This window comes from Bos javanicus, chromosome 3 (assembly GCF_032452875.1).
Source record: "Bos javanicus breed banteng chromosome 3, ARS-OSU_banteng_1.0, whole genome shotgun sequence".
Lineage (NCBI taxonomy): Eukaryota > Metazoa > Chordata > Mammalia > Artiodactyla > Bovidae > Bos > Bos javanicus.
In genome coordinates, this window is record NC_083870.1 from 19,679,607 (window position 1) to 19,730,874 (window position 51,268).

At 40.9% G+C, this 51,268-nt stretch overlaps 1 protein-coding gene across 9 annotated transcripts; it reads right to left on the reverse strand.

Annotated features, from left to right (window-relative positions):
- Positions 1-5,543: 5,543 nt before the first annotated feature.
- Positions 5,544-45,264, reverse strand: PIP5K1A (phosphatidylinositol-4-phosphate 5-kinase type 1 alpha). Of its 9 annotated transcripts, XM_061407020.1 has the most exons (17): positions 45,186-45,264; positions 44,694-45,092; positions 35,741-35,779; positions 27,965-27,996; positions 22,951-23,031; positions 20,327-20,457; positions 19,792-19,909; positions 19,458-19,610; positions 17,102-17,401; positions 14,628-14,833; positions 13,018-13,101; positions 12,156-12,204; positions 11,873-11,957; positions 10,588-10,734; positions 10,258-10,387; positions 7,497-7,545; positions 5,544-7,176 (listed from the first exon to the last, which is right to left on the reverse strand). In XM_061407020.1, the coding sequence occupies exons 2-17, from the start codon at positions 44,773-44,775 to the stop codon at positions 7,174-7,176; spliced, it is 1,689 nt and encodes a 562-aa protein (XP_061263004.1). In that variant the 5' UTR covers positions 44,776-45,092; positions 45,186-45,264; the 3' UTR covers positions 5,544-7,173. The 9 variants fall into 9 exon arrangements, with proteins under 9 accessions (XP_061263004.1, XP_061263012.1, XP_061263036.1 ...); XM_061407028.1 differs by lacking the exon at positions 35,741-35,779; XM_061407052.1 differs by lacking the exons at positions 35,741-35,779; positions 45,186-45,264 and adding an exon at positions 44,017-44,116 and having other exon boundaries at positions 44,694-44,761.
- Positions 45,265-51,268: the final 6,004 nt, after the last annotated feature.

Consider the following 51,268-nt stretch of genomic DNA (forward strand, 5'->3'; position numbering starts at 1 on the left):
CCACAACTAAGACCCAGTGCAGCCAAAAAAAAAAAAAAAAGAATTACATTTTTAAATGTCTTAGGGGATTTCCCTCCTGGTACAGTGATTAAGACTCTGCACTTTCAGTGGAGGGGCTGTGGGCTCAATCCCTGGTCGGGTGACTAAGATCCCACATCTATCATGGTATGGCCAAAAAATAAAAATAAAATTATTTTAATTAAAAATGCCTTGGCTGGAAATTCCCTGACAGTTCAGTGGTTAGGACTCTGCACTTCCACTGCAGAGGGCACCAGTTTGTTCCTTGGTCAGGGAACTAAGATCCTGCATGCCTTGGCCTGGCTATAAATAAATAAATAAATGCCTTGGCTTACCTACACACACACTCCAAAGAAAAACTGGAAATTCCAGGTGTCTATTTTGGAGGACGTGGGGGAAGGAGCAGGGAACCCAGACATGACTACAGAGATGGTAGATGGAGATGGCAAGTGTGTTGTAGACATTACATAGATATTGATAAAGTTTTAATGGATATGCTCAAAAGTTATTGGTGACCATTAAAGGTATAGGAGTAAAATCTCTGTATTACTAAGGGGAAAAAATCTGTTACTATAATCATAGACAAGAAAAGGAAGAAAAATAAAGCATAGAAAAATCATTAGTGAAAAGTTCAAATATAAACAAAATATGAATGTAAGACATACCAAACTGACAAAAGGTAAAAAATAAAAGGAAAGGAGAAAACAACATATCAGGCAATAGCAATAAAAGAAAGCATGTGTAGCTATATAAATATTGTACAAATAGAAACCAGAGTCTCTTGAATTGCAGGTGGATTCTTTACCAGCTGAGCTACCTAAAAGTCCAGCTATATACATATCATACAAATAGAAATCAACATAAATCGGTGAAGTCAAATCCAAAGTATTTCATAAAAGATAAGATTCAACAACAAAAAATGTTCTGAGTTAATCAGGATAATGCAACTCTAAAGACAATTTGAACATCAGGAATTATTATAAATTAGTGTTCTTCTAAAATGTATAAGTAGATAAACATTCAGCCCAAACTAAAGGAAGTGAATAGGAAGTGAATTAATACTGTCATCACTGTTTTGGGATTCATCATGTCTATACAGGGAGGTTGCTGTCACCATCTCAGCCTTAGTCAGATACTTAACAGATTGTGACCAGTTTTTAATTACACTTTGAAAAGTCCTTGTAGATATTGCAAATACAAAAAAATAGGGTGGTCATAAAAAAATGAGTTAGTAAATAGGTCCTATATGATGGATTTGATTCAACCTGGAGAATGCAGAATTCATACTCTCTTCATACAGAAGATGTCCTGTTAGAACTATGTCAGAAGCTGTTCAATGAAGAGATATGTGAGTTGCAAGAATGATCATGAGATCATGAGAGGTGTAATCTGATAGGATTAGAGTTCAGTAAAACAAGAGCTCCAATATGAAAAAAAGCAAAAACAATTCATTTACCTGTGGGTCAGACACTATTCTAGGCACTTGGAAGGAAACAAAATAAAGTCTGCCTTTGTGGAGCTCGCTTTCTATGGGGGAAGGCAGATAATAAACCAATAAGTCAATGTTGAATAACGATGACACTAGGGTAGATGTGTGTGTGTGTGTGTGTGTGTTTATATATAAACAGGATATTAGGGAAGACTTACAATTGAAAAGAGACTTGAAGGATACCTGGGGAAAAGAAAAAGTGCAAATGCTCCAAGGCAAGAGTGTATTTAAGAACATGATGGCCAGTAGAGACTAGAGTAGAGGGAGAGAAGAAATGAGACCAGAAAGGCAAAGGGAGAAGAAAGGTCGGATTACGTACAGCAGTAAAGATTATTTTAAGGACTCTGAGATAGGAGCTGTTGGAAAGTTTCAGCACAGGGTCTGTGTTTTAACAGTTCACTCTGGCTTCTGCATTGAGAACAGACTGTGGGGGAAAGAATAGGATACAGACCAGTTAGGAGACCATTTCAATAATCAGGTATGATGGTGGCTTACTGTAGGGTGGTAACAAGATGTGAAAATAGTGACATATGGATGAATTTTGCATATGTCATAAGATATAAAACTTAGGGATTTCCCTGGCAGTCCAGTGGTTAAGACTCCATGCTCCCAATGCAAAGGTCATGGGTTCAATCCCTGGGTCAGGAAACTAAGATGTCACATGCTGCTTGGCCCACCCCCGCCCCTCCAAAATTCTATGATACAAAACTTTAAAAACTTGCCAATGGATTTGATGGAGGATGTAAGGAAAGGGGGTGTTCAGGGGTTATTAGAGTTGGTTCTAAGCAACTATTTCTGAAGATGGGCTAGGAGGGGCAGGAACCAGCAATTCAGTTTTGGACATATATAAGGTTTAAGACGCTTATTAGACACCTAAATGGAGATGTCAAGTAAGTGGGTAGATATGAGTTTGCAGTTCAGACAAAAAATCTGGGCTAGAGATAGAAATTTGGGAGTTTTTAGTTGATCATGAGGTGACAGGGGAGTTGGACAAATGATACAGGGCCTTTAGGACTTTGAGAGTGAAGGTAGGCTAAAAGAAGGGGTCCTATGATTGAGCCCTGGACTTAATCATACATTTTGAGGCTAGAGAGAAAAGGAGGAACCAGAAAAGAGGATGGAGATGGAGCAGTGCAGCGGCACCTTGGTGAGGACAACCAGGAGGAAGCACGTGGTATCCCAGAAGCTAAATGAAGAAAATATTTATTTCTAGGAGTGAGTAATAAACTGTCAGGTGCTGCTGACCTGTCAAGTAAGATGAGGACTGATATATTTAGCAACATGAAGGTCATCAGTGACCTTAGAGTTCAAGAGAGATTGGGGTCAAAAAGCTATTTGTAAAAACTCATTTCTAAGACAAGTTTTCCAACTTTGATCACTGGATATTATTAAGGAATTACTAATTTTTAAAGGCATGGTAATATTGTTGTATTGTACCTTTAGCTCTTGACCTGTATGTTGAAGTGTTTATGCATGAAATGATACAATGTTTGGGATTTTTTTATTGGGGTGTAGCTGCTTTTGTCTGGGATTTTAAAAACAGTATTTATTTGGCTGTGCCAGGTCTTAGTTGCAGCATGTGGGATCTAGTTCCCCAACCAGAAACTGAACCCAGGCCCCCTCCACTGAGCAGAGTCTTAGCAACTGGACCACCATGTAAGTCCAGGTGAATCCCTGCGTGGAATTTAACATAATCCTTTGGAGGTGCAGAGAGAAGGGAAGGGTTGGGTAGAAGGTATAGATGAAACAGATTGGCCTTATTTACAGACAAGTATTGAAGCTGGGTGATGCATACATGTCAATTTACTATATTTTTAGCTTGAAATTTTCCATAATAAAATTTAAAAAAAATTCTTTTCAAAAGAGAGGGAAAATTGGAAACAGCTGATGCAGTTAATGGAGAAGGAAACAGCAACCCACTCCAGTACTCATGCCTGGAAAATCCCATGGACCGAGGAGCCTGGTGGGCTACAATCCATGGGGTCACAAAGAGTCGGACACGACTGAGCGACTTCTGTGTGTATGTGTGTGATGCATTTAATGAACTTTTAATGGGCCCCCTACATTGGGAGTGCGGAGTCCTAGCCACTGGACCACCAGGGAAGTCCCTTTGATGAACTTTTAAGAAGTAATTTTACAAAAGATACTGATTTGTTTTTGGGTCTTTGAAAAGCTAAAGAATGAACAATTTAATCTGAAATCTACTTTAACTAGCAATTCTTTGTTTAAAGAATGAGACTCCATCTGTGATAAATAACTTTTTTGACTAGCTGAATTTGACATGTTTAAGAGTAAAACATTAGACTAGGATTTCCAGGTTATATATCCTATAGTTTGATTTTCCTCATTTTTGGAATAGGCCCTACTTGCAAGTGAATATAGATGGCAGGGTACAGCTGTAAAGTAGTAGCTGCTGCTCACCACTAGAGGGACCCTCTGACCACCAGAGGGTATCCAGTACACCCCCAGTTGCCTGAGTAAGTTGAAGAGTGACAAGCTAAGAGCTGCCAGCAGGATCATTTTTCCCCTAAGATACGTTCAGATTTAATTCCTATTTGGGAAAAAGTCTTCTTATCCAGTCTAAAGGAGGACTGAGCCTCTGACTTAAAATTCAAAACGTTGAGAATCCTCAATTCCTCCTTCATTCCAGTTACTTGTTCTATCATAAAATTTATTACCATCTCAATTCTCTTCCCTCCTCTCCAGTTGGTATTGCCATCATCCTAAATGCACATTACTTCACACCTAAATTATCCGTCTAACTTGTCAACTTTTTCTATCTGCTGTGATAGAACTATCATCAGATTGGCTTTGGAATTCTTTTACATCCCACTTATGGACAAAAACATTCTACACTTCCCTGACTACAGCTTAAAATAAAAATCCCTCAGCTTAGCAGCCAGGGTTTCCAGTGTTGGCTCCACCCATACTTATTCCAATATTCTCCCTCAGATCTCCCTCCACCATTGCTTTCACCATGGTCTCTTCCTTGCTCTCTGCAACAGGCCATTCTGTTGGGAGTAGAGACAATGCTGCTGTCCTCGACTGTCAAGCGCTCATGCCCATTCTCATACTTCTAAGGCACTTGTGCTCAAGTGAAACTTTCCCCAACACTTCAGGCCCACAGTAACCTCTAATTTCCCTTCTTTAAAAAAAAAAAAAGTGTTTATTTTTGATTGCACTGGATTTTCCCTGCTGTGCATGGGCTTTCTCTAGTTCTAGTGAGTGGGTTCTACAGCACAGGCTTAGTTGCCCCTTGGCATGCGGAATCTTCAAGGAGCAGGGATCGAACTCATGTCCCTTGCTTTGGCAGAGGGATTCTTAACCACTGGACCACCAGGGAAGTCCACTTCTAATCTTCTTATTTCATGCTCTGTACCACTCTTTCAGAAATCACATCTCATGTATTCTTTCTGTATCCATGTATGTTGTACTCTTCTGGACTCTGTAAACCCTTTAAGATCAATTACTTCTTTTAACCTTCAAATACCCAGAGCACTGACTGTTCTTACTCATTAGCTGCTGCATAATTTGTAGAATGATCTTAACAAAGTAGGGAATAGTAGTGTGGAAAGGAACATCATAAGCTCAATCTCACAGAAGTTAGAAAAACACATAGCTGAGAAAAGCAGTCTGTATATTTTTTTAAGAAAACTTGGAGCCAAGTTGAGGGAAGGAAAGGGAGAGAATCCTCGGGCCAACAAATCTTAAGCTTGCTTTTCCTACTGTCCCTCTCTTTTCCTCCTAAAGCCAAGCAAAATTTTGAGCTTTGGATCTCCAAATCCCTAGGCAACAGACCAACATTAATTCCTTTTCTAGTCATTCACAGCTTTTCCTTGTCAAGTTTAAGTTGTTAAGATGGAGGAGGTGGCCAGAAGGTAATGAATGAAATCATTTCTCTCAGCCTGAGTTAGTCCAAAGCTGGAGTGAGGAAAACTGGAAAGGATGCATTCATTCCGGGCAGTATGAACAAACAGCCTGGGGTAGAAGGGTGGAGCAGATGGTGTATGATAAAGAATCTAGAGGAAGCAAGAAGTCTAAATAACTGACAAAAGTTTAATGCATTAAAACCAGATACTTATCGCTTTTATACTGTATTTGCCATTTCTGAACAATACAAAGTAGAGGCAAATAGTGACACTTCATAAAAATGTCGACTCCCCATCCCCATCCTTAAGACCCAGCCTCCCTCAAATATTCCCTCCCACCCGTGACAGAACTCTGTCCTGAATAAAACACTTAAATACATCATAAATAGTAAATTATGAAAAAAAAAATAGCAAGAATTGTTTCTTTCCTTCTTGTAAAAAAGAACATGGCAGCAAAGACAGGCAGCCAGAAACTGGCTGGGGGTGTCTAATATAGACAGTTACTCAGGGTGTGGACTAAGCTACTATCAAGGCAGGGTGGGATGGAGAGGGGACAGTACAGGGATCAACAATCTGCCAGACACACCAGGACCCCTTTCCCCCAACGAGGAGGAGGATCAGATAGTGAACTCAGGGAGAAAAGGGATTACACAGCCCCCATTTCCACGTTCTCTGCGTGAAGAGAGGCGGGGGGGGCGCGGGGCACAGCAGTGACTGCACTAAGGCAAGAATCTGCTGGCTCCCTATGCGCTTGAGAGAACATTCTCTAGCCTCACAGTTACCTGTTCAACAGACAGGTACCCCGTCTCCATCTCAGCTCCACCAACAGCAGAACACTGTAGGAAAAGGTGGAAGAGCAAGGAAGACATCTCCTTTGGAGAAGAAATCTAAAATTCATTTGATAAGTCTTCATATTTAGAAAAACAAGCAGAATACATTTCAAATTGCAGAAGAGTAATAATGATTATGGCCTGGCAGTGAGTAGGGTTCTGCCTAGGAAGGGTTCTGACCTGTGAGCCCCAAGACTGCACCACTGTTTAACAAGAGGGGTAAAGACGACCCCGTGTCCCACTCTCTCCATTCCTTCAGCCTTAAGACATTCACTAAGAGAGGAGGAGTTCAAGAGGAGCTGCTCCCAGCACAGCAGTCCCCACCTTCTGTTTCTCAAATACCAGGGCTCTTCTGAGGGAACCCTGCGAATAGGCATCTCTCCAATACTTCTGGAGTTTTGATCTGAAAACTGGTTTGAAATTGTGTGCTATTTTCCTTTTCCTTTTTTAAGGAAACAAAAGGAGAGGGTTGGGAGGTTAAACACCCCCCAGAAAATCTTTACGAAGATTACAGGCGTCTTCTTCCAGAGAAAGAGTTAAGGTAGGGATAATGTACCAGCCAGCCTGTCCTGAGGAAATTAAAGAGTCCAGCTCCTGATGAAAGGTAGATGAGGGGGGAAGAAAATCGCCAAGTCCAGCAATCCCACTTTCAACAGGAAGAAGGGGGATCTGAAACCATTCAGTTGTGGAAGCCAAGGCTGGTGAGTTGAAAACTGGTTTCACCCAGCTTGGGAGTGGAGAGGATGCTGCTGTCCTCAACTGTCCCAGCACTAATGCCCGTTCATAAGGGACGGAAAGGAGAAAGGTTCTTCTTCTTCAGGGGGAGATGGAGAGCTCTCCTAGCTTCCACTGCACTCCTTTTTTGATGGCCAAGAAAAAGAAAACTCAGCACTGCTGGGTCAAGGGCTGACATCTTGGGATCACAGAGGTGGTTGAGTCTCGCTCCAAGTCTTCTGAGGACTTTTGCTCACTGAAAGGTAAAGGGTATAAAGTTAAGGACGAGGAGTATGAGATAAGGGGACAGCAAAGGAATTCAAGTTAATTTCAACCTAGATGGCAGACCTAAAGAGTTTCCTGCTAATCCAGTCTCAGCTTCCAAGTACACAGTACCAAAAAAAAAAAAAAAAAATCCACCCCTACTCAAAACCAAAAGTTTTTAAAGTAAGATTTAGGGGAAGGGGGGCACCCAGTCCCCCTAACCCTGACAACTACTTCCTTGCTCTAACTCCATCAGTAATGCTGTTTATACCCTTTCAAAGCAGCCACCTCCCCCACATCCCAGAAACTTACATGGATGAACTCTGACTCTGGAACTTCATGTTTTTCCAAGAGGGTTGAACTAACAGGAGTGGGGAAAAAAATGGGGGCAGAAAGAAGAATTAGTAAATAAATGAGAAAAAGAACTCTCAGGTCAAATCTCAGACTGCTTCTCTGTATTTCACTGGGAATCAACTTAGAATTCAGAAAGAAGGGACTAAGGAGTTACTAGATCTGGAAGCATATTCTTTTAATTAACAGTTTCTTGACTTCCATAAAATACTTCCTTACCACCCTCCTCTACTACTGCTTTCAATCCCCAGGTGTGGCAGGCACCCAACTATCACTGCTCCCTGACAGTCACGCCATAGTGTCATTTTCTCCTCTTGAGTGTGGCCTGAACTTAGTGACTCTCTTCTAGCGAAGAGAATGCACCACAGGTGATGGAAATCAATTCCGAGATGAGGCCATGTAGCTTCCTCTTGGGCACATGCTCTCCAACTTGTTTGCTCTGAGGAAGCTGTTGCAAATCTGTGAGACGCATTATGGAGAAGACCATGTGAAAAGGAACTGAGGGAATACACCAGCCAATAGCCAATGAGGAACCCTTAGACCAAGAGCCTGCAAGAAACTGAATCCAGCCAACAACCTCATAAGTTTGGAAGTAGATCCTCCCCCCTGGGCAAGCCTTCAGATGAGACCACACTGCTGGCTAATAGCTTGACTATAATCTTCTGAGAGTCTGAGCCAAGGGCACCCACCTAAGTCATACCCAGATTCTTAAGCCACATAAAATCTGAGATAACAATATTTGTTGTTTTTAGCTGCTAAAATTTGGGGCAATTTATCTCACAATAGGTAATACAGATTTTTGTACCTGGAAATGAAGTGCTGCTATAATAAAAATCTAAAATGTAGAAGTGGCTTTAGAAGAGAAAAATGGGCTTTGAGGATAGTTTCAGTAAAAGTTTTAAAAGTGTCCTGAAGAATTCTGGACTGTAAGGGGTTTGCCAGTAAGGGCTTAAAGGGAAGTGAGAAAAATCTTATTGGAAATTGAAGGAAAGGGGATCTTTGCAATGTAGTGGAACAAAGTGTAGGGACAATGTCATCTGTACTTATGTAGGAAGTAGAATACGTGCCTAATGAACTAGGTGACCTAGCTAAGGAGATCTCTAAATTAAGTGCTGAAGGTGCTACCTGGTTTCTTCTTAATGCTTACAGTAAAATATGAGAGGAGAAAAATAAATGACTGGAAGGACTAGGAAACAAAAGAAGCCAAGACTGGAAGGTTTTGAAAATTCTGAGCCTCTCTAGATAGCAAATAATGCTAAAATTAAGAAATGGATAAAATCTAAGGCACTGCTAGGAAAATGTGGTCTACAGATGAAGCCACGGGTATGACTATAAAACATCTGTTAAGAACTCAGAGTACTATTCAGTTATATGAAACGACATTCAAAAGATTAAGGGTATGTCTCTCAGATCCTCTCAAGTTGAACAGGATCTCTAAGAAGCATAGAGCTTATCAAGAAGGTATTTGTGGGTATGGCTTTGGTCTAACAGTAAATTCCAATGAGATTCATAGGAACCCCACAAAATCTCTGAGGGCATTATACCAACAGACACACTGTCCTGCTTGGACTAAAAAAGACAGAAATAGTACACAATGAAGAAACCAGTGGATCCTCAAAATTCTGCCAAGTAGGCTGAGAAAATGACTCAGCACATTCTAGTTTTCATGAAGACTCAGAAGGCAAAACCAAGAGTCTAAAAGGTAAAGCCAAAAGTCATGAATTATTCTCATGCTTTGAGACGTGATAAAACTCCAGCATTTGCTGGATTTTAGGCTCCTCTGTGCTTCCTGTTCTCCCTTTTTCATGCAGGAATGTGTAAAGAAGTTCTCTCTTGTTTGTCTCATCACAGTATGCTGGTGTGTGGGAAGACAGCCTGTCTCTTTTATTAGTTTCACAGGTCTAAAGTGATCCGTACTTCCTGATACATGCTTAGGTACATGAGCTCTCACTTGCCTATGCTAAGTGAAGCTGGCTGCCATATTCTGAGTTATCCTCTGGAAAGGCTCATGTGGCCAAGAACTTAGGCAGGCCCCCAGAAAATAGCCAGCAAGGAACTAAGGCCCTCAGTCCAGCAACTCACCGGAAACTGAATCCTGTCAAAGAGCACATAAATATGAAGTGAAGCCTCTCAGCTGAGCCTTAAGATGAGCCTAGCCCTGGCCAACGTGTGACTATCATGTCATGAAAAACCTTGAGCCAAGAACCCAGTTACACTGCACCTGGATTTCTGACTCATAGAAACCATGATATATGTTTGTTGTTTTAAGTCACTAAGTTTTGGGGTAATACATTACGATGTAATAGATGATCAACACACCAAAAACAAAACAAACTCACAATCCATATAATGGATCCTTTTGAAAAGCTGATTATTCACTGTCTTTAGTGCCTAGGAATCCTCCCAACCTTAAATCCTAAGCTAAGAATTCTCACTTAAGTCATCAGGAAATGAAGCATTAATTAAGATCTTCTGATTGAATATCAGAAGTTTGTACATAAGGGTTTCCCACCACCCCCTAAAAATACAGAGATGTTGATACACTTTTCCAAATCACTAAAGATGAGCTCTTAGGAAGATGAACATGCAAAAATATAGTGAAGAGCAAAAGACAATAAAATCTGGGGAACAAAAAAAACAAACCAACAGAATTATGGAAGTTCTCAAAGACCTGGAGAGAGAGATGAGAAGATTACATGGAGAAAGAGGCCAAGGAACCAACCTTGTAGTTAGCGTTTGCAAAGTCTCTCCAACTACAGGTGAGAAATAGGGGTCAGGAATAGTCGAGACCTCACTGATTTTCTCCAAAGGTGGAGTCTGAGGTAAAACATCAGGACGACCCAAGTGGACGCCTGGAAAAAAGAAAGAGGAAGAAAATCAATAAATCAAAAAGAAGAGAAAATGGGGTGGGGGAAATATAGGAAAAAATATGTAGCAACTTGGCTTTTCGTGAACAGGAATAGGGAACAGAGGTCCTAAGCAGAAAAAGATGAGGGCTCAGAAGGAAGGGAGGGAGCACCCGTCACACGGGGACTCCAACCCTGGCGCTGACCTGGCTCCACTTCCGCCTTTGTTGTCACTTGTGCCTTGTGTTCCCCAGAGACCGATGGCTGGTAAGTTACGCAGGAGTTGCCGCTGGGGCCTGCTCGCCGAGAGAAAGATGAGCCAGACCGAAACTTTTTGGAAGGAGAGGACTTCACTTCAAAAGGGAAAGAGAAAGCCTACTTAGCACCTACCTCAGAAACAGTCACCAAGACATAAATACAACTTGCTAGTGTCCCAACAAAAACCCAAGGTTGTTCTTCTGCAAAGCAGGAAAAATGGTTAACGTCAACAAAGATGGGCTCTATGAACTGCTTATCAGAGGAGGGGGCATCTCAGTTCACGTCACTTTGGAAAAGACAGCAGAGAACCCAGAGGAAAGGGGATGTGTATTTCTCCCCTCCTACAACCTTGATGGCTTTGCTTCTCCCAGATGACATGTCTCCTAATCCGTAATTCCTTTTCAATAGTAGCCTTCAGTTAAATCAGACACTCTATATCCTTGTAGAACTTGACACACAGAGCACCATGATGATACTTTACACTTATTTATGTATCATTTTAAAAAGACTCTGAAAAGATTATTCTATGTTAAGACTCTTTGGCATGCATAGGTCCTCTTTGCCTCACTGAGGGATCACTAATGGCTATGATGAGGAGATGGAGATAGGAAGGAGAGGGAGATAGGAAGGAGCTGGAATTTGCCAGTGGCAGTAGCATGGAAGGTTTGGAAAGAAGAACATTGGCACTTTCCAACTCCCTTCCCTAGGCTGAGGCCCTAGCAAAAGGTAAAACCCACAAATGAAATAAGGTAAGAGGAAACTGAGGGGGCAAATCAGAAGTGAGAGAGAGAGAAAGAGAGCCTCTAGCTGACTAATACCTGCTAAGCAGACATGAGTAAATGCTTCTCCAACCTTCTGATCCTAATTTGAGAACTCCATGGCCTTGGGGATACAGTAATATTCTTGCCTATCTCTGTCCACAGAAGTCTGGCTTTGCCTACCTCAGCCTGTGCCATGGATCCTACACCCACAATTAAGTATTTTTACAATCCCATCAGTTTCTCAGAAATGCCCCTCACCTCCACGACACCTGTAGGGATTGCCAGGGGGGAAAGCAGCAACTTGGTAATGACTGGGGCAGAGGGACTGACATAAGGATGGGCAGCAGCTCTCACGGGATGTGGGTAGAGGAGGAGAAGTCTCTGGCTTTGGCAGTTCCCTGACAGGGGAGTCCTGCCCCCACCTCCTGAAGTAAAAGAGCCATTGGAGGGTCATCTGGCAGAAGCCACTTACAGGGGATCTTCTTAAAAACTGTAGTGCACATGAAACGCTGGAACCGTTCAGCGTAGAAGCTGGGGCGATGCACTGATACGGTGTCCTGCAGAGGAAACAAGATGGCTGGAGTTAAGAGAAGGGGAGGCCCAGCAAGAGAATCGCTAGTCCAAAAGCCATTTTTCCCTAGGCTGAGACCCTAGCAAAAAGGTAAAACCCACAAATGAAATAAGAGGAAACTGAGAGGGCAACTCAGAAGTGAGAGAGACAGAAAGAGGAGCGCCTCTAGCTGACTGCTACTCACCCCATCATGTACCAGAGCTTTCCAAGAATGCTCCAACTTCTTAATAAACCTGTCAAGAAAAATGTATACACCATGAATTCACATTAAATGAATGACCTTGTAGACTGTATTTTAAAGACTTGAGCAATCACAGTAGAAAAACTTGAAAAGACAGAAGCCAGGAAAGCACTCCCACTATTATGCTATAGTTTTTCAAAGAACAGACAGGGTAGTGCTTATTCAGCATGGAGATTAAAGCTGTTTTTAGAGTAAGTCAACTATCCTCCCACTGGAAAAGGATACTTAATACATCCTGGCAAGTCAGGGACAAGAATATTTATTGTAAAACGGGAACTGTAGGGACAGACAGGCAAACCTGAAGGGAGGTCAAATACTGTCCAGTCCTCACTAGTGTCTTAAATCTTACAGGAGCAAAACTGGGGTCTAACATTTCCAGCTCTTCCCTCACTACCATCCACTGCTTTAGTCCCACAGGCTAATACTTTTCACAGAATAGTAATCCCTTTGTTTTTCTTCCATGGAAAAGAGGAATGTGTTTCCAATTGTATCCCAATGTGGAGTATGACTCATCTCACAGGTTTTCCACAAAGAGCCAGCAGGATGGCGTATTCCACCCTGCTTCTGAGGACTGACTCAGCTTTCCACAAAGGTGTATGCTATGTTTGCGAGAGATGGTGGGTAAGGAAGTCAAGAGACAGGCATAACCAAGGAAATAAATCACCATTTGAAACCCAGTGAGGCAAGCAGCCAGACTGCAACTTACTGTTCTTGCTTCAGGAAGAATTTGGTGACAAACCCATCTAAAAGAGCAAGGTGAGTAAGTCTACATCCACTCTGACCCTGGGATTGATATGTTTCTCACCTGTAAGACTGCAGAATGTCAATGATCCCGATATAAAGCAGCAGCCTTTCCCCTTTACTATTCCGGGCCGGGATGCCACCCATACTGGGGAAGACAAGAAAGAAAGAGTAACAATATCTTCTGGCTAGCAGGCAGGAGCTTCTGCTTTTTAAATTCAAACCCAACCAAGAGCTGTAACTGAGACCTAAACACAACTGTCCCATCTTCCACAAACAGGAAGAGTGAGAGCCTTCACCCAACCCCAGCCACTTTGGAGTATATATTATATACAATTTCTTGCTCTCCAAATTTCACTTGCCTGCCTCTCCCACCCCAATTTCACCAAAAAGAATCTAAAATTCGCCCCCTACTCAGCAATTTTAGGAATACTCTCCCAATTAACTCTAAACTTTCTTACTACTCTCTCTTTTTTTGCCCTGCCATGTGTCTTGTGGGATTTTAGTTCCCTGATCAGAAATCAAACCCAGGCCCTCAACAGTGAAGCAGAGGCCTAACCACTGGACCGCCAGCAAATTCCTCCCTAGGACTTTAATTTATGCCCACTAAGACACTCTTCTTGAGAATCATGATAAAGAATACTTTAAATGAAACCACCCAAAAGACATTTGATACTTCAGTATCAAATGGACCACTTCTTTGGTCCATGAATGTAACAAAGATGCCTTCCATAAAGTATTGAAAGTCGCTCAGTCCTGTCTGACTCTGTGACCCCACAAACTGCAGCCTGCCAGGCTGCTTTGTCCATGGAATTCTCAAGGCCAGAATACTGGAGTGGGTAGCCTTTCCCTTCTCCAGGGGATCTTCCCAATCCAAGGATCGAAACCAGATTTCCTGCATTGCAGGCGGATTCTTTACCAACTGAGCCACTATGGAAGCCCCAGAATACTAGAGTGGGTAGCCTACCCCTTCTCCAGGGGATCTTCCCAACCTAGGAATCAAAGTGGGGTCTCCTGCATTGCAGGCAGATTCTTTACCAGCTGAGCTGGTTCTTGAGAATCATGATAAAGAATACTTTTTAAATGAAACCACCTGAAAGACATTCGATACTTCAGTAACTACTTCTTTGATCCATGAATGTAACAAAGACATCTTCCATAAAAAAAGTCTGTAATAAATGGTTTTTGATGAAGTTCTTATAATTTGCTTCTTATAATAAGACTTCTTATAAAGAAGTCTTAGAACTCTTTATAATATCTAAGACTCTGAGCCACATTTTTTAAGAGTCTCTTAATTTTGAATGGCACTCCTTCCAGGTTTACAAATCCCAAATTTAAGAATCTTCCTTTTTTTTTTTTTTTAAAGTTTTTATTTAATTATCTGGCTGCACTGGGTCTTAGCTGTGGCATGTGGGATCAAGTTCCCTGACCAGGGATCAAACCCAGGGCCCCTGCATTGGGAGCATACAGTCTTAGCCACTGGACCACCAGGGAAGTCCCAAGAATCTTCCTTTCCTTTTACATTCTTAGGAACGCTCACTCTATAGTTCTTCAAGTATTAATGTTGACTTCACTGCTGAATAAAGCCTACTCCTTCTCAGAAGCTGTGTACCCCTCTCCAGAAAAAAATGCTTTGAGCCTACACATTCCTTCCTGGTGCCCAAGTCCACTCACTGGTCATCGGTCTCCATGGTGCCACCTCGTCGAGCCTCGCCCTGGATAGATTCCATGGCTGTGGAATAGAGAGCCTTTTGCGGGGCTGGTCTGCGAGTGTCAGCTGAATATTGTGCTTCACTGCCTAAAGGCTCTCGTTGTGCGTGATCTATGTTATGGATTGACACCAGGAGGCTATAGTCCATTATCTTGAAGCTCTGCAGAACCTAATGGAAGGAAAAAACATGATCTGAACCTTGGGAGGCATGAGAATCTTTTTTCAGGATCTTACAGGTCTAACTACTGGAGTCCCCCTCCAGAGCTAACCACAGGATTATCCTTTGCTCCTCCTACTCCTTGGAGAACAGTACATTGACCTTCTCTGCTCTCCCATCACTGATACTCCTTCAGCTTTCCTTCACCAGAGTAAATACAAATTAGACCACAGCCTAGCCCACAAGACCTTCTTTGTTTGTTCTTTCCTTGTGTCTCTTCATGAAAAGAACATTATATACTCAATGAAAGAATACGTATCTGAGCTCAAAAAAAAATCCACAGGAGGGTCAAGTAAAAGCATATTTTGTGACAGTGCAGATCTGTGGCAAGACCTTATGTGGCCAGCTGCAACTCGGTTTAATATTTGCTGAAGCCTCACCATCTGTAGGTAGGCTCTGTGCCTGCTTGTATGGATATAGACACTTAAGAGACCATCTGTCCTCATGGATATCATAATTTAGTAAGGGAAACAAACATAAAAATAAATACAACATAGTCTAGTATGTGTAATAATGGAAGTGCATACATGGTTGACGAATACTACAGAGGAGATCAGGAGGTATATAAATAGGTTTATGAGGGACAGATTAGAAAGAAAATAAGTGCATGTAAACAAAGGAAGGAAAGAATAATGCAATAATGCCAAAACCTGGAGGCATGAAACAGCAGGCCACGAGCAGATGGGTATAATCTGGTGGTGGTGTTTAGTCACCAAGTCATGTCCGACTCTGTGACCCCATGGACTACAGCATGCCAGGCTTCCCTGTCCTTAATTATCTCCTGGAATTTGCTCAAATTCACATCCATTGAGTCTGGTGAGGCAAAGTGTAGGTGTTTGGCATATGAGAGAGGATGGGAGGGGCAGACAATGCCAGGCCTGATGAGCCATATTAAAAAGTGTGGACTGTTTCTCCAGTTCTCAACCTGGTATACTTCCACCAGTTCCAGTAGCTCACTTTGGTGCTACAGTTCACCCAAGGCTGTTTTGATAGGTGGGTAAAGGATAAAGAGAATACAGGACTGATTCTTAATGTGTAATTTACAAAACCTCTCTGCTCCAGTAAGTCTCCAGTCCTCACAACCAAGAAAGTCAAACTAAAATGGGCATTATCCTGGAAGAAGACGCTGAGTAAGCAAAGGAAAGCAAGGATGATAACACTATGGACTGAGCAGATAAGAATCCTACAAAAGCAGCTTGCAAAAATAAAAAAGATGTGGAAAAACAAGAGAAAGATATCACAAAACCCAAAAGATGTTAAGAAAGTGGAAACAATCAACTGAAGTACTCTACTTGGCATCCAGGTGGTCACTGGAGAGAGCAATTCAACTGGAAGTGTGAGAGCAGAAGCCAGGACATAGAGGCAAGAAGGCAGGCAAGAGAAGAGAAAGGCAAAGGAGAAAGGAAGGCATCATTACATGAAGACACTGAAAAAAATTCTCCTAAACTTTAAGTTGAATATGGGGGCAGGACAAAGGAATGCTACATAAGTTGAGGTAGCTTGTTGAGAAACAAGGCTGGGGGGATGGGAGTTACAAAATTGTTTGAAGAGAATACCAATCACTTGGCATCTCTGAGAGAAACATGAAATGCATTAATGAGTAACACTGACGGCCCAAGTGGAACTGGATATCATAAATCTATAGAGGAACTTCCCTGATGGCCCAGTGGCTACCACTCCATGCTCCCAATGCAGGGGGCTTGGGTCTGATCCCTGGTCAGGGAAGGAGATCCACATGCCACAATTAAAGACCTTGCATGCAACAAAGACTGAAGATCTAGCATGCTGTAACTAAGACCTGGTACAGCCAAATATATAATTTTTTAAATGGTATTAAAAAATCTGTAGAGATGCCAGTATACACAGCTGTGTGATTTTTTTCTAGTAGCACTCAGCTTCCAAGGTATAAATTTGAATTGTCAGGCAGAATCAAAATCCGAGCAGTGATGGTGTTGGTATGGAAATAAGGAGAATATATGATTATGAGGCCCAGGACAGGTAGACAGAAAAAAAAAGACAGGGAAGGGAGTTAGACCAAGAGGGAGAAAGTAAAAATGTAAAGGCATAAATGATCTAACGTAAAAGATACTGTAAATGAAGTTTGACACATACTTTATATAGAGTCCCATCTCTTACAGATTAAATGCCTTAGAACCACCAAACTGTTTTAGTCACTGAGATTTCTGGTGCCTGAGAGAGAAGGAAATATGACAAACTTACCAAACAGTCACGCTGCAGGGTCTTGCACAGAGCATTGTACATATCAGCATCCAAAAAGAGACCATCAGGGATGTCTTGTAAGAAGTCCAGGTCTTTAAGGGTAGGGAGAGGTTTCTCTCGCTCTTTTTGGGAAGCTCGCCTTTTGTATGTTGAGCCCTTGAGGTCATACTTGATATGCATCTTGACTGACCGTGGTAAGAGATTGTTCATCACGACAATTCGAATATTCTTACCACCTGCCTGCACACAGTACAGTCCATAGAACTTAGGCAGCAAAGTCCGAGGGTTTTGGTTGAGGTTCTGAGGGCAAGAAAGTAAAAAAGAAGTAGAAGAGCAAGTCAGCTGATTTCCAATGAAACTCAAGGACAAAACCTGCCACCCACCTTCCTCTGTCTGCTCATGGGATTTCAGATACAATCTGCCTGCCCAGAAGCCCATAATGTAATTGTTTTAAAATTTCCCAATGTATCTATCTCAATAATGGGATCACCACCAAGCCAAGTAGCAGATCCTCCAATACACTAAACAGTCAGGATACTACAAATATGATGAATATATTCCTTTAGAGAGGTTTAAGGGAAGACAGCACTGAAAAAGTCGTAACCCTTAGCCTTCTTTATAGCATATTTTTGTTGAGTATGATGGGAGGCAAAGGAGAGTTCCCTAACTTCTCCAGCACCTCCAAGAGGTATCAGTAAAAATGAATATAGTACTATCAAGAGAAGTAACCAACCTCATTCCCTAATTTAGGAGCTGGACTAAGAATGAAAAGCAAAATCATCATTGAATAAAAACAAAAATAAAACAAATAAACTTAGAAGATTTTGCACAGCAAAGGAAAACATCAACAAAATAAAAGGAAATCCCCAGAATGGGAGAAAATATTTGCAAATGAAGCAACCAACAAGCAGTTAATCTCCAAAATATATAAACAGCTCAAGCAGGTCAATAACAACAACAACAAAAAAACAACCCAATCAAAAAATGGGTGGAAGATCTAAATAGACATTTCTCCAAAGAAGACAGATGGCCAAGAGGCACATGTAAAGATGCTCAACATCACTAATTAGAGAAATGCAAATCAAAACTACAGTGACGTATCACCTCACATAGTTCAAAATGGCCATCATCAAAAAATCTACAAACAGTGACAGAGAGGGTGTGGAGAAAAAGGAACCTTCCTACATTGTTGCTGGGACTGTAAACCGGTACAGCTACTAATGGAGTATAGTATGGAGGTTCCTTAAAAAACTAGAGTTACCATATGATCCAGTCATATCAATCCTGTGCATATATCCAGAGAAAATCATAATTTGAAAGGATACACATACCCCAATATTCATTGCAGCACTATTTACAATAGCGACGACATGGAAGCAACTTATATGTCCACTGACAGAGGAACCGATAAAGATGTGGTACATATGTACAATGGACTATTCTGTGTGTGCACTCAGTGGTGTCCAACTCTTTGCAACCCCATGGACTATAGCCTCCTAGGCTCCTCTGTCCATGGAATTTTCCAGGCAAGAGTACTGCAGTGGGATGCAATTTCCTACTCCAGGGGGTCTTCCCAACCCAGGGATCAAGCCCACATCTCCTGCATTGGCAGGAGGATTCTTTTACCACCTGTGCCACCTGGGAAGCCCCACAATGAACAATTACTCAGCCATTAAAAAAAAAAAAAGAATGAAATAATGCCATTTGCAGTGACATGGATGGACCTAGAGACTGTCATACTGAGTGAAGTCAGTCAGAGAAAGACAAATATGTAACACTTTTAAGTGGAATATAAAGAAATGATAAAAATGAACATGTTTCAAAACAGAAGTTCAGTCATCGATGTAGAAAACAAACTTGTGGTTACCAGAGGGAAAGGGAAGGGCATAAATTGGGAGACTCAAATTGACATATACACACTACTGTAAATAGAATAGATAATTAATAAGAACATACTGAACAGAACAGTGAACTCTGTTCAATACTCTGTAATGACCCATACATGGGAATAGAATCTAAAAAAAGAGTAGACATCACGTGCATGTATAACTGACTCACCTTGCTGTACATCAGAAACTAACACAACATTGTAAATCAACTATACTCTAAATGAATAAACATCACTGAATTTTTGTCTTTGGGTAGGAGGATCTAAACTAGGTAACATTTAAAATAGGACAGATAAACAAAACCCCCTTTAGCCACAGAGAGACAAAAGAGATGGGACCAAAAGCACAAAGATGAACTACATCCCTCAGTCAGCGCTGACACTGCCTTCCCCCCGACGTCAGCCTCCCCAGCCTTGTCCAGGAGTGGAATGGGCAGCTCGAGCAGTTGGTGCTCCTTGTCCTCTTACCATGTAGTATCCTGGAAGCAGCTTCTGTAGAAACTCCGCCTCTTTGTGCTGGACTGTTTTTATGATGAATTCGTCATCGCTGGACACGTAGAAGAGGGAACCACTAGCCCCAGAGTTGCAGAGTTCAATCAGTGGTTCATTGCAGAGGGAGTACTAGGGCCCAAAGAAAAGAGAGCAAGAGGTTCAGAGATCAATCAGCCTCCCCAGTCAGAAACCAACTACAGATGCCATTCTATTCTAAAATAAAAAATAAGAGCAAGAATGTGAAGAGGTCTTCCTTTGGAAGTACTCCTCTGATACCGGAGTCCCAGAGTCCTGAGTTCCAGAAGCTTACCAAGTAATCATCAGGCCGGATACCAAATAACTCCCGAAAGTATCGGAAGGCAACAGGTGCGTAGGTCTTGAACCGAAAGTCATTGTAGTGATGAGCAGGGGTCAGGTTGCTCCCTTCACTGTGGGGTTAAATAGAAGAAGCCATAACTTACCAGTCCCTATAATTCAGGGAGTCCACAACCCTGGGAAGACAGTCACCCAGAGGCAAGTCAATACATCCCTCCTGAGAGAACCAAAGGGACTGGATGAGTCAGTTACATAATGGGACACAGGTGCAACACAGGGATTAAGACATGGAGCAGGGGATCATATTACCCCCTATCCAACGCCCTGAATTGCTTTTCAGGGCTCACAGAAGCATCCAAAGGATAGCATCTGCTGTCCAAATTGTGATATCCCACATCACACTGATTAAAATCAGGCTAAGGATTGGATGCGTGCCTAAATTAGGTATGAATCTCTAAAATATCCTAATGTTGATATAAAAAAGCCACGTTTCCCAGGACATTCTTCTGAACATTAATTAACTACTGTACCTCGGGAAGAAGATACTCTCCACCACGTAGAAGTCTTGCATGAGGACATCTCGCTCTGGTTTGGTACTCAGGCTTCCCACAGTGTGAGTAATGCCTAACTGGATGGCACCTTTTAAGGCTGATGAGGTTGTCTGAAACAAGAGGAAAGTTTCTAGTATTAAATCTGATTACAGAAATAAAAACTCAGGAGAGAAGAACCAGAAGAAACAATGGAAAGCAAATGCCCTCCCAGTGGTTCATTCTAAACTGGGGCAATCCAATTTCCCCATCCTCATGGCTCCACATAGCAGTGAAGCCTGAAAAGACTGGAGAGGCATGAAGATACAGAATAGGAAAGGTGTGACTATGGGAGCCAGCCTTCACTAGGCAAAGTGTTCCCTCTAACCCACACCGACATCTGGAAGATACACCGAAATGGGAGAACAATCTTAGGTCTCACTCCAAAGGTTCCTGCCCCGGAGCATACAAAGTCCTCCAAACATTTTATTAATCAGATACAGAATGTAACTAAAATTAAATGATATTCTGACTGACTGAAGCTCAGTCCTCTAAGACCAGGCCTGAGTGATATCCCAAGGCCAATAGAGTGGCCAAAAAAAGCTACTAAAAAGCCTGAAAGATTAAGATTATTTCTCAGAGAAGTATTTAGCTTTAAAATTATCATGTGGTGTGCTTACTTGCTCATTTGTGTCCGACTCTTTGTGACCCCATGTACTGTAGCCCTCCAGGCTCCTCTGTCCATAGGGATTCTCCAGGCAAGAATACTGGAGTACGCTGCCATGCCCTCCTCCAGGGGATCTTCCCAACCCAGGGACTGAACCCAGGTCTCCTGCATTGCAGGTGGACTCTTTACCATCTGAGCCACCAGGGAAGCCCATTATCATACTATGGTCAAAATACAAATATAAGAGCCCCATTCTTGCAATCCAGAATTCCAATGTCATGAGAAAATGTCATATTAACTAGATCTGTGCTATCTAATACAGTAGTTAGTAGCCACACTCAGTTATTTAATTCTAAGTTAATTAAAATTTAATTTAATTTAAAAATCACTTCTTCAGTTTTGCTAGACACATTCAGGTATGATTAGTGGCTACCACACTGTATAACACAAGTATAGCACATTTCAATCACCGTAGAAAGTTCTATTGGACAGTTTTGTTCTAAGCAATTTCCCTTATCCCCAACTCTTACCAAGTATTACTTGCCTTTCTACTTAGTCCTCATGGGGCATTAAAATTATAATTAATTTTTTAAGTGCTTGCCTCTCTTAGACTAGAAACTCAGCTTTTTGTCTCAGTGTTCAGCGCATAAAGTGAGCTCAATAAATGTCTGTTGAATTGACACAGGCCTCAGAGCCCATTCCTGGGGAGAGTCATGTCCCTGAAGGAGAATGAGTGAGTCCACCTCTATCACTTCAGACAATGCAGTAAGACAGAAAACAGATACAAGAAAATTGACATGGGCCAGACAAAGTACAGGTGCCATACAGGGGTTTAACACTCTACCCTAGGAAACCTAAGCATCTCCGATTAGTCCAGACCTGAAGAACTGGATCACCCCAGGACGCTTCTCTTCTGTTTTCCCTTCACCAGTTCAATTTTCTCTTCTTGGTTATTACTACTATCTTTTCAATCCATTTCCTATCTCTAGCTCAAAATCAGGTGCTCTAGGCTCTATTCACCAACTGAAACTATAATCTTAAAAAAACAAAACCCAGGAGCTTCCCTTGCGGCTCATTGATAAATAATCTGCCTGCCAATGAAGGGGACGCTGGTTTGATCCCTGGTCCAGGAGGATCCCACATGCCATGTAGTGGCTAAGCCTGTGCGCCAAACTATTGAGCCTGTGCTCTGGAGCCCAAGAACCACAACTCCTGAGCCAATGCGGCAGTGACTGAAGCCTGTGAGCTCTATAGAGCACGTGCTCTGTAACAAGAGAAGCCATCCCAATGAGAAATCCACACACCACAACTAGACAGCAGCCCCTGCTCACCACAACCAGAGAGAAGTCCACAAAGCAACAAAGACTCACACAGCCAAAACCAAATAAATACTAAAAAAAAAAAGGACACACAAAGAAGAAAAGAAACACATTTGACCTGCTGTCTGTATCACCAGGCTGAACTGGATCCAGCCTTTACTTTATGTACACCCAGCACCAGAGTAAAGACAGAAAAACTTCAAAACACATGGTTCCCCAAAGCTAGGTTAAAATGGCCTTGAGGGCTTATTGTTATTTGTTTGTTTAGTTACCAAGTTGTGTCCGACTCTTTGTGACCCCACAGACTGGGGATTTGCCAGTCCAAGGGATTTGCCAGGCAAGAATGCTGAAGTGGGTTGCCATTACATGTTTATATCTTAACAGGGAAACACCATTGCTTCAGCTCAGTAAAAATTCATCTAACATCAGATTTGTCCATTAAGAACATTCTTATTTAAACACATATACAGGTGGTTAGATAATTCACCCTTTGTGATGTAAATTCTAAAATTCAAGTCATATGATGGCTATTGTGCAAAGGTTTAGGGTATCAAGAAATGGGATAGAATGTGGAGAATATAATCAAAGAGACAAAACTAGCCCTTCCTGGAATAAGATGAAAGGGTTGCACTCAGACGCACCTTTTTATATGTTGTCTCTCCTGAGGAATCAACACCTCGGTGACCTATTTTCTTCATGGACATGCCAGAGGAATAAGGCACCTATAAAAAGAAGAGTCAACATTAGTATATAATTTCCACATAACACATCAAACTGCTACCATGATGGTACATCAAAATAAAACACTGAACATACCCTTTTCAGGATCAAGAACATTTTATAAAATCTTCAGAAGATCTACCCCATGCAAACACAAAGTTACAGTGCTGCTACCCAAAGAATTAAGTCGCTTGCTCAGTCGTGTCCAACTCTATGTGACCCCATGGACTGTAGCCCACCAGGCTCCTCCGTCCATTGGATTTTCCAGGCAAGAATACTGGAGTGGGTTACCATTTCCTTCTCCAGGGTATCTTCCCGACCCAGGGATCAAACCCAGGTCTCCCGCATTGCAGGCAGACACTTTAACCTCTGAGCCACCAGGGAAACCCAAAGAATTACAACTGACTAAAAGCACTCCAAAGGACACATATTTCACCTGTGGTCCTCAGAAAAATGACAACAAAAATTAAAATGATTATCATTGAAGAAAAGCAGAAACAGGGGAAGTAGGAGATATTAATAGCACCCCCAGGAAAAAGGAGAGCCCCCCAGTACAAAAAAGCAAGACAGAAATAGAGCTTCACAGACCCAGATTCCTTTCAAAATTACTCCTCCTCTAACTTTCAACCCAACCTGAATACTATTTGCTCAAACTGACTTCACTAGCAGAAATGAACTAGCCACTGGCAAATACAAGTACTTTGAGTCCAGCTATTAAAAGGTTGAGGTAATGAGACAAATTCTCTAAGAAAAGGGCCTCCCTGCCTCAAAGAGATTCCTGAGAATATGACATGGCTTTGTTTTCTACTCACATGACAGCCTCGGAAAAAAGGAAGAAATAAAACCAGTGGAGTAGAAACTAGAAGGCTATTCTCCACAGCCAAGATGCCAGCACAATAGACATGAAAGAATTCTTCATGATGCCAATATTCATTCAGTTAATAAAGCCAAAAGGCAAAAAGACTATTGGAAATAACAGTTACCGTTTTAGGACCTGATATTTAAGTTCTACTATTCTTACTAAGGCCCTTAGTGGAGAAAACCCTCAATAAATAACCTGACAGACCCCGGAAGATGTTCTAAGAGAAAAGCCTAAAATCCTATGCCAAAAGGGTCCACATTCCGCCCCGTCACAAACCCCAGGAGAGATGCAAGAAGTAAATAGAGAGTTGGGAAACATATCATGAGAAGAAAATTAAACAAATATAACATACTCTGCACAAAAAAGAAATACAGGAAATCAACAGCTTCAGTATGGTTCAAATAAGTTTGCCATATTCACTGAAGCTATGCGATCAGGAGGTATTTACAACAAAACAATAGAGTGAATTTTAGTGTCAGACTGGCTTTGAATCCTAACCTTCTTAATGCCACATTATTAATTATGAGACCTAGGGCAAGCTAAAGGACCACTAATCCTCACTTTCTTCATCTATAAAACATGGATAACAACGATAGCTACCCTAATAGAGGTTCTTTGCAGGATTAAATAAGAATATCTACTTAGATACATTATTTACATTTTGGTACACCACATACATGAACAGTATGAAAAGGCAAAAAGATAGGACACTGAAAGATGAACTCCCCAGGTCGCTAGGTGCCCAAAATATGCTACTGGAGATCAGTGGAGAAATAACTCCAGAAAGAATGAAGGGATAGAGCCAAAGCAAAAACAACACCCAGTTGTGGATGTGACTGGTGATAGAAGCAAGGTCTGATGCTGTAAAGAGCAATACTGCATAGGAACCTGGAATGTTAGGTCCATGAATCAAGGGAAATTGGAAGTGGTCAAACAAGAGATGGCAAGAGTGAACGTTGCCATTCTAGGAATCAACGAACTAAGATGGACTGGAATGGGTGAATTTAACTCAGATGACCATTATATCTACTACTGCAGGCAGGAATCCCTTAGAAGAAATGAAGTAGCCATCATAGTCGACATAAGAGTCCGAAATGCAGTACTTAGATGCAATATAAAAAATGACAGAATGATCTCTGTTCGTTTCCAAGGCAAACCATTCAATATCTCAGTAATTCAAGTCTATGCCCCAACCAGTAATGCTGAAGAAGCTGAAGTTGAATGGTTCTATGAAGACCTACAAGACCTTTTAGAACTAACACCCAAAAAAGATGTCCTTTTCATTATAAGGGACTGGAATGCAAAAGTAGGAAGTCATGAAACACCTGAAGTAACAGGCAAATTTGGCCTTGGAATACGAAATGAAGCAGGGCAAAGGCTAATAGAGTTTTGCCAAGAGAACGCACGAGTCATAGCAAACACCCTCTTCCAACAACACAAGAGAAGATTCTACACATGGACATCACCAGATTGTCAACACTGAAATCACATTGATTATATTCCTTGCAGCCAAAGATGGAGAAGCTCTATAAAGTCAACAAAAACAAGACAGGGAGCTGACTGTGGCTCAGATCATGAACTCCTTATTGTCAAATTCAGACTTAAATTGAAAAAAGCGGGGAAAACCACTAGACCATTCAGGTATGACCTAAATCAAATCCCTTATGATTATACAGTGGAAGTGAGAAATAGATTTAAGGGACTAGATCTGATAGAGTGCCTGATAAACTATGGATCGAGGTTCATGACATTGTACAGGAGACAGGGATCAAGACCATCCTCAAAAAAAAGAAATGCAAAAAATGCAAAATGGCTGTATGAGGAGGCCTTACAAATAGCTGTGAAAAGAAGAGAGGAAAAAGCAAAGGAGAAAAGGAAAGACATACCCATTTGAATGCAGAGTTCCAAAGAATAGCAAGAAGAGATAAGAAAGCCTTCCTCAGTGACCAATGCAAAGAAATAGAGGAAAACAACAGAATGGGAAAGACTAGAGATCTCTTCAAGAAAATTAGAAATACCAAGGGAACATTTCATGCAAAGATGGGCTCAATAAAGGACAGAAATGGTATGGACCTAACAGAAGCAGAAGATATTAAGAAGAGGTGGTAAGAATACACAGAAGAACTGTACAAAAAAGATCTTCATGACCCAGATAATCACAATCGTATGATCACTCATCTAGAGCCAGACATCCTGGAATGCAAAGTCAAGTGGGCCTTAGGAAGTATCACTGCGAACAAAGCTAGTGGAGGTGATGGAATTCCAGTTGAGCTATTTCAAATCCTAAAAGATGATGCTGTGAAAGTGCTACATTCAATATGTCAGCGAATCTGGAAAACTCAGCAGTGGCCACAGGACTGGAAAAGGTCAGTTTTCACTCCAATCTCAAAGAAAGTCAATGCCAAAGAATGCTCAAACTACCACACAATTGCACTCATCTCACACGCTAGTAAAGTAATGCTCAAAATTCTCCAAGCCAGGCTTCAGCAATACGTGAACCGTGAACTTCCAGATGTTCAAGCTGGTTTGAGAAAAGGCAGAGGAACCAGAAATCAAATTGCCAACATCCTCTGGATCATCGAAAAAGCAGGAGAGTTCCAGAAAAACATCTAATTCTGCCAAAGCCTTTGACTGTGTGGATCATAATAAACTATGGAAAAGTCTGAAAGAGATGGGAATACCAGACCACCTGTCCTGCCTTTTGAGAAACCTGTATGCAGGTCAGGAAGCAACAGTTAGAACTGGACATGGAACAACAGACTGACTCCAAATAGGAAAAGGAGTTCGTCAAGGCTGTATATTGTCACCCTGCTTATTTAACTTATATGCAGAGTACAGCATGAGAAACGCTGGGCTGGAAGAAGCACAAGCTGGAATCAAGATTGCCGGGAGAAATATCAATAATCTCAGATATGCAGATGACTCCACCCTTATGGCAGAAAGTGAAGAGAAACTCAAAAGCCTCTTGATGAAAGTGAAAGTGGAGAGTGAAAAAGTTGGCTTAAAGCTCAACATTCAGAAAACTAAGATCATGGGATCCAGTCCTATTACTCCATGGCAAATAGATGGGGAAACAGTGGAAACAGTGGCTCACCTTTTATTTTTGGGGGCTCCAAAATCACTGTAGATGGAGACTGCAGCCATGAAATTAAAAGACGCTTACTCCTTGGAAGCAAAGTTATGACCAACCTAGACAGCATATTAAAAAGCAGAGACACTACTTTGTCAACAGAGGTCCATCTAGTCAAGGCCACGGTTTTTCCAGTGGTCATGTATGAATGTGAGAGTTGGACTATAAAGAAAGCTAAGCATCGAAGAATTGATGCTTTTAAACTGTGGTGTTGAAGAAGACTCTTGAGAGTCCCTTAGACTGCAAGGAGATCCAACCAGTCCATCCTAAAGGAAATCAGTCCCATGTGTTCGTTGGAAGGACTGATGTTGAAGCTGAAACTCCAATATTTTGGCCACCTGATGCGAAGACTGACTCATTTGAAAAGACCCTGATGCTGGGAAAGATCGAAGGCGGGAGGAGAAGGGGACGACAGAGGATGAGATGGTTGGATGGCATCACTGACTCAATGGACATGAGTTTGGGTAAACTCTGGGTGATGGTGATGGACACAGAGGCCTGGCGTGCTGCGGTTCATGGGGTTGCAAAGTTCGGACACGCCTGAGCGACTGAACTGAACACTACATGTGGTACATTTAAAAACGCTTAATAGTGACTTCCCTGGTGGTTCAGTGGCTAAGATTCTGTGCTCCCAATGCAGGGGGCCCAGGTTCCATTTCTGGTCAGAGAACTAAATCCCACATGCGACAACTAAGACTGATGCAGAGAAATAAATTTAAAAAATAAAAATACTCAATAAATCTGAGCTGTTGTTAATATTCATAATAAACTGTGACACAAGTAGAGTTGTATAACCACTAGCCTACCAAAGAGATGTGAGAACCATACCTATCAATAGATTTCAAGACCCCAGTAGGGGGGAAATAAGGATGTCATAAACAGGTATCCTTCTATCCCAGAATTAAGGTTTTAGAACCACTGTGTATCAATATATAAAACTCACCTCAGATGCCGTGGGTCTCTTGATTCCAGATGCTGTTTAAAAAAAAAAAAAAAAACACACATAACTATAAACATGTACACACACTCGCATGATCTCTTATCAAGCTCACTGAAACAGGATTTGAGTCAAACTAAATCTGACAATGGGTTCCTGCCTCAGTGATACCAGATCCTTTTGGACAGGGATTTTAAATGTCCCTTCCTTTTCCTCGTCCATACTCACAGAGCCCTTATATATATTCCAGCCTTCTTCTAGTTCCTTTTGCTTATCCAAGTGTTCATATTTTCTCTAGGAAATACATCTGTTCTTGTTACATTTAACCATCAGAGCCCTAAGTGTCTCATTTGATACCATGGTTGAAAGAGAAAGGGCATAAGAGATACCAGAGTTAGTGGACAGCCTAGACTTGACTAATAATGTTCCCTGTAGAGCTAAAAGGGTAAGAAGCTTTAGAGCATATCTATGGTGCTTTGCACTTCTACTAATTATTTCAGAAAAAAAGGTAAAGAGTTGATCTACAGAAGCTTTATTTACAACAGCCAAGATATGGAAGCACCTAAGTGTTCATGAACAGATCAATGAATAAAGCAGCTGTGGGTGTTCGTGTGTGTGCATGTGTGTGTATATCTGTATGCAATAGAATACCACTCAGTCATAGAAAAGAATGAAATCTTGCCATCTGCAACAATGTGGATGGCCCTACAGTATTATGCTTAGTGAAATAATTCAGAGAAAAACACACACTTTGTGTTATCACTGCTATGTGAAATCTAAAAAATAAAACAAATGTATATAACAAAAACAGATTCATAGAGAACTAGTGGTTACCAGTGGGAAGTGAAAAGGGCAGAAGGGCAAGCTGGGGTAGGGGTAAGAGACACAAACTATTACATATAAAATAAATAAGCAAATAAATAAATAAGCAAGGATATATTGTGCAGCATAAGGAAATATAGCCGTTACTATGTAGTAATTTTAAATGGAGTATAGTTTATAAAAATATTGAATAATTAACTGTATACCTAAAATTAAAATAATATTGTCAATCAACTATCCTTCAATTAAAAAGAGTTGGTCTGTAGAGATGAAGAAGCTATGGATGGGAAAATGCAATGATGAAAAAATGAAAAAGCATTCAGTGTAGGCAAAACCTGATCTATATTCTTACATCTTCATCTTGATCCTGCTGTAAATGCAACAGGAATTTGTTGTTTACTTACTAAATATTTAATCAGTGGAAATGTGTAAGACATGTGTGTAGTTAAATATTATTTATGACTTTTATCAGTTTAAATATAGAAAAGATTTCAAGAATATGTTTAGAAAGTGACTAAAAGACCACTATCCATAGAAAACTACTCCAAAAAGTTAAACTTTTTTTTTCTTAAGTTTAAGTCAGTTCCTAAGGGTATGCCATCCTAAAGATTTCACCCATGATCACTATAGCAGTGAGACACATAATCGTTCAGGCAGACAGACCTTTCTCCCCTTCATATTGAAAACTGTTGGTCTTTTTTCTTCAAAGACTGCTGATATATTACTTTGATCTAGTTCAAGAATTCAAAGAGAATAAAGATTAGCCACATTAAAGAAAATTAAAAAGAATCCAGGAACTTCCCTGATGGTCCAGTGGTTAAGATTCCACCTTCCACAGCAGAGGATGCAGGTCTGACCCCTGAATGGGTAACGAAGGTCCCACATGCCACGGAACAACTAAGCCCGAGTACTGCCAACTACTGAGCATCCACACAACAAGAGAGTCCGTGTGTCACAACCGAAGAGTTCGCATGATGCAACCAAGATCCAGTGTCGTGCAGCTAAGACCTGATGCAGCCAAGTAAATAATAACTTAAATAAATTTAAAAAAGAAAGAAGAATACAAATGGGATGAATCCTCAATAACATAAGTTAGTAGCTGAGTAAGAAAATCTCAGTTCTGGTCCATATGTAAGGTTTAATGGTAAAAGCATTTCTGGTACCAATAAGCAGAGCAGCAAAATTTCCTTAATGAGTCAGAGTAGCAAAATTATGGGGAACAGATGGTTTTCATTCCTCTTTCCAAAAAAGGAGGTAAGAAAAATGTCATCTAGCTGTTAGGAAGATGTGCTGCATAAAATGACCCAGAAAATTAGAAAAACAGCAAAGCCCAAAAATCTATGTTTCTTGCAGGATGCTTCATCTTCATCAGGTCAAGGTCAGGTAGGAGAAAGACCTGGAACCTAGGACTGGAACCGTAAGCTAAAGCTTCCAAGGAACAAAAAGTCAGCACAACTCAGATTCAAGATTAAAACTGCTAACTTAACTGTAAAATTTAAGGCACTCACTAACAAAAAATTAGTCAAACCCTTTGAATCTTAAAACCCTTCAGGTGAGAGCCAACATGCTGAGCTGGGTTCAGATCCCGGTTGTGCGTGTGTGTTAGTCACTTAGTCATGTCTGACTCTTGTGACCCCATGTACTGTAGCCCACCAGGCTCCTCTGTCCATGGAATTCTCCAGACAAGAATACCGGAGTGGGTTGCCATTCCCATCTCCAGGGGATATTCCCAACCCAGGGATCAAACCCGGATCTCCCACACTGCAGGCAGACTGAGCCACAAGGGAAGTCCTCAAATCCCTGTTACATCAGGCAAATTATTCTCTATTAATAACTAAAAAAGAAGAATCTATATTAGAAGGTTTATGTAAAGATTAGATGAGATAAACTAAATCAAAGTACTTCATGGACTGTGATGTGCTACACAAATATGTTGCCATATGTGAGTTCTATGGAAGAGCAAAGTTGGGCCCTCAGGAAGCTTTAATGTTCAATTACCTAGACCATCATGAAATTCTAATGAGCACCTCAAAGTTCTTGGCTGCTCCCCAAACCCTTAGCCTCCCCATATCCCCAACAAACCCTTGTGCAAGTATACACACTATAGTAGAATTAGTGATTCTCAATGAAGAAATCCGCATTCTTTCAGTTGAGAAAACAACACTGATTCTGGATTCCTTGGTCAGTACTTGGCTTATTCTTCCTCTTTTACCCCAAAGGAAGGGGTTTGGAGGGATCTGACAGAACCAAGAGCCAATGTCCAATCCTAGACTGACAGTTTCTCCTAGAACAGAACAACCTCTTCATGTAAGGAGTCACTACACCAAGTTAAACAATGAACCAAAAAAGCAGGTAAGTGAGTTCAAGGCAGAGTGCTAGTCTGGGGCCTTCTTACTCCCTAAAAAGTTCTACCTTGCTACCTTTCCTAGTTTTATCTCATAAACACATAGCTCCAGGGCTGCTACACTCTTGCAAAGTACCCAGAATGAGGGTGGGAGGACTTAATTCAGTGGAACATGGTGCCAATTACTTAGCTATCTACAACTGCAAAACTTGGATTAATCCTCAAAACACTACAGCTGAGGCAGTGGGAAGGATACTGGGGTCTGAATAATAATAGGATTGGGGTCCAGTGGTTAAGAATCCATCATGCAGTACAGCGGACACTGGTTTGATCCCTAGTCTGGGAAGATCCCACATCCCAAAGGGCATATAAGCCCATGAGCCACAACTACTAAGCCCATGCACCTAGAATCTGTGCTCAGCAATGAGAGAAGCCACTGCAGTGAGAAGCCCGTAGGAGTAGCCTCTGCTCACAGCAACCAGAGAAAGCCAGTGTGCAGTGACAAAGACCTAGCACAGCCAAAAATAAAAATTACTTAAAAATAATAGTCAAAACAAGTAACAACAGGGCGGAGAATCAGGAACCAAGACTCATTCTCTTCCTTGTCTTAAGTTTTGCTCCTAGGGTACAGGTCAGAACTCCCAAACTACCAAAGAATGGATAGGAAAAGAAGAGAATCATATCAATGTTGCTATAACATCCAGCTTGGTAGAAAAGAAACCCAATGAACAACAGAGTAACATTTTAGGGAACAAAGTACGACTGCTAAGGCTTGATGGATTGGGTCACGTGGCTCATGCCAAGAGAAAATGCCTACTGAGACTGAAGAGTCACCAGCACTGTACCTGTTCACCTCTTCTTAATCAAGCTTTCTCTTCAGAAGGAACAGCAGCAGAAACAGAGGAAAGCGGAGATGGAGGGGGTGGGGGATTGGAAACAAAAAGAAGAGAAAAGAATACCAACTCAGCAATGGCAACACCCATTCAGCCAATGTTTGAGGAGAATGAGATTTATCCCTAAATTAGGATGAGATTAGAGTATCAGTCAACAGAAAGTTTTCTTTCTAGCATCTGTGTAAAACATACTCTGATAAGTATAAACTATCATCTTATAAACTATCATCTTATAATCCATACCCACAATCCATATATAGCATCCTTTTTTTGGGTGAAGAAACTGCAGGTCAAGAAGCAACAATTAGAATCAAACATGGAAGAGACTGGTTCAAAACTGGGAAAGGAGCGCGTCAAAGAAGTATCCATTGTCACCCTGTTTCTTTAACTTCTATGCAGAGCACATCATGCGAAATGCCAGGCTGGATGAATCACAAGCAGGAATCAAGACAGCAAGGAGAAATATCAATAACCACAGATGTGAGTACCACCCTTACGGCAGAAAGCAAAGAAGAACTAAAGAGCCTCTTGAAGGTGAAGAGAGAGTGAAAAAGCTGGCTTAAAATTTAATATTAAAAAAACTAAAATCATGGCATCCGGTCCCATCACTTCATGGCAAATAGGTGGGGAAACAGTGAAAAACAGTGACAGACTTTTCTTTTCTTGGGCTTCAAAATCACTGCAGACAGTGACTGTAGCCATGAAATTAAAAGACGTTTGCTCCATGGAAGAAAAGCTATGACAAACCTTGGCAACATATTAAAAAGCAGAGACATCACTTTGCAGACAAAGGTCTGTCTAGTCAAAACCATGGTTTTTCCAGTAGTCATGTACGGACATGAGAGTTGGGCCATAAAGAAGGCTGAGCGCTGAAAAATTGATGCTTTCGAACTGTGGTGCTGGAGAAGACTCTTCAGAGTTCCTTGGACTGAAAGGAGATCAAACCAGTCAATCCTAAAGAAAATCAATCCTGAATATTCATTGGAAGGACTGATGCTGAAGCTCCTGTACTTTGGCTACCTGATGCAAAGAGCCAACTCACTGGAAAAGACCCTGATGCTGAGAAAGATTGAAGGCAGGAGGAGAAGGGGACAACAGAGGATGAGATGGCTGGATGGCATCACTGACTCAATGGACGTTGAGTTTAAGCAATCTCTAGGAGATGGTGAAGGACATGGAAGACTGGTGCGCTGCAGTCCATGAGGTTGCAAAGAGTCGGAGACAACTGAGCGACTGAACAATAACTACTACTGAGTTCCAATGGTAAACTTCCTCCTCCTCAGGGAAAAACATTTCCTTCATGTTTGTTTGTTTCCTTCATGGTCATGTAGTTCCTACTTACTAATAGGCCCTGGACCAAGAAGCATTCTAAACGAAAGGCTAATGTTGCTCCACTGGCAGCAAAAAATAAAGCCACGACAAACAGGTTGTGTCAGAAAAATAACTGTATAAACAGCTTAATTCCAAGTGGGTCAATATATGATGCAGAGCCAATCATGGTGATTTCATCAAGTACCAGTTCCTCTGTGGAAAAGATGAAAATGTAAAAAGATCTAGGGGACATAAACAAGGACCAATGTGTAAAACTGTACTCAATTACATATTTACTAATAAAGACTGGCTTGTTGTCCACTAATAACTAAACAAACAAAAGACTTAGAGAAACAAGGATATATTCACTTTGGGGATTTTTAAAAAATTCTGACCAAGGCAGGCTCAATCTGGCTGAGATCTATAGATATTAATGAAAATTGATTTTTAAATAGAACAAGTTGAGAACTCAGTCCCTTCAGCCACTTATGAACATATATGCCCATTTAAGCTAACAAATCAGTAACAACTTACATTAAAAAATCATTCAACAAGGGCCTTTGAGATTTTAACCTATTCTTAACGTGAAAGTTGCTCAGTTGTGTCTGATTCTTTGGGACCCCAAGGACTATACAGTCCTTGGAATTCTCCAGGCCAGAATACTGAAGTGGGTAGCCCTTCCCTTCTCCAGGGGATCTTCCCAGCCTCAGGATTGAACTCAGGTCTCCTGCATTGCAGGCAGATTCTTTACCAGCTGAGCCACAAGGGAAGCCCAATTCTTAATAGTAAGATGTATTTAATCTATTATAAGTAAATAAACAGAGCATAAGGGATGTGCTCAAAATTAAAGAGCAACGGTGGTGACAGAGACAGAATTGGAATTCACATTCCCAACCCCCCAGTTCAACTCTCCTTCTTCTAAACCATATTTTGTTTTCAATTTCCTGGCCACTCAAGAGTCTAAGGGGGAAAAGGAAAGCACCAAAGGAACAAGAATGTTTTTACAGACTAAATAAATCTTACAACTGCTAATGGACAGTATGAACACATATTTTCTTCCCCTGAGGTTTCCCCTTCCCTTCCCACTTTCATTGATATGAGGATAAAAAGTCCTCCCTTGGTTCCTCTCAATGGAATTAACAATGCCACTACTCTGCTCCTCCAGCAACGGTCATCAATGTCACCGGCAAAAACAGCAGGAAAGTACCTTCCTTTTCTTTCAGTGAGATTATACTTGTTTTCAAACAGACAATGCCAGTATTCTAGAGGAGCAGAAGCTGCCTTTCAAAACTGATACTTGACAGAGCAATTTCACAGATGTTAAGGTCCTCACTAGCAGTACAAAGTACCTCTTTTCTTCACAAAAATACATGAACAACTTTAACAGAGATAGTTTTTAATTCTTCTCAGATTAAGAGTTTTCTTTTTGGTGTCTGATTAAAAGCAGAAGAGTTATGATCACTGAATCTGCAATGACAAAAAGAGGGCATCTGACAGGCACTCTTGTTGTTTTAATGATCTTAGAAATTGACTGTACAATCACTTACCAATCCTTGGCAAAAATCCACATTAACTTCTAAAATATTTTCTGAAAGAATGATCAATAACTCCAGGTATTACACATGGAGGAGCTCAGAATTTTGACAGCACAAATCAGAAGGGGAAGTTCCCCTCTGCACTATTCTTTGTTGAACAACAAATATTTAATCTGGTTTAAAGTCAAGTTAGTTCACACACAGACTTTTAGACTAGTGAGAGAGCAGTAAGGTATTGTGGGCAGGAATGTGGGCTCTGAAATCAGTACACCTAAGTTGGCTAGGTTTGAATACTAGATCTACATTTACTAACTCGATAACCTTGACAAGTTGGTTGGAACTCTCTAGGCCTTGGTTACCTCATCCATAAAATGGAGATATAACAACATGTACATCATAGGATAGTTATGAGAATTAAATAAATCCTATATAGCACTTAATATGTAATAAATGCTCTGTAAATACTAGCAATTATTATTATCATTGTGAATTATAAAACCCCATCTACAGGATGAGAAGGGTCAGGGGAAATGACAAGTACAACAGAAAGGGAAAAGAGAGAGAGACACATTTACTGAAACAAAAGGAAATGGAGTTATGGGAAGACTTTGAGGGAGACAAAAGACAGTCAACAGATTCATCTTATATTGTGGAACTGTGAGAAAAGAACTTGCTATGTTAAGGTAGCATTTTTTTGGAGAGGGTAGAGGGAAATGGAAGCTAAAGTCAAATAATCTTTGCAGGACATTCACAGCCTTCTCAAAAGGCCATGCACACTACTTAAAAAAAAATTGCAATTGTTATGGGGAAGAGGAGTCCGCTGCTAGTAACTGTAAGGAGCTCAAGCTTCTTCAGCACAGATACACATCAGATCTACCTCTCTTACGGCTGACCCCACAGCACAGAATGTGGAGACCTAAATGAGGAAAAACAGAAAATTATCACTTACTTCTGGGGTTCTACTTGCTTACAACAGAACAAGCATATTTTTAAAAAAACCCACATGACATCTCTAAAGTTTAAAATTATTAACAGGACCTGACCTGATCCCCAGTACCATACTGTGAAATGTGAGATGATTTCCTGCAGTTCTAGGTAGAAGCCAAAAAAAAAAAAAAGCAGCAGCTCTGGCAGAAAAATTCCAGGAAGGATCACAAAACTTGTAACCCAAACAATTTCACTATTGCATGACTTCAGGTTGGCAAAAAAAATTCAGGTATAAAGCTCCTTGCACACAGGCTTCTACCCCTTTAAAAAAGAAGGTGTATACATTTTACTTGAGGGTCTTCCACTTGTGAGGGCAATTTGGTAACATCTAGCAAAACGCCTTAAAAGCAAATATGTACCATCTGTCCCAGAAGTGACAATTTATCCAAAGGAAATAACTGGTCAAGTGGATAAAGACATATATACAAATATATTTACTGTAGCATTGTATGTAAAAACTATTACTAGAAAGAATCTAAATATACAATATAGGTGATCTAAGTTGTGGTATAGTCATAAAAGGGAATAGTATAGAACCATTATCTTTATGTTCATTTATGGATAGGCTGTCACAATAAACTGTATAAGGGAAAAAGCTAAATAATTATATAGTACAGTATTTTTCTAAAATGCTTATCTATAAAGTCACATGTATTTATACACATAAAAAATGTCAAGATTATAGACTAAAATGTTAAAATATGACTATATTGGATAGTATGATTAAGGTGATATTCTAAGTTTAAATTTCTATTTTTCCTTATCTATATAAAATTTCTATAACAAACAGGTAATTTAACAATTATAGAGATATGTAGGAATGGCTTTATTGCTGTTTTATAACCCATTTTCCCCAGTAAACTAGTGCTCAACAGTTCCACACATAAAGATCAGCATCAATCCCCTCCCTATACATTAACTTGAGCTCATTACAACATATTATGCTGCTACAGAGATAGACTAGAAGGAAAAATGTGAAAGATGATGTCTAGAAAGCTGCTGACAGTTGCAAGCTACAGATAAAGCATGACTCCTATATACTCACTCCCATTCTCCATTATTACTTTGAGATTCTCATACAACCTGAAACAAACCTGTATCAGCGCATATGCTAACAGGTTCTCTCTGAAGAATTTATCTTTCATATCCTTTAGAGTACCAATATTCTCCCATAAAACAGGTATCCCTAATTTCAGGGTATCTCCTGGATATTTGAAAAATAAAGATCTAAAGAAAAATAAATAAAGATCTAGCTTCTAAATTATGAAAATTAGCTGAGAAATCTTTAATGTTACTAAAATAATTTCAAGACAACTGAACCAGCCAGTTAAGTGCCAGAGAGGAAATAATCCAATCAATTCTTGCTAAAATACAAAGTTGAATCATCACACTATGTCACAGAAAATTTTTCTGAGTAACTCTGAATAGTCTTAAGGAAGCACTCCATTTTGGTCCTTAGTCCCAGCCTAAATTGTGTTGGTAATGAAAAAGGTACCAAAGGGGCTGGTTTCTAGTCACTTGGCAAAAACATCACTAGGACTCTCCATAAACTGGTTTGCAGCTACTAAAGCACTGGCAACTATGACTTACTATGAGAGCAAGGAGAAAATGTAAAGGAAGAAAAGAAAATTAATACAATTCTGCGAAGTGTGAAAAAGGTAAACTTTAGAGGAGAAATGAGCTGGCCTTAAAAGAGGAGATAATCAAAACAGAGATATTTTCAGACAGCACACAGCTCCAAAATAAGAGATGTCGTTCCCCTCCCCCACCCCCCCTCAGCATGTGGAACAAAACAAGAGTTGGCCTTAATACCAGAGCCTCTCCCAGTGCTTTCAGAGCAGAAACATTTCCGTCAAAGATGAAATGACATCATCTTCCAGATGAGAAACTAAGAGGCAGCCTGTAACTGACTTTAATGCTTGAAGTACACACATAATTTCAGGATGCTAGAACTGGGCCGGATGTGCATTCCTCAGACGAGTTTTGCCTGAACAGGTCATAAAGAAGAGATTCCAGAGACTTAGCTTAATGAGCTACCAATATTACTACATAAATCTGTCAATTCCTATAGAAATCAGAAAGAGACAAGGAGGCTTTTGGGAAGCAAAATGATAATTCTGAGGGGGTGTTTTGATTGATAATATTGACAGCCAAAGATTTTTAAAAAAAAGCAAAAACCTGAACAAAATCACACAGTTATTTGCTGGACTATGGTAAACAATCTCTCTAGTCCTCTTTAACCTGAAATACTGAATGCCACTTTAATTATACCCCTGCATGTAGGAGGTATAATAGGTTATTCAAATGAAAATCCTCAGAAATGCCAGCCTAATGAGAAGCATTGCTGAGCACACAGCTCTAAGAGATAGTGTTGGGTGGTGGGGGCCAGGCACTGTTACCATACCCTCAGTAAGAACTAAACCAAGTTAATCATGAAAATCAAGCCATATCTTAGAGAAAAGTTAAATTTTGTTTCTTCAGTTCAGTCGCTCAGTCGTGTCCGACTCTTTGCGACCCCATGAACCGCAGCACACCAGGCCTCCCTGTCCATCACCAACTCCCAGAGTTTACTCTAACTCAGGTCCATTGAGTCGGTGATGCCATCCAACCATCTCATCCTCTGTCGTCCCCTTCTCCTGCCTTCAATCTTTCCCAGCATCAGGGTCTTTCCAAATGAGTCAGTTCTTCGCATCAGGTGGCCAAAGTACTGGAGTTTCGGCTTCAACATCAGTCCTTCCGATGAATATTCAGGACTGATTTCCTTTAGGATGGACTGGTTGGATTTTGTTCCTAGCAGGTGTCAATTTTTAGAGTTTTCTAGAAAAAGGTCTGAAAGGCAAGGATGCTCTTAGAAACAAAAGCTCAAAACTCATTGATCTACCAGTCCTAGGGTCAACCTGGCTCAGGTAAGAGCCAAGTAGCAAGGAATGAATCACAAATGTACTAAGACTCACTGTGATAACATACAGACTTTATGCAAAGTCTTTGCCACTATTAACAATGTCTTTGAACCTCAGTTTCCTAATCTGGAAAATAAGAGGGTTAAATTAAAATATCTCTACATTTCCCTTTAATAAACTTTTGCTTCCAGTTCTATAAGCCACATTTTATGATTCTCAGTCCACAAATATGTATCTCTTAGCACTAAAATTCTGGTTGAAATTTGGGGGGTGGGAGGTTGGATATCTGAGTCCTTCTTTAAAAGACCTGAGTCTCTTGGATAAGCCAATCCAAAGCTAAGGAGCAGTTAAGATTTCCAGCAGTTCACCACCTCCCAATTCTATTTCCAAACCTGGTTCTATCTTAAAAAAAAAAAAAAAAAAGCAGTATTGCTGGCCTGGAACATACACTGAGCTGAGAAAGTAACTTAAATAATATCACTGCTAAGTTGCGTCAGTCGTGTCCGACTCTGTGTGACCCCAGAGACGGCAGCCCACCAGGCTCCCCCATCCCTGGGATTCTCCAGGCAAGAACACTGGAGTGGGTTGCCAGTTCCTTCTCCAATGCATGAAAGCGAAAAGTGAAAGTGAAGTCACTCAGTCGTGTCTGACTTTTCTAGATCTCGTGGACTGCAGCCCACCAGGCTCCTCCGTCCATGGGATTTTCCAGGCAAGAGTACTGGAGTGGGGTGCCATTGCCTTCTCCAAAATAATATCACAGTGGGTATTAATTGTCCCAACAATGCACTTCAATCACCCCCCAGATCCTAATGCAAGAAAATCACAGAGATATGACCAAGTTACTTCTCTACCATTTCTTTTATACAGACTCTTGTCAATGAGAACTTGAAGTTTATCAGGCATGCTAAAGGAAAGCTAGTACTAAGCTATTCATATATCCTTAAAAAAAAACAACTCTTCCCATTCTCTCCTGCAACCTTTGCTCACTCCCCATCAATGTTACTGATCCTTTGAGATGGTGTTTATTCTGGGTTAACTCCATAAAGCTCAGTTTAATACACAGCAAAGAGTAAGATATACTTAATTGCCTATAAGGAATCTACCCTTTTCTCTCTTTTTGCCAGTCTTCCTCAGACTCCAACAATAAGGGGACTTTTGGGGAATCAGATATTTAAAAATTAATATATTCTGCATACAGTCATTACAAACAAACAGACTTATTTAATAGGAGAAAAAAGAAAAATAATCAGTGACAAAGTTTTAAAAGACGGAGGAGCTGAGGGAAAAAAGTTCACTTCAAACAGAAAACATTAAAACAACAGTTCATAGGAGATATGAATAAAACAGGATCAACACATATGTAAAAAAGAAACAATTGTCTCTTTTGATAGGAAAGGGTGGAGAAGTGAAGTGCAAGAGGGGAAATGAGCCAGGAAGGGGTTTCCTCTAGGAAACACCATCAGTCCAATCACTCTCTCTTTGAGACTGAATGATGGGCTGGGGTTTAGAACACAAAGAAACAGATTCCCTCTGCCTGGCTATCAGAAATTGGCATACTTCCTGAAGTATACTTCTATCCTTGATCAAGAGAACACACTCAGTAAAAACAAAAACCAAACTGACAACGTTGGTCTTTTTGCTTTCTTCGTGTCAAGCAAGACTATGTCAAAATTCTAGGAAAGTAAACATCCAGCTTAATGGGTAAAATACTCCCCAACCCCAACTCAGAACTTCTCACCAGTTACCTGAGTTTGGCCTGGTTAAGTTGTTCAGAAGTTGTAGTTTCCATTATTTTTATTTAAAAAATAGGCTGATAAAACATGTAATAACTAGTAGGTAGCACATATTTGAGCACAGTTATTAATCAGAAGTTTTACAGTATCAACTCAGAACAGCACACAGAAATTAACAAAGAAATTAACAAGACATAATATGTATTTCGATATTCAAGGCTAATTTCTAAGTACACATTACCAATAATAACAGACACTGGATACCTATTAAGTCTATATAATTATACTTGACCCTGGGCTTGAGCAGTCATGGCAGAAATAAATGGATAATTAAAAAACAGTGACATTCTGATGTCAGTTTTCTGGAAGAATCTACCAAGGTGACAAAATTAAAAAGGAGGGCTATGTGGGTGTAAGCCCTCTGTGGAAAAAGCATAAAGAAAAATCTCTCCTTACTTATAAAATATCAACCAAAAGGATACCTGTTGATATTCTCATTACATGGCATTCTGTTCTGTCTTTACATTTCCAAACTCCAGTTTCTCCCCCCAATAATGTGGCTTAAGTTGCTTTACTTTTCACTAGTATAGAAAAATTAAAGGAGAAGAGATCAGTCTACAAATGGCTTACACTGTACACAAAGAACACAGACAAAAAACCCTCAATGAAATTCCTACCATTTGGAGTTATCAGATTACAGCATACATTTACTGGTGGAGCTCTACTGGGAAGGACAAAGCCATCAGAATCAAGGATTGATGAGACTGGCTCTACTACAGAAGTTCTGAGCAAAAATGTTTCTTTCCTGTGTTTTTTGGGGTCTCCCTCCGCAGTTTAAGGGAAAATCAGAAAAGGAGCTATAAATGTTACCTCCAAATCATCTGTACTCATGATAGAATCATTTGATAATGTGTGACAATTTCAGAAATGTTCTGGTCTGAAGCAAAAGGAGCTAGAGGTTCATGATTTTCTAAGGTTTCAAGTGCTTTTTCTTAGGGGAGTCACACAGGATTTTATTACAGCTCTTATTTTAGGGGAACAAGGGACACTTTAATACTCTAACTTTACTTTTTAACTCCTCCACCAAATTCAAATCAAGTCGCCAAAATAGAAACTTAACTCCCTTTCAGGTAGTAAAAAGGAGACTTGGTGGCTTATTTTCAAGTTCTTGATGAACTAGTCAAACTGCAGACAGGGGAACAGGCTCTCTATACTGTCACTAGTGTGACAGATGGCAGCACTGTCAACAGCATCTCATCAGTGCTTTTATTTTTTAAGTGGTACCACTGACCAAATGAGGCTAGGACAGAAAGGAAGAAAAGGAATAAATTTCCTTTACACATCGAACAGCTGAGCGCAAACTGCATCACCTTTTATTAACAAAGTGTAAGAACAAGGCAATGATGATGGTTCCTGTAAGATTGACATTAATTTATAATCACCTCCCTCTAATCCAAACATGGTAATTACGCCAATGGGAAAAGATCTCTCAAACATCTCTTAGAGTGTATGGTTTGCTTTAACTCCTGTATTTAACCTGTCAGCAGCATAAAAGACCAGCTCCAGCTTAATGATTAAATAATATAGATGGGGGTTTAATACTGGCAGGGAAGAACTATTTTAAATTACCAATCCTTTCTAACTTGAATGCCAAAAGATTTTGAACCTTAAAAGGTTATGAATGACTTATCTAAAACATCAATCTGTCCCTGAATCCTAACATTCTTGTTTTGTATACACTGCCAGAGAATCTTACCTTTAGGATTTCGGTTTCACCAATATTTAAGTGAGTTCAGCTAAACATCTAAGGACAATAAGTTGATTTTAGAATGATTAAAACACAAACACACACACTCCTACCTTGAATTTCTACAAAGCTAGTCTTTTAGCATTTAACAATTTAGGAGACCATAAACCAATTTATTCCTGCCAATGCCTTTATTCCCCTGGTACTATCCAGACAGAGCACCACTCTCCTCCAATCACAAAACACGTTCTCCACAGCCTTTTTGGCATCTGAATCAAACACCTTATCCTCTTCAAAAACATATCCTTGAAATGAAATATGAAATATTCTATTAAATTCACTAAGCCAAAACTGAAGTGAACATACAGATATGTGAAAGAAGTCAACACTGTGTATCTGCACACAATAATCCCATGCTTTCAGGAATATTTATGAGAATTTTTCTGATTTCTTAATCCAACAGTTTCAATATTTGCCAAAGAAACAGAGAAAGAGGGTGAAAAAAAAGTCAAAAAAAAGGAATCCAAAGCTAGTTGTTTTTAGTCATTTTTTTTAAAAAACTTTTAGCCATTTTTGTATCTTGACCTCACATATGAACACAATAAAGTCAAGCAGCTGGAAAATTGACTGCAATCTATTATTCTATTTTCTGGTGAAAACACAACAGCAAAAAACATTTACACTATCTGAATAACCTCCTGCTAGTCTTAGGATCTGACAAAAAATATAAAAACATACAAAAGTATCAAAAAGTAACACCTAAAACTAGTAGGACTACCTGAAGTAGGAGCAAAAACCTGAAGACATCACTATGTGACAGAAATATTTTCTTTTACTCCTAAATCTGTCCATGTGGACAATATTTTGAGATAGAGGCTGAATCAAATTCTGGGATATAAACACAAAAACACAAGGCTTTTAAGATTAAGCTGTTTCTAATACCTGATCTGATGGTTAAGAAGTCTGCTTTAAGACTGTACACAACTATTCTTGTTTCACCACCGGGGGAGAGGAAAAAGAGGTTTTAAATTTAGAAGCTACTGTATTTAAAAACTTTCATTTTAACTTTATCCTTCTTCACACTTAGAATGTAACAGGAGTTGTTCTAGCTCACTTATCTTTTATAGGAAAGGCAAAAAAAACACCTCTCAAGAAACTAAAAATAGGTTGTACATAAACAAAACTCCAGTTTGTGAAGAAGATATTTATGACCAAGTATGTGTTCACCTGAACTGTACAGGAAAAGGTGGAATCCTCTATTTAGTCAACTCAAAAGGAGTAGGATGCAATCCCAGGATTAAGCAAGTGTCAAAGTCTCGGGTAGAGCATCCATCATCTGGCGGCCTCTCCTGTTCCCAGTGTATAGGTAACAGTCACCGTGGAACCCCAGACATTTCTGATGGAAGCTCTAGAACAGTTTCTGACTCAAACTCCACTCCCTCCTCCAACATACATCCCAACACCACACATTTTCCCCTCCTACACGCAATCTGTTGCCTTTCTTGTCGGCTCCTTAGCCCTCCCTCAATCTTCAACAGTTTCTAACTACTTTGAGCTAGATTCCCTGGCTCCCTTCTCCAAGTGCCAATTTCGTGCCTAAGCATTCTTCCAGTCCATTTCCTATTATGCAATATTCCTACACAGCACTTAAAACCATCCCCACCCTATCCTTTTCAAGCCTAATTTCCTGCATCACCTCCCTCAACTTCTACTGCAATTCGAGACTCCATCGTTCCGCCTTCTGCATCTGTTTTCAGTGTCTTTTAAACCCTGCTTTTCCACATACCTCAGGCTCTCTTCAAAAACTTCCCATTCCTTCCCAAAGCTGGGCAGTCAAGAGATGGGAGTCTCCAGAGGAGGACGTTTGATAAAACGTGTAGGTGTATCTGTCCGAGTGAGCGCGCGCGTTTTGGGGGGAGGGGAAGCACGAAGTGAGAAGGAATGACGCATTAGGAGGAGGCTCTCAGGAGCCTCCAATAACTCACTCCCACCCCCAACAAAATCCCCAATCCCCTAACGCCCCAGCATTGGAAAGCATCCCATAACGATTCCATACCTTTTAAGTCCCATGGTTTCTCTTCCACGTTTTTGTCCAATTAACCCCGCAATCAACGTGGAGTCTAAGCCTCTATTTACTCTTTCTCTCCTCCCTTCGATTCCCTTTCTCTTTCCTCCCTACTCCCACCGTCAATCTCCATCCTTTTCTGACCCTACTCCTTCAAAGTCCTCAACTCGGTCTCCTTGAAGACAGCCAGTGTTTCTGACAGCTTCCCTTTTCTCAATCAAATCCATCCTTTCCTCACATTCCCTCTGCTTGCTCTGAAAGCTACATGAAACCCTAGTTCTCGGTCCTCCTTACCGGCAACGCCTCAAACATGCTCAGCTACAGGTGCCCTTCCTGGGTCTCGCTCTTCCTGCCATCGCACAGTCATCAGCCCCCAGCCCACGCCACGCCCTGATTACCTGAGGCCGAGGTGCAGGGAGGGACGCCGGAATCCGCGGATGAAAACCCTACCGCCGACGGCCCAGAGGAGGCAGACGCCATCTTGGCAGCCCCCTCCCCCTCAGCGGCGTCTCTTTTTCTATCGCGCTCTTCCTCTTCTCGGAGTCGAATCTTCCCCACGTATCTTCACAGAACCCGCGTTCTGCGAGCCACCTCCCCGCCCCCTCCGGGGCCTCTCAGATACGCCGCACCGGCTCCGGGACCAACTCAGGGCGGAACCATTAGGATGGTATGGGGGACAATTCTTGTCTCGCACCGTTTTAGCAACTTTAAGCTCTTTCCGCAGGAGTTACTTTCCCCTTTCACAACACAGTAAGCTCAAGCGGCTGCCAGGAAACTGTGTCTGGATCAAACCACACCTAAAAGAAAAAGGTGGGGAATGAGAAGTCCCTGCGGAGCGAACTCCCCTCCCCCTTCTCCCTAGCCACAGCCTGTTTATCGCCCAACCCCACCGCTTCGCTCCCGGTGGCCAAGGAAATCCTGGCATCGCGCATGCGCCCAACCTTCTTCTCAGCGGCCACCCCATCCAATGGGGGAGGAGGGAGGCCCTGAGAGGAGGCAAGCCAATCAGGAGGCTGAGTCTGGTCACATGACACAGGTCCCTCGCGCCTTGGCATATCCAAGGAAGGAAGACAGTGCGGCTCTGTCTACGGTGGCTTAGTGAGTCAAAATACAAGGGAGTCTCAGACGGGACTAAATCGAGAAGTCTGAGCTCTAGAAAAGAATATGCCGGGCTGGCATTCACAGCCCAGGAACACCTCCCGACTGAAGCGCTGGTGTCTAGTCAAAGACGTTAAACAGTTAAGTATCACAAAACATCACATGCCACCAAGTATTCTTCCGACTTTACTGCCTTGTTTTATTTAACAAGCGTGCGTGTCTTGCCTTCCTTTGAATGACATTCGAAACAGATCCACACTTTGCCTCAAGCGCAGTGCTGGGCACAGTGATGGAGCTGAGTAAATATTTGATAAACAAACGAATGAAGTCCTGTCTAAAAGGCCACGGAAGACGATCAGAAACAACAACAGTCTTCCTGTGATCCGAGCCCTTAGCCTCTCTGTTACCTCTCCAAAGGTCACTGAGACTCAGAGAAATTCCCCTTTCTAGTCTGATCTTCGTACTAACCCCGCTCAGTTTTAATAAAATACCCTGGAGATTATGAACCTTGATGGGAAATATGAAGACCTATCTCTGAACAGACTAAACTGCCAGAGAACAAGGACTGTTTTATTCTTGTATCTCCAGCTCCTCCCATGATGTAACTCTGTACGTAGTAAGGGCTCAATAATTATTTGTGGAATGAATAAATGAAAATGAATGGGGTTAAAATCCTGGGTATTGCAGCCCCCAACATGGGCCTAGTTATTCTCTATCGGAATGTCTTCTGGGTCTTTGAAAGGGAACCTAGTACCTGACCGTCCAGAACATAATCCCAAGCATTTACCTCTGCTTTCTACTCCTCCCTCATCAAGATGTAAAATAATTGTTTCCCTGCTGCCACCTGCTGGGTTATTCATCTTTTTGGTAGTGAAAGTAGACAAACTTCAAATGCTTGGATTGCCTCTTAGCCTGACTCATCAAGGCATAGGTCAAGAGAGGGATCACCTCCCTTGAATTTGAACTATGAATTAGATTTCAAGCTTCCTGAAACAAGAGACCCCTGTATTGTAGTTTCTTGGGGGTCTTTGTTTCTCCTTTATGTACCAGAAAATAGCCACTATTTACTCCTACAATCTTGTATTATGTCAGTCTGTTTACTTGTTCTCCCTCAAAGACTGTGAACATTTCAGGGCAAAGATTACCTCTTATCCATTTTTATATCTCAAACGTCTAGAATAGTGCCTGGCACAGAGTAGGTGCCCAATACATGTCTACTGAATATACGAATGGATGAAGGCAAAAATCAAAAAGTGGAGTTAACAGTGTTTTCTACATGTGTGCTTAGTCACTCAGTCACGTCTGGCTCTATGCGACCTCATGGACTGTAGCCTGCCAGACTCCTCTGCCCATGGGATTCTCCAGGCAAGAATACTGGAGTGGGTTGCCATTTCCTTCTCCAGGGAATCTTCCCAACCCAGGGATAGAACCCAGGTCTCCTGCATTGCAGGAGGATTCTTTACCATCTGAGCCACCAGGCATAAAGCCAACAGTGTTTTTCGTATTTTCCCCCAAACCTTGTCTTCCCTCCACTACAGCTTAATCCCTGGGCTGGCCTCTGAGTCACAGAGCCACTCTTCCCCATTAACATTCCTTGCATAGCAGTACTCTAGTGATGTGGCAGTGTGTGGAAACAGGAGCAAAGCAGGACACATTGGCCTGGTGCCCCCGAGGAAATGGAAAAGGGAGTTTACCAATATACACTTTGGAAAGAGGGGGGCAATCTGGTGATCTCAAAATAGGGCCCCACATATGAACTTGAAGGACAAAGTATATGCACAGACACACACAAAGACACACACAGCCTTACTAACATGACATTCATGCCTTAGAACAGTACCTCAGGTCAAAATGGAGTGGCTAGTTCAACACAGAGGCAAAATAAGATGATGATACCTTATTCACTCAATTAGTCATTAATTAATTCATGGAATTAGCTATGTCCTCAACTATGGGAAATTCTGGCATACACAGATGATAAAGTCTCTGCCTGCAAAAAGATCACAGACTAATGAGAGACAGACACAGAAATCATTAAAACATAATAGGTGCCATCATAAAGTATGCACAAATGCTGTGTTTTGAAAACCATATTTTCAGAATAAAAATGGGGAAGAGAAGTTGATGCATTCTTTTTTTTAACTAATTTTTATTGGAGTATAGTTGCTTTACAATGGTGTGTTAGTTCTGCTGTACAGCAAAATGATATACATATATCAACTCTTTTTTAGATTTCTTTCTCATTTAGGCCATCAAAGAGCATTGAGTAGAGTTCCCTGTGCTACACAGTAAGTTCTCATTAGTTACCTGTTTTATGTATGCATGCTGAGTCTCTTCAGTCATGTCCCACTCTTTGCGGCTCCATGGCCTGTAGTTTGCCAGGCTCCTCTGTCCATGGGATTCTCTAAGCAACAATACTGGAGTGAGTTGCCATGCCCTCCTCCAGGCAATCTTCCCAACCAAAGGATCAAACCCAAATCTCACACTTCCTGCATCAAGCAGGCAGGCTCTTTACCACTTGTGCCACCTGGGAACCCCCATTTTGTGTATAATAGTGTATCTATGTCAGTCCCAATCTCCCAATTCATCACACATCCTCCTTATCCTTATGGTAACTGTAAGTTTGTTTTCTACATCTTTGACTCATTTTCTGCTTTGCAAATAAGTTCATCTGTATGATTTTTCTAGATTCCACATATAAACAATATACAATATTTGTCTTTCTCTTTCTGACATAGTTCACTCTGTATGACAGTCTCTAGGGCCATCCGTGTCAATGCAAATGGGTTTATTTCGATACATTCTTGTTGACACCACAAACTATTTGAGATTGGAACTATTCCCGAGGTTCTAGGAGGCATGATCTCAATGGTTCTAGAAACTTTGGGAAGAGAGGAAGGGTATGTGAGAAGACGTCACTGTATTATAGAATTGGAATTTTGTCAGATAGACAATAAAGAGATTTTTAAGGAGAAGAAAAGCATAGAGGCACTACAGAGAATTGGTGTCAGGGAAATGATGCTAGAATAGGTTGATGTGGCAGGAGTTGAGGCCATGAAAAGCAGGGACAGGCTAAATTACGAAGGATATGACTGTTAATAATTATTACATACTAAACATCTATGTGCTTACTAAATACTGTGCTAAGCAGTTTATAAGGATTACATTTCTTAGTCTTCTCAACCACCTTAAAGGGTAGATTAATACTTAGGTTAATACCTATCACTCCCACTTCACAGATAAGAAAACTAAAATTCTGTGAGGTAAAGTAACTTGTCCAAAGTCATCTGGCTAGAATTGAAGCTCAAATGCAAACTCACGTCTGGCTGACTCTAAAGTAATCACACTACTATTCTGCCACAAGGATTTTGGACTTTATCCTATAGTCAACAGGGAGTCATTCAACAGTTTTGAGTGGAAGAGTGACAAAATCTGGGTTTTGAGAAATGTTTCTTAAAAAGGCCTCAAGGACAGTCGTCCCTGGGTGTGCTCAAACCACCAACCTTTTGATTAACGGCCAAATGTGATAAACAGTTGCACCAACACTGTACAGGAGGCAGTGACCAAAACCATCCCAAAGAAAAAGAAATGCAAGCAGGCAAAGTGGTTGTCTGAGGAGGCTTTACAAATAGCTGAAAAAAGGAGAGAAGCAAAAAGCAAGGGAAAAGAGTAAAGATATACCCAACTAAATGCAGAATTCCAGAGAATAGCAAGGCCAGATAAGAAGGCCTTCTTAAGTGATCAATTCAAAGAAATAGAGGAAAACAATAGAATGGCAAAGACTACAGAGCTCTTCAAGAAAATTGGAGATATCAGAGAAACATTTCATGTAAGGTTGGGCACAATAAAGGATAGAAATGGTAAGGACCTAACAAAGGTAGAAGAGATTAGGAAAAGGTGGCAAGAATACACAGAAGAACTATACAGAAAAAGTCTTTGGAGAAGGAAATGGCAACCCACTCCAGTATTCTAGCCTGGAAAATCCCCAGCAGAGAAGCTGGCAGGCTTCAGTCTGGAGGGTCACAAAGAGTCTAACACAACTTAGCGACTGAGCACACAAGGAGGTTTTATTTCTTCTTTGGGTAACCACTCGTTTGCACTCAAAAGAATCACAATTTATAATTAGTTTAATATGTATTTGTATTATCTTAAAATATAATGTTTTTTATCAAACGAGTTGATTTAAGTAGTAAATGTCCACATTTAAAAAAAAAATGGTCTTAATGACCTGGATAACTACAATGGTGTGGTCACTCACCTAGAGTCAGACATCCTGGAGTGTGAAGTCAAGTGGGCCTTGGGAAGCACTGTTGTTTTCCTTCAGTCACTAAGTTGTTTCCAACTCTTTGCAATCCATGGACTACAGCATGCCTGTCCTTTACTATCTCCCAGAGTTTGCTCAAACTCATGTCCATTGAGTGGTGATGCCATCCAACCATCCCAACCTCTGTCACCCCCTTCTCCTCCTGCCCTCAGTCTTTCCCAGCATCAGGGTCTTTTCCAGTGAATCAGCTCTTCAGGTGGTCAAAGTACTGGAGCTTCAGCTTCAGCATCAGTCCTTCCAATGAATATTCTGGGTTGATTTCCTTTAGGATTGACTAGTTTGATCTCCTTTCTGTCCAAGGGGGCTCTCAAGAGTCTTCTCCAGCACCACAATTCAAAAGTATTACTTAGGAAGCATTACTATGAACAAAGCTAGTGGAGTTGATGGAATTCCAACTGAGCTATTTCAAATCCTAAAAGATAATGCTGTGAAAATGCTGCACTCACTATGTCCGCAAACTTGAAAAATTCAGCAGTGGCCACAGGACTGGAAAAGGTCAGTTTTCGTTCCAATCCCAAAGAAGGGCAATGCCAAAGAATTTTCAAACTTCCGTGCAATTGCATTCATTTCACATACTAGTAAAGCATTGTCAAAATCCTTAAAGTTAGGCTTCAGCAGTATGAACCAAGAACTTCCAGATGTATAAGCTATAAGCTAGGTTTAGAAAAGGCAGAGGAACCAGAGATCAAATCGCTAGTATTCACTGGATCATAGAGAAAGCAAGGGAATTTCAGAAAAACATCTACTTCTGCTTCACTGACTACACTAAAGCCTTTGTGTGGATCACAACAAACTGTGGAAAATTCTTAAAGAGATGGAAATACCAGACCACCTTACCTGTCTCCTGAGAAACTTGTATGCAGGTTAAGAAGCAACAGTTAGAACTGGACATGGAACAACAGACTGGTTCAAAATTGAGAAAGGAGTATATCAAGGCTGTATATTGTCACCCTGCCTATTTAACTTATATGCAGAGTACATCATGCAAAATGCCAGGCTGGATGAATCACAAGCTGGAATCAAGACTGCCAGGAGAAATATCAGCAACCTTAGATATGCAGATGATACTACTCTAAATGACAGAAACTGAAGAGAAACTAAAGAGCCTCTTGCAGAGGGTGAAAGAGAAGAGTAAAAAGCTGGCTTAAAACTCAACATTAAAAAAAACAAAAATCATGGCATCCAGTCCCATCACTATATGGTAAGTAGAAGAGGGAAAAGTGGAAGTGTTATTGAAATCACAAGTCCATGCACCCCATGCACAGTGAGGCCCATAAATACTAAACATAAGAGTTTGGAAGAGAGAAAGGTTTACTACAGATTCATACAAGAAGATGGGTGGCTTATATCCTAGAACCCCCAAATTACTGAAAGCTGTCAGCAAGTCCCTTTATTTTTTTATTTTTTAGCCTCCACCCTCCGCAACTAGAGAAAAGCCCACACAGCATTGAAGACCCAGCACAGCCAAAGCTAAAATAAAATAAACAAATAAAATAATCTAAAAAATGTAAAACTTCATCAGTTACTCTATTAGTTTCTTAGAGTTGCCGT

What these genes read in the sequence shown, in the direction of transcription:
- PIP5K1A (XM_061407020.1), bottom strand. Translation starts at nt 44,775, where the DNA reads ATGGCGTCTGCCTCCTCTGGGCCGTCGGCGGTAGGGTTTTCATCCGCG. An exon ending in TCCCTGCACCTCGGCCTCAG is followed by an intron (nt 35,780 to 44,693) that starts GTAATCAGGGCG and finishes TTCCTCATTTAG; the next exon opens with GTCTCCACATTCTGTGCTGT. An exon ending in GAGAGACAACATATAAAAAG is followed by an intron (nt 20,458 to 22,950) that starts GTGCGTCTGAGT and finishes CTCTTGTTTCAG; the next exon opens with ACAACCTCATCAGCCTTAAA.